Source organism: Epinephelus fuscoguttatus, linkage group LG20 (genome assembly GCF_011397635.1).
Source record: "Epinephelus fuscoguttatus linkage group LG20, E.fuscoguttatus.final_Chr_v1".
Classification (NCBI taxonomy): domain Eukaryota; kingdom Metazoa; phylum Chordata; class Actinopteri; order Perciformes; family Serranidae; genus Epinephelus; species Epinephelus fuscoguttatus.
In genome coordinates, this window is record NC_064771.1 from 16,751,544 (window position 1) to 16,823,632 (window position 72,089).

General features: G+C 40.0%; 2 protein-coding genes across 2 annotated transcripts; both read right to left on the bottom strand.

The window, feature by feature from the left end:
• Positions 1-374: 374 nt before the first annotated feature.
• Positions 375-23,923, bottom strand: nlrc3 (NLR family, CARD domain containing 3). The gene is made up of 19 exons (XM_049563850.1): positions 23,720-23,923; positions 21,913-22,076; positions 14,307-14,570; positions 12,236-13,982; positions 11,454-11,540; positions 11,159-11,242; positions 10,876-10,959; positions 10,683-10,766; positions 10,495-10,578; positions 10,141-10,224; positions 9,886-9,969; positions 6,321-6,404; positions 5,887-5,970; positions 4,143-4,226; positions 3,789-3,872; positions 3,526-3,609; positions 2,294-2,377; positions 1,327-1,410; positions 375-1,208 (listed from the first exon to the last, which is right to left on the bottom strand). The coding sequence occupies exons 2-19, from the start codon at positions 22,034-22,036 to the stop codon at positions 1,118-1,120; spliced, it is 3,405 nt and encodes a 1,134-aa protein (XP_049419807.1). The 5' UTR covers positions 22,037-22,076; positions 23,720-23,923; the 3' UTR covers positions 375-1,117.
• A 632-nt stretch (positions 23,924-24,555) lies between these two features.
• Positions 24,556-49,347, bottom strand: si:ch211-183d21.1 (uncharacterized). The gene is made up of 12 exons (XM_049563546.1): positions 48,923-49,347; positions 47,324-48,163; positions 46,963-47,143; positions 43,296-43,435; positions 38,881-39,446; positions 38,426-38,699; positions 38,043-38,238; positions 36,569-36,753; positions 35,880-35,975; positions 35,118-35,282; positions 32,109-32,202; positions 24,556-27,615 (listed from the first exon to the last, which is right to left on the bottom strand). Exons 1-12 carry the CDS (start codon positions 49,050-49,052, stop codon positions 27,552-27,554), a joined length of 2,931 nt encoding a protein of 976 aa, XP_049419503.1. The 5' UTR covers positions 49,053-49,347; the 3' UTR covers positions 24,556-27,551.
• Positions 49,348-72,089: the final 22,742 nt, after the last annotated feature.

Consider the following 72,089-nt stretch of genomic DNA (forward strand, 5'->3'; position numbering starts at 1 on the left):
CAGGTCGCAAGTGTCATATGATTGCAATCTGATCAGATCCATTGGCAGGGCTCTGCAGGCTGTTCATTAGTCCTGGCTAAAAACTAAAAGTCTTTGCAGTCAGAGCCCTTCAGCTTCTGAAACTCCCTGCTGAGGCTGTACAGTCAGTGGCATGTAATAAATCACTTCTCAAAGCTTTTTTTTATCTATGTGAGCACACCATTTTATTTTCCAGTCTTATCTGTTTTATTGATATTGTTTTTTTCTTTCTTATATTCATTCATTCATTCATTCATCATAACCTTAGTTTAAAAAGTGCTGCATAAATAAAGTTTTGTGATTTACTGTTAGCATTTTTATAACCATTGATGCTTGCTGCCACACCAAACCAGTTGCATCTTGAACAGCTGCTTTGTAAGCCCTTTAAATCTTTGAACCCTGAGCTCAGTAAAAAATGTCACAAAGGCATTTGTGAATATGATTCGGCAAGGATAGACTGGCTGATCTTCTTTATTGGCTTCCTATTCTACTTGAATCTCCCAAGTGTGACCCAACATTATGATGGGATGTATGTTTGTATTTATAACACACAAGCACAAAGAGTAGAATCCATTTTGAGTCAGTTGTGTTGTTGAACAGATTGTAGCAGCAGCACTGTATAGAAGTGATGGAAGAAGTGCAAACTCTTTGAGCAATGAGTCATATCAGTATTTCTGGCATAAAACTGGTGTTAGGCAGATATAATAAATCAAACAGCAGATGCAATTTACCCAGAGATTATAAATGAGTATTTCATCATTAATAATGTGATATTAGCAGAGCAGGCTGACAGATATCTGACCATGTTATTTCTACACACCATATTTATTTGTGCAAACAGAGCAAATATACAGAATGACATCTTCATTAGGACATATCGGAGAAATGTGGCTCCAGTCTGTAATTATGGATGCTGTGCCACTTTAAAGTTCACCCACCTCTTTTTTTCATCCATTATGGCAACTCTTACTTTAATAATGTCATAATAAATATGTGAATATCTATGTTACAGTGAATCATTTACAGAGCAATATTCAGTACCAACATATAGCTAGAGTTTAATTTAACAACATAATGTACACCATCATCTGATAACACGTCAGATATCTACCACGCAGCCTGGAGCGTTGGCTCTGATGGCGTCAGATATGACCTTTGCTCCTGATTCTCCAATCCCATTTCCCTGCAGGCTGAAGAACAAGTGTTTTAATGAGCAGTATGACAGCATATAGTTGTCCCTGAAGTAGTATATGAACTGTATGTAGAAGAATATACTGTATGGGGGAAGGCATAGAAAAGAAAACTCACTTGATGTATGTCAGCTGGTGGTTTCCCTTCAAGGCCGTTGCAATGAATATGGCTCCATCCATACCCAGAGAGTTCTCCTGGAGACTGATGATGCACAGAGAGATATACATTTCTTTAATCAAATGTCCAGTGATTCAAATATAGAGCTTTTATTTTCAGTGCTGGTTTTGGCAGGAAGTCCAGTACATTTAAATGCCTATGAGCTACTTTATAGCTACCTGGACGAAGAGTTCACCTTTTTATGTTAGCAGTCACTAATTTGTGTGATGGGTTGGTAAAGTGATACCAAAGCCCCTATTCCACTGTACGGAAAACCCACTCAGACCTGCTAACGTCTGGCTTTTTACTGTGATGAGAGAGGTTACAAGTGGCATTCACACCAGGGTTAAATGACTCTGCGGAAGTCATGGGTATTTATCACATCCAGTTCTGACTGGCATTGATGGAAAGGTGGGTGAACGCACTAATTTTAGCCCCATTTAGATGCAATGACATGCCACCACAAAATACCATCTGTCTCAATCCAAGCAGCGCTCACACATTGTTCCAAATTAGTCTGCACCAAGTTTGAAATAGAGAGAGACTGAATCTGGTGAATGACGTTGAATGCGTCATTGTCCATGTTGTGTGTAGAGGACGTCACAATAAATCAAAAAACATTATATTTGGCTGCAAGCAAAACCATATGAACAGTATTTTTTTCTAGATCTGGGACCAAAAAGGACTGAATGCTGATATCGTTTGACTGGAAATGTTTTGATGCTACTTAGTACTGGATTATTTTGGTCAAAAGATATTGGGTACTGATACCCAGCCCCAAGATCCACTGGTGTAGACTATGTTCTCCAAGGTAAGGTAGGTAAAATAGACTGTGTGACAATGGTAGTGACTTTTCTTATGCTGTCTAAATGGGCAAATACTGACAATTTGCTTCATATGGATCACAGTAAGCTCCAGCAGGACTTACTTCAACGACTTGAGGCTTCTGTTGCTTTTCAGTGCATTAGCCAGAGCCTTCGCTCCCTCCATCCCCACAGCGTTCCCACGTAGACTGAAACAGTGGAAAACGTGCAATCACTTAGTAAAAAACACAATAGTTGTTGCAAATAAGTGACAGAGCGTGTTGTTACACTGGCAGCATCAACAATGAAAGATTCATACGAGAGGTTGTACAGTAAATACAAGAATGCATGAATGCAGTCTTGGGATCCCTCCCCAGACGACTTCACACCATCCACCCCTGGTCCCACCTGGCCCTAGCGACTCATCACACTGTTTCAAAAATCATATAAAAATCAAATATAACCATAAAACAGTTCTGAAAATTGATTTGCAGCATTGCCAACAGAGGTCTAATACACCCAGAGATGATAAAGTAATAGTTACCATGGTATAAACCAAATCTCAGACAATTGACAAATTTATGTTGACTAAAAATGTATACTGTCACATTATCTGACGCTGAATGTGATATATTAATTTAGATCGGTATAAAATCACAGCAAATGTAGACACATAACTGCAAGGAAAATCATAGCAAAAAAACAGAATGTATAGGATTAAAAACATTGGTTGGTTCTGGTTAATCGATTGACAGTCAATCAAACATTTACTGAGCATCAATTGATCCTCAATGAGATTAAAGCCAGACTAACCAGAAAAGGGCATAAGTCTCATTTTGTGACACACATTTATACACAAAACAAATTTAATGAGCAAATGTGTCAGTGTTCACAGAGTAGGGAAGCCAATACTCGTTGAAGTGATGTCTGTCTCAAGCAAACACTTGTGGAGCTCTGCCAGGTTAGACAAGGTAAATCGGGTGCTGGCATTGTTTTAAGCTTAAATAGACAAACAAATTAACATCGACAGCAGAGAGCAAACACAAGTTATTGAATCTATGAAGCAGACAAATGAAAGAGTAAATGTTTTTCAGGCAAAGAAACAGAAGGAGAGCAGCTTTAAAAAGGCTCTCAGTGCCTCTCATAAGTCTACCAGCCCTGCTTGGTCCTATTCAAGCCAAATAATGGTGTGCTATATCTGAGATTCATTAGCAGTCAAAGTGGAAACAGAAATAGCTACTCCCAATGAGCAAGATGGAGCTCTGCTGATTTTAAATTGCATCTTTGTTACACAGTATGTGGCTGAATGCCAAATAACAAAGGAACAGTTTGACTCAAGAAAAGAATGTGGACTCACTCTAATGTTTGCAAGGTTTGGTTGGTCAGTAGAGCCTCCGCTATTGCAAGGGCGCCACTTGTGCTCACAGAGACTCCCTGGAGACTACAGAAACAGCATGTAAAATAGTGAACACATGGGAAAATAATAGAGGAAGTTATTGCACATCTAGAAAGATTTTGGTCGATCATAACTTTTATGTAAATGTATGTGTTTAAAAACTGACTTATTTCATTCATTTGAACTTAAACACCACAATCACTGTGCACAATTGTAATGCCAACCATAATGTGCGCAGAGATGCATTGCTTTTCAGGGCTTCAGCAAGAAAAATGACGCCTTCATTTCCAATAGCATTCTCCTGTAGGCTGCAAAAAAGACAGAGACACAAACATAGACACAATGACAACAGTGTATGTTACAACGCTGTGACTGAAATTCCACCTAACTGTTTAGCTGCTGGATGAGACCACGATCAGTCAATGAAATGCTGTCGCTAATCATTTTCTCTCTGTGATGTCAATAGAGGGGAAATAAATGTAATTACTCTAAAAAAAGACAAGTGTGTGGAAAAGAGGTGGGTAGCAGTGATGGGGTAATGAGGCTGACAGTGCCAGAGGTTTAACTATTGGTCTTACTCCAAGAGCTGCATTGTGGTGTTGGAGAGGAGGGCATGGGCCAGAGCTTTAGTGGCAGAGGACTTGATGAAATTCCACTGGAGACTGTAAAAAGAGAAAGAAAGGCACATAAGGTCAACTATGAGGGAAATGCTGCATATGTCATTTTTTAAAATGTCATAAACAAAAACGATAGCTGCAAGAAAACAGTAGCAAAAAAGTACTGTATCCTGTAATTGAGAATTACTTTTTACCACTTGGGGGCAGCACAACAAGCTGTAAACAACAAAACACTGACATATTATCACCTTATAGATTTGATAAGGGAAACGTGGTAGCAAAGAGTGGCTTGTTTACATACTAAGCAGCAAATCACATTAATTTGAAGTTACATGTAAGATTAAGCACAACATTAGCACAGACTGTACAGAAATAATGAACATAGCCACTGTGATGTCACCAATTGGTTTGTGGACTCCTGTTTTGAAGGCCTGGATTTGAAATTTTGGCCATTGCCATCTTGGATTTTTGGAGCCAGAAGTGACCATATGTGGATAAGAGGGTGGAGCTATGGATCTGACAATAGACTGTGGTGACGCCTTGCAGACAGCCTATCACTCAAGGTGGCCCTGCCCTTAGTTAAGTATAACTTTAAGCTTTAATAGAATTTGAACTGGTGAGGTATATAAAAATCAAGTCCCTGTACAGTTGTCAAAATGTTGAAATTATCTGTAGAGACCAAAGCTGGTTTTGTACCAGGCTGTAAACATTTTTATTTCAGCTTTAAAGTTAGCCATTTTAACATGGAGCTGGGATCAATGCAGCCTCAAGTTGCTGTTCAAAGAACTGCAGTTTTTGGCACTTGTGTGTTTGGCTTCATTTTTAGCCCTGGACGTTGCTGCTTGTGTAGGAGGCACACTGTGGGGTTTACAGGTTGTTTACTGAAGACAGCTGCCAAAGTTAATTTGAATGATAGTCAGTATAGAAATATTAATTACACTAGCTTTAAAAGGACTAATGCATTACAATTAAAAAGCTATCACCTAATGTTACAAACACCAATTAGCCACAACATCAAAACCACGGACTGATGAAGGGAATATCGATCATCCTGTTGCAATGCAACGTTCTGCTGGGAAACCTTGGGTCCTGGCATTCATGTAGATGCCACCTGACACGATTGACCCACCAAAACATGCTTGCAGACCAAGTACACCACCTCATTGCAACAGCAGTCCCTGATAGCTCCCCCAGCAGGACAATAATCCATGTCACACCACAAAAACTGCTCAGGAATTGTCTGAAGAACAAGAAAAAGAGCTCAAGGCATTGACCTGGCATTTAAATTCCCCAGATCCCAATCCAGTTGAGCATTTCTGGGACATGTTCATACCCCACTGCGCAACCCACAGGAGTCAAAGGATCAGGCACACCCCTAGAGGTCCTGTGTCTATGTCTTGATAGGTCAGAGCCAAGTGCAATTCAAGGAGGCCCTACTATGGATAAGGGGTGTATTATGTTATCGTATTTTCTTTCAAATGTTTCTGAAAAAATCTAATTTTATGTTGTGAGTGCATAACGTGTTTGCAGTCTTGAATAAAGGTTATTCTGATGCTAGTGGCCTATTTATTCTATTGTTGTACCATCATTGTTGGTGCTCAGGAACATTTTTAAAAGGAGTGAAGCAGGTGATACTTGAACTACCAGCAGCCTCGGGTGTATGTTTATGCACGTTGTGACATTTGTATTTAAAAGCCTCACTTACTGCAGAGAGGTGAGGCCTTGATTAAACTTGATTGCGCCAGCTATAGCTTGAACCCCTTCATCATGCAACAGGTTGGCTGTGAGACTGAAACACACACACACACACACACACACACACACACACACACACACACACACACACACACAGAGTAGATATAGTTTAAAGAATTAAACAATGCTCACTCAAATACACTGACAAGTGGGTAAAGACATTCATAGAAATGATCATAAAAGCCAGAGTCAATCAATACCTTCAAGTTAAGCTGTGATTATCATCATACCTGTTCAAATGGCCTTGGGGTTCATTCTATAGTCTCTCAGGAAATTTTCCATCATACAATAGCGCTAAGTGACATAGGGGGAGGTGAACAGTTGTATATTTCTAAGCCTCTGCTGGGCATTACACTGCACATTGCTATTAACAAGGTGACTCACTCAAGGTCCTGTAGAGAATTGTTCTCATGGAGGGCATGGGCCATGTTCTTTGCTCCTTCCACCCCGATGGAGTTCTCCCTCAAACTGACAGACAGAAAAATACATAAAAGGGGAAAACTGGATTAGAAATTACACATTCAATTACACGGTTATTCACTTTTTTAAGAGTAAAATGAAAAGTTGTTTTTTTTTTAATACTTTTTATTGTCATCACATTTTGTTCACACATTGTACATATTTTTGCAATCTACTCATTCTTTACAATGAAAAGATTGTTATGACTAACACATTGTTTGTGGTATGCAGTACAGGCCAAAAGTTTGGACACACCTTCTCATTCAATGCGTTTTCTTTATTTTCATGACCATTTACATTGTAGATTCTCACTGAAGGCATCAAAACTATGAATGAACACATGTGGAGTTATGTACTTAACAAAAAAAGGTGAAATAACTGAAAACATGTTTTATATTCTAGTTTCTTCAAAATAGCCACCCTTTGCTCTGATTACTGCTTTGCACACTCTTGGCATTCTCTCGATGAGCTTCAAGAGGTAGTCACCCGAAATGGTTTCCACTTCACAGGTGTGCCTTATCAGGGTTAATTAGTGGAATTTCTTGCTTTATCAATGGGGTTGGGACCATCAGTTGTGTTGTGCAGAAGTCAGGTTAATACACAGCCGACAGCCCTATTGGACAACTGTTAAAATTCATATTATGGCAAGAACCAATCAGCTAACTAAAGAAAAACGAGTGGCCATCATTACTTTAAGAAATGAAGGTCAGTCAGTCCGGAAAATTGCAAAAACTTTAAATGTGTCCCCAAGTGGAGTCGCAAAACCATCAAGCGCTACAACGAAACTGGCACACATGAGGACCGACCCAGGAAAGGAAGACCAAGAGTCACCTCTGCTTCTGAGGATAAGTTCATCCGAGTCACCAGCCTCAGAAATCGCAAGTTAACAGCAGCTCAGATCAGAGACCAGATGAATGCCACACAGAGTTCTAGCAGCAGACCCATCTCTAGAACAACTGTTAAGAGGAGACTGCGCGAATCAGGCCTTCATGGTCAAATAGCTGCTAGGAAACCACTGCTAAGGAGAGGCAACAAGCAGAAGAGATTTGTTTGGGCCAAGAAACACAAGGAATGGACATTAGACCAGTGGAAATCTGTGCTTTGGTCTGATGAGTCCAAATTTGAGATCTTTGGTTCCAACCGCCGTGTCTTTGTGAGACAGAAAAGGTGAACGGATGGATTCCACATGCCTGGTTCCCACTGTGAAGCATGGAGGAGGAGGTGTGATGGTGTGGGGGTGTTTTGCTGGTGACACTGTTGGGGATTTATTCAAAATTGAAGGCACACTGAACCAGCATGGCTACCACAGCATCCTGCAGCGACATGCCATCCCATCCGGTTTGCGTTTAGTTGGACGATCATTTATTTTTCAACAGGACAATGACCCCAAACACACCTCCAGGCTGTGTAAGGGCTATTTGACCAAGAAGGAGAGTGATGGAGTGCTGTGGCAGATGACCTGGCCTCCACAGTCACCGGACCTGAACCCAATCGAGATGGTTTGGGGTGAGCTGGACCGCAGAGTGAAGGCAAAGGGGCCAACAAGTGCTAAACACCTCTGGGAACTCCTTCAAGACTGTTGGAAAACCATTTCAGGTGACTACCTCTTGAAGCTCATGGAGAGAATGCCAAGAGTGTGCAAAGCAGTAATCAGAGCAAAGGGTGGCTACTTTGAAGAAACTAGAATATAAAACATGTTTTCAGTTATTTCACCTTTTTTTGTTAAGTACATAACTCCACATGTGTTCATTCATAGTTTTGATGCCTTCAGTGAGAATCTACAATGTAAATAGTCATGAAAATAAAGAAAACGCATTGAATGAGAAGGTGTGTCCAAACTTTTGGCCTGTACTGTATATGAAGCTACAGCCAGCAGCTAAGCAGGGTAGCTTAGCTTAGCGTAGCATAAAGACTGAAAACAAGAGGAATCAACTAGCCTGGCTCTGGCTCTGTCCAACAGTAACAAAATCACCCTACCAGAACCTCCGAAGATAAACTAATATGCTACTGGCTGTAGCCATATTGGTGTTTGTCAGGCACGTGTGTGGATTTCGCATGACATTACTGAGGCACCATTTTGAAGGAATAGCTACAGTGAGCAGAACTGAAAACATCAAGAGTAAATTTGGAAGAAGTTGGAAGAAGCAAAATGATCTAATCCTACCCCCTTTTCATACTGTAAGATGAATCAAGCATCACTGGTAGCCTACTGGCACTGGTATATCAGTGTGTGTATCACAAGCACAACAAAAAACACGAGTTACAGAAGCTAGTGGAACAGTGGCTTGCTTGGACGTGACATCAAGACATAGACTCTGTTTACTGAGAAGATGTGAAAGTGGTATTAATAATTTCCTTTTAGGGTGTTTTCACATTAGGTACAATCTATTCATACAGTGCCAAAATGACGGTCCCCCTCTCTTTTCCCCTGCTGCGCAGCTTTTACATAAGTAATGTTGTTCTGTACCTGGGTGCACTTGTGCCGTCATCTACGTGACCTGTTTTTGTGCCAGAGTGAAGGAAAAGGCACTGCAAATGGACACTTTAGTAGGGACCAGTAGAGCAGCGAGCTGAAACTCTGCTCATGGTTGAGAAAGGAGCTCCTGCTGTCTAGCACAAAGCTCTCAAAGTTACTGCTGCAGCTTCGACTGAGTGTCAATGATGGCAGCAAAGCCAGAGGTGCTTCTGAAAGTCAAGGATGCCTCCTTGGCAGGATGGGTCCTTCCAAGTCGGATCCTACAGAGGCTAGGCAATACTTTTTCCTAGCATATGGTGAACACAAATTTGAACAGGCTAGTGAGTGCTCAGCCATCCATCATTGAAGAGGTCCTGCCTTCAATTCCGGCTAATCGTGTACAAAGACTGTGGGTACTTCATGCCTGCTGAGGATACACACATGCGTCTTTGAAAATTCTCTGAAGAAAGGACTCGGTTATTGGTAGATTTTGAAGGAGACTTAACATTGGAACAGTCCTGTAGCGGGATTTGATGACGTAGCCCCCTTGAAATTCAGCAATTTAAGGATCTTTCCTTGACTTTGAGAAGCACCACGGATCTGGGTCCGAGACTGTTTGATAACCGATTGAAAACTCCTTGTAGTGGTGTTATAGTAGCAGTATACTTGCGTGTTTTGGTACAGTTGGTCTTCACACTTGATGCGTATTGTACCAGAGTACACATAAACGATACTTGGGACCACCTTTTAAAGTGGACTTGAGTCCAGGTACGGCACAGAATGCTCCCTATAATGAAACGAATTTAACTTTGGGGTCATGTGTAGCCAGATCTGAACCCAGGTGCCTGATGGGAAAGCCTCCTAACTCTGAGTAAGAAAGATACTTACATATATCCAAATTGTCAAACTGCCACATTGAAGAGTTGGCTGTGATCATAGATCCATCTAAAATGTCTTATAAGGTTGACTCAAGTCATAAAAACATGAGACGGCACATTTCCTGAACTGATCAGAGGTGTCTTAGCTAATACTCACTTTAAGGAGACAAGTCCACGGTTCAGCCTGAGTGCTTTAGTTAAAGCTGTCATTCCCCTGTTGCTGATTGAGTTACTCTGCAGTCTGCCAAAAGAGACATCAAACGCACCTGTAGTAAATTACTCTGCAAGTCACATTTGCACAGCATGCAAACCAAATTTTAGCAACCCACAATTAAAATGCATTAGCAGTAGACTTCTAAACAGAGGGTGATGAATTATAACGACAATGCACTACTGTGCAGAAGGTACTGACTGGAGCGAGAGCAGCGTGTGGTTGACTGTCAAAGCCTCTGCCAGAGCAACTGTTCCTTTGTCCCCGAGCTGGTTACTACAAAGTCTGCAAGCAAGAACAAAAATAAAAGAAAAAAAATCATTAACTTTGACGCTCTGTAAAACAAGGGGTATTATACTGTATGTGTTATCTTAACATAAAGACTTTTGTATGAACAAATTAAGTGGCAAGTTGATCTATTATTGAGTGTGAAGGACACCGAAAAGGAGAGTAGCCTGTAATCTTTAATCCACTGGGATAAATGTAATAAATGTTTGCATAATTAAGTGTATGCTTTTATCAAGATCAGTTCACTAAATGAAAATATCACTTTACATCAGCTTTGTGAGGGTGCGGTTCATCTTCAGTGCCTCTGCAATCCTTTTGGCTCCTCCCGCTCCAATCGTATTCTTCCGTATGCTAAATCATTACATACATGAAAGAAGAAATGTTCTCAACATCTTGAGCATGAACACACACTTACACTATACATAGAACATATAATAAACACAGGTAAGTCTCACTTCAGAGACACCAGCTTGCGGTTGCAGTGCAGCACTTCTGCAAGGGCCTGGGCACCTTCCTCCTCAATCGCATTGTTCTGGAAGCTGAGAAGTGGTGGAAATTGAGCAATTACACCAACTGTGTTCCACCACAGTGACATTGTGCAGGATGAAAATAGGTGTATAAGCTAAAATCCATTGCAACTATACTCACTTGATAGATACCAGGACTTGGTTCATTTTCAGAGCTTCTGCCAAGAACTTTGTCCCTTTAGAGCCGATGTTGTTGTTCCGGAGACTATAAATAGGTGGATAGATGATCAACATATAATGATAAAACACAGCTATGCAGGGACTTGGAAATAAGCACAAATATTTTTAAAGCTGCAGCACATGAGACAGAATTGTTGTGTAACAGTATGGATTCAAAAGGTTAAGGCTGTTTACTTGACTCAGTTGTAATCAGTCATAGGTCAAACACAACAAACAAATCTCACTTGAGAGACGTTAGTGTCCGGTTCACCAGGAGGGCTCGACTCAATGCTTTGGCACCTTTGTTGCTGATGGCGTTCTCTGCCAAACTGATGAGGTAGACAAAAGAGGTCACATACAGTACATATGCTACAAAACATTAATGATAATCACCAGACAAATCTTAAAACCACATGATAATCAAGAGTCGCCATTTATATGAGCAATCAGCAAATGAGCAAGTGAAAATGCTCACATGCCATAAGTTCACTGCAAAATGTTCATCATATGATGCTTGCTAAAATGTAGGTGCGATCTCACCTTATCTTTTGGATGTGGCAGTCTTTGGCGCTCAGGAGGCTTCCCAGCAACTCCATGACATCATCTTTGAAGTGATTATTCTCTAATCTGTAGAAAAGATAAGTTACAAGTTTCACCCTCCAATCTTTTTCCTGAGTTTTATGGCCCTGACACACCAAGCTGACTATCGGCTGTTGGTTAATGCTGGCCCGTTGAACGAGCATCTGTCACCCTAATTTTTGCGGTTTGTCCTGTACCGTTGGCACTAGCCAGCTGTTTTTCGGCATGTTCAGCATGTTGAACTAACGTCGGACCCATTGGAGGCCATTGGTGAATGAAATCAATTTGACTGGCAGCTCAGCTCAGAGGGCTTGAGATCGAAATAGGTAATACTATTTTTATAGCCATTGAGCTCTTCAGCAGAAACGGTTTGTAATTGTATTATTATTCACTATTGCACAATTAATGTAGTGGCTACTCAGGTTGTGTTGAAAATGTGCTAACTGGCTAACTAGCATCTTAAATCCACCTGTCTTCCGGGCTCCCTCTTTTAATAACAAATACAGACTACTGCTGCCTGTTACTATGGAAAGTTATTTCCTCTCACGCAGACACAGAACATACGTGCTAGCTGACTGTTAGCTGTAGTCTTTGTGGTGCGTTCAAACGAAACTTTTTTTTGGCCGAGACACTGGCAATGGAGGCGACGCAAGAGTCGGTCTTTGTCACCCCTAGTTCTTTGTTGTCAGTTTGGTGTGTTGGGCCTTTTAGTTTACTGGAAGATGTTGCTTTGCAGAGCTGACCTGAGATAGCTGCAGTACAGCAGCTGTGGCAGCAAACATTTCACTGTGGTGTAGTTCAGAGAGCCTGTCAGGTTGGTCTGTTCACTGCACTCTGGAGACACATGCAGCAGGTAGCCCAGCACAACACAGTGAGCCCGTGTTAACTTCCCTCCTAGGCTACCGAGCTGTAAATCTTCCTCTACACTCCGCAACAGCTCTGTGTGTTGCAGCTCCTGTAAACAGTAAGCCAGGTTGACTGCACGCAGGGACACCACTGCACCTCCGCTGACCAAGAGGCTTTGTAAAAACCCTGCTGCCCATGCCTTCTGGTTGCTGTCATCTTTCCCGAAGGCCAGAAGCCCAGCGAGTGGAATCTGTGCAAGAGGACACAGCAGGCCTGTCAGGAAGCGCACAAACATATCCAAGTGGCCGTCCTCTGCTTGTTGCGAGTGCTGAAAGGCACTTCTGAAGTGGTTCTGGAAACCGATCTTGGGCCAAGACATGGTGCTCTCTGAGAATAAGTCAAAGATTGCCCGCTTGGAGGAGATATAGTAGAAAGTGGCTGAAAGAAACTCCTGCAGAGTCAAATGAGTGAACCGGTATGTTGTGTGTATGACCGACTCCTCCCGAACAAGAACTCCAGCACCAAGACTGCACTGAGTTAACAGCAGATCTATCCCATAGGCCCTGAGGTCCTGCTCGCTGAAGGTGTACTTGTGTTTGAGGAGGCCATAAAACGCCAGTCGTCCGAGGTTCCCCAGCAGTTTACGGTTGCTGCTGTGGAGCTGCTCCATTTTTACAGGCTCCCTGCCTCTTGGTTCACCTACTTCTGCCTTCATGGAACAAAAGTGAGCGTATAGCTCGGTGGAAGTCCTTGGGAGGCTCTCTTGAGATCCACTCTGCATGATGTACATCAGGGTATCAGCTACTATCCAGCAAATGCATGGTATGTAGCACATCACCATTAAGATCTTATGGGACTCCAAGTGTGCCCATATTTTACTGCCAAAATCTCTCTCAGAGAAGTGGTGGTTCAGGAAGAGCTGGATGTCCTTTGGGCTGAATCCTGGGATCTCAGTCACCCTGTCAACCAATCCTCCAGGGATGAGTGAGGCCACTCCTGGCCTGGAGGTCACCCACACCGCTACGTCAGGGAGTAGATTCCCCCGGATGATGTTAGTAATCAGGTCATCGATGGGCACTTCTTTCTTTGGGTCGCTGCATGGAGCTGCATCAGAGAAATTTAAACTGCAGCGGAATTCGTCCAAACCATCAAGTATGAGCAGTGTGCGGCAGGAGCTGCTCAGGACCAGACCTGGGTCTGTTAAATGAGGAAAAGCCATTTTCACCAGCCTCTCAGCAGAGAGTTTCTCAAGTGAGTTCAGCTCACCAAAAGTGAAAGGCAAGACGAAGCTCACGTCTGTGCACATGGCGCCTTGGCTCCACTGTCTGATGAAGTGTCGGACCCAGGTTGTCTTGCCGATACCCGCTACCCCGACTGTGAGGGAGACCCTGGGAGGTAAACTGACCCGGGTCAGGGGCTCCAGGAGTTTGGAGAGCCCCAGCTGTCTTAGATGATTTCTTTTCCCTCCTCGAGTCGCCCCCACCTGCATTAAGTCATGTTCCTTTTGCTGGAGGTCAGAAAGTCCATCGACCAGGAGTAAGGTTCTTGATGAGATGTTCAGTTTGGGGCAGCTGACGGAATCTCTGTCTCTGCACTGCTCATATCGCCGCAGCAGCATCTCTTTGTGCTCCTTCACCATGGACTCTGCAGAAAAAGAAAGTGACTCAGGATATTGTTGAAAGTTATCTTTTTAATCGCTTTGAATGAGAAATGGAATAGCACTTAAAAAGTGCTTTTATCCTAAGAGTGTTGCAAAAACGTTTCATAGTGAGTTACATTTACACACCTACATTAACACACTGAATGGCCTATCAGAAGCAGTTTGGGGCTCAACATTTTGGTCAGTGACCCTTTAACATTGTTAGGAAGATTCAGAAAACAAACCACCATCCCTGCTATTACTGGATGATCTTCCCCCTTTAAAATAATGACCAATACAGACAGAAAATCCAACTTAAAGCTCCTTACCATGGTTGACGATGAGCTGGGCCACCTGAGAGTCTGAGCTCTCGATGAAGCCCTGGAGAGCATCAGACCCTTGAGCGTTCTTGTCGCTGACAATACTTGTGAGCATGTTAACCTGGTCCTGCAGCCGTCCTGCTTCCTTGACCTTGGTCTCCTCAGCTAAACTCAGAACATCCACCTTTCTCAGGTGGGTTAACATGCCCTCCAGGAAGGAGGATGTGGAGAAGCGTTGCAGCTGGTCTTGATGCTTTTGGATCCAGCCCAGATCTGAATCAAAACACAGCACCGGGAAAACTAGATAAATGAGATCATCAATTGATAATTAACAAAGACAATTTCTTATGCTACAACAGCCTATTTTGATGTACTGTAGCAAAACATTGGACAATTTGTACCTATTTGTCATGAATTAATTCACTCTTTCACACTAAAAACTATATGCTGATGGCAAACTATTAAGGAACAAATGCTGATTATTTATAGATTTATAGTTTTTAAAAAAAATACATGTATAAAAAGAAAGAAAGAAAACAAGAAAAAAAGAAAGAAGTACAAAAAATGTATTCTGCCACAGCTTGAGGTTTCATGCTACTTCCCATCACATATCGACAAATAACCAAAGGGGATTTTGCAGTTCATATATCAGTGAGAAAACAATTCGTTTTCTCATTTTAGCGGTGATGTTACTGTTTCCTGTAGAATCAAAGTGCTCGATGCAAAGTGCTGTGCAAAGACTAGGACTTGACTGATTTAATGTTTTTTTTAATGGTAGTTCTTTTTTTAAATGGCAAAAGAGCCCTCTTGTGTGGAAATAGACATGTTTTTCACTTTAACTTGGTATTATGAAGTCATTGGGAACTGACACCACCAATGATACCATCAAGATTTAGATTGGGTCTCTATAAGCCTTAATTTTACTATGCAACTTTGTCTGCCACTGGGTACAATCACCTGGTAAAATGAAGGCTCGATTTATGGTTCAAGTGTGTCAACCACTGTGCGACCAAAAACAGGAAGAGGCTTGTGCCTTTGTTTTCCTTGTTAGCCATCGGTTAACTATCCCCAGTTACCAAAGAGTATCAGTGTAATTTCTTTGCAGTTACTATCTCCAGTAGTAGAAACAGTAGATGATGAAACAATGGAATTAACTGTGGAAAACAAAACACAATGTATCTTGTGTTGTTGTTAGTTGTGAGGCTCTGAGGAACGCAGAAAGGTTGCTTGTCTTTGTGACAGTGACACCAACAATTACCACTTGGCAACACGGGAATTAGGAGTTGTTGTCTGTTTGAACTTTAAATTTGAACTTTAATTTTACCTTGTGTTGGGTAATCAAGTTGCATAATACTTGTGATTCTAGATAACAGTCCGTTCCTCTTTTTTGTTCCTCTTTTTTTGTTTCTCTTTTCCACTCTTAATCTTTCCAATGAATATCATATGCATGGTCAGGTTCATTTTAAGGCTTGTTTCATAAAAAAAAGCTCTTGATGTTAATTATTACACAACACACCCAAACAACCACTGCCTCTATTTTCGTCCCACGCAAGCAGCATGACTCTGTGGTTGACAATGTCAGTCTGTCAGTCTGTCTGTTGATTGACTGGTTGATAAACCATTTTGGTTCAGACTGAAATATCACAACAACTGTAGGATGGATTACAATTAAAGTTTGTATAGATATTTGTGATCCCAAGGGGAGGAATCTTAAAAAACTATGGTGACTAAGTCAATTTTATTTACAGAACCAAATATCACAAACAAGGGGCTTAACAGATTTGGATATGGAAAAAGTCCCCCCAAAAACCTTGTAATGGAGGAAACAAAATGGAATAAACCTCAAGAAGAGCAACAGAGAGGGGTGTCATGTGTACAAATCCCCTGACTTTCCATCTGGCCCTTCCTCTAGCGAAACCAGCAAGTTAACTTTTCTAAACATCTACTTGATGGATGAGCACCATCGATTGATCCTACTGAAGTCAGTGATCCCTGAACTTTCGCCAACGTCACCATGAAGTTCACAATTTTGAGTAAAGTGTCGCCACAACTATTGGTTAAATTGTCATGGAATTTGGTTTAAGGATTAATGTCCCCCAATTGTAATAGTACTATATTGTAATAGTGGTGATCATCATTGATTTTAAATTATAATTTGTCAAATATTTTGGTTTATGATCAAATACCTGCATAACTAATGACATTCCCATCAGCTTCAGCTGTAGCCTTATGTATGTTTAATACTTATTAGCACATGTTAGCATGCTAACATGTTAAACATAGACAGTGAACATGGTAAATGTTATGCAGTACCTGTTAAACAGTGTGTCTGCATTGTTATTGTGAGCATGTTAGCGCTCTGACATTAGCATTTAGCTCAGTACAGCCTCACACAGCCTCTTGTTTACCTGTTAAATTAGTCTCTAATCACCATACCAAAGCATTAACATGACCAATAGCATTCATTCCTCATTAAGGCACCTTGTGGAGAAGCTAATCCATATGCTTTCTCCTGATCCCAGAACTCTCACAGCACTTGCTATTTGTAATCAATAGAAGAATCCATGATCCTGCCTGTGCTCATAATCACTTCAAACAGAACTCAGACACTCATCTATGTTAACGTTTATAACCATACAAACACTCCTATAATCTAGAATCTGTGTTTTATAAAATCATTTAGTTGTTCAATGGATAATAATCTAGTTTAAAAGCACTTTTGTTGTTGCATATAATGGCATTTGTCCTACCTTAATCTGCATTTCAGCCAGGAGTGAGGTATGACGTTATTCAAGACAACAGCCAATTAAATATATTAAACCAAACAATGAGAGATAAACATTTTCCTGCACCCCCCCCCCCCCCCCCCAAAAAAAAGATCTAAAAAAAGATCACTTCCAGCTTTCTCTGACTATTTGCAGCAATTACCATCATCTGCAACTGTCTCAGTGTTTGAGAACTGATGACAGCGTTATCTAAAGAACAATGTGACCTCCGCCTTTTCAAAATTCACCAACAATACACACTGACTCATTGCAATTTGAGTCTTCAATAATCCATCCAAAAACACACAGGCAGCATTTAAACTTCATCTACCCACTCCACTAATCTCACTGAAATCAAAAACAGATTCTTTCATTTTAAAAAGCTGCACAAACCTTAAACGTGAACATCTGTCGGAACATTTGTTTTGTCTAATGTGACATCAATATCCTTAAAATCCTCCTCAGCAAACACAACTCTTGCTCCTCTCTCAGTGAATTAAGACACTCTCTTTGGCATACAGACTAACAAATGCTAGGGTTAGGGTTGGTGCGTGTTTTCAAAATAACATTTCAGGTGAATTGACATTTCCTAGTTCCTAATTCTTGAGAAGTATCAAAGTTATTTCCACACCTATAAGCTTCCTGAATAGTATCAGGGTTTCCCCCCAGAAAGCTGGTGAGCGGACATGGTGAGCAGTGCGTCACTGTTCGTGATAAGTAGCCTAGTTCCATTTTCAGCAATAGCGTCGACCATCTCAAGTCACTTACAAAATTAAAATCACTCCTGTGCACTGAAGATTTGACTGCAGTCCATGCTTCTATTTTTTCATGTTGGAATCAGTCCATCTGAACTATCTTGCCTGCAGATTGTTCAAAATTCAGCAGCAAGAACCCCCACTGGTACCGGGAAGAGAGACCATATCTCCTCTGTACTGGCCTCTCTTTACTGGTTACCACTGAAGAACAGAATTGATTTTAACCTCTTGCGACCCTGCATCCTCATATGAGAACTTTAAATTGTAGATTTGCTGCACCTTATACATTATTCTGCTTTACTTAGACCTGTTGTCCTCATTCATGGACACTTTATTACACCATCTAGTGGTAGCAAAAACACAATACACTAATCCATGTCAAAACAAGATGGCAGCCATCTCATTCATGTCCATCTACAGCCAGTTCCAACACAAAAGTGGACAAGGTACAAAACCTGCTCATTTTTAAGGTTGAAACTTGTTTACTTTATAACAATAATAACAAGCTAAGACCCTGTTAACTGGGAGGTACTCGTTTGAGGAGATTAGGACTTTATTATTGTCTTGTTTGAGGACATTGGGACTTTATAATTGTATCGATTAGTTGGATGAAGCAGTGAAAATTTATAGTTACAAAACAAACAAATCACAAGGCTTTTAGGTACTTTGCATTATTTCCAATTTTTGTACTGCACAGCCATGTTCATGCATTGAAATAAACAGTTTAGAAAAGTTTTAGACTTGAACAGTGACCCCTAACCCATAGAGTTACAAAACATTTGACAAATGTTGCGCTATTTGCAATTTTGTTTTTGCACAACAATGCTCAGGCATTGAAATAAACAATTTTATCATCCCCATATGAGGACATAATTTGCAGTTTTTAATTTTCAAAAACAACTTATTTTAATTAGACAGTGCTTAGTTTTATTATACTTATTAGATTCTTTTAAACTCAGATAGCTAGGAGAAATTAAAAATGCATACCAAACAAAAGCTCGGATCTTAGGAGGCAAAGATTCTTTTACTTGTTTTAAAAGCAACGACTGGTTACATCTCTGAACTGCTCATCCTCTTTTCCACCTCCCAACCCCTCAGATCTGGTGACCAATCATTGTTTTGTTTTCTTAAGACCCATCTCTTTTCTTTAACCTTGTAATTATCATAATGATGACACGCCTGACCATAACCACACTCTGGTTTCTATTTGCTTGTATCTTGTTTTGTTGTTTGTGCAATCATGTTTTTGTATTATGCTTTCATCAAGATATGTATGCTTTCATTAATTTACTTATATTCTCTTATTCATGACTGTTTTTATTTGAGCAGGTGTCTGTTATATCCTCTATAAATAGACTTAAATAGACTAAAACTAACTGCGTTAAAATCAAATCAAAGCGTATACAGTAAATTTCCTATTATCATGTAGGAGGACATGTTCGTGGGAGGGTACTACTGAGGGAAACTCAAAATAGATCACCACAAAATAATCCTCCTCCTCCTAACAATAAATATAATGTCATTGTCTTCAATAAGAGAGATAAAATGACTGTTCTGAAACCTCTCTCTCTTATAGCAAAATAATGCACTTCTCAAACCCTTGCTTGGCTGTAATAACTTTTGGAAGGTTTTATTTACAAACTTCAACCACGAAGGATATGAAGTTGTCCTTGCATCCGATATAATTAATCACAGCTCCCGTTGCGCTACAGATAAGGCTCTAATCTCACCTCTGTGGCTTAATATTCATAATAAGAACCACAGAATGTGAATTTGAATAAATATTATGCAGGCAACATGGATGATAATGTCAAAATAACTCTGTATTAATCAGGACTGTGGACTGATCTTGAATAAAGTAGAAGTGGAGATCATTTTCAGGCTGTATATGAGAGTAAGGCACATGTCGTTTTAACTTAATGTAAATTCCCTTTAATGATACTAATATATAGACTCATTGACTACTGCTGATTGTCCTCATCTTAGTGTCAGGACCAATTAGCTGTCCTTACCATCATCCTCCTCCCATCAACCCTCTAGAGTTAGGACCGACTGCTGTTATAGCTGTGTGGCGTATGTTCTTTTATGTGTGTCACCGGAAAGCAGTTTCTGACACTAACCACTCCAAAGCCAACAGTGCACAAGTATATGAGTATGGAAGCCCATTTCTGCCAAAATAATGACAAATTTAAAAAAAAAAAAAAAAGATGTCTGTAAGTCATAATGAGAAACTTTTTTGAAATAATGACTATGCTAAAACAATCACATGATATCGCAAAATGATGACTTTGTATGACAAAAAATTACAACTTGGTATTGCAAAAAAATGACTTAATGTCACAAAATGACTTAGTATCTATAGTTAATGAGTTTTATTGCAAAATAATGACTTAATATTACATGAATAATGACTTACTATCGCAAAAATAATGACTTAATATTACATCAATAATTACTTAATATTATCCATACAAAATAATGACTTAATATTACATGAATTATTACGGAAGCGTATTGCATTCACTTGACAAATTAAAAAAATCTGTTTTATTGAGTAATTTTTTCTTTTTTTCTGAGTATTTTTTTCCTGTTTTTCATTGGTAATTTTGTTTCTGTTTTTCATGTTTTTTGTTTTGTTTTTGGGGTAATTTTTTTTTCTGAGTATTTTTTTTCTTTCCAATAGAACAACAGATGCTTTCATTCCTTTCTTGAGAGCTCGATATAATAGAAGCAAACATGACCCGCTTGTTTAGTTTAATCCAGTCTTACTTTGTTTTGGGTTATGTGTCCAACTGATTCTGGAGAAACACTTCAATGTCCAGCAGATCTGAATGGGCTTTTCGTATGAACAACCGCAAAGTCATAAGGTGCCTGCGTAAAGTCGACAAACTAATGATAACACCATCTATATGACTTAAAGACAAGAGTATCTCTCAGTGTCTCAAACCCAAAACAAAGTAAAACTGGATTAAACTAAACAAGCGGGTCATGTTTGCTTCCATTATATCGAGCTCTCAAGAAGGGAATGAAAGCATCTGTTGTTCTATTGCCCTCTTAACTCAGAAAAAAATACTCAGAAAAACAGAAAAAACTACCCCGAAAAACAAACAAACAAACAAACAAAAAAAAACATGAAAAACAGAAAAAAAATACCACGAAAATCAGTAAAAAAAATTACCACGAAAAACAGAAAAAAATTACTCAATAAAACAGATTTTTTTTATTTGTCAAGTGAATGCAATACGCTTCTGTAAATAATGACTTAATATTACAAAATAATGACTTAGTATCGCAAAAATAAAGACTTAATATTACAAAATAATGACTTAATATTACAAAATAATTATTTAGTATCACAAAAATAATGACTTATTATTACAGAATAATGACTTAATATTACATGAATAATGACTTAATATTATCCAAATAATGACTATGCCTCACAATATAATGACTTAATATAACAAAATAATGACTTAGTATCTCAAAATAATGACTAAATATTATCAAAATAAGGACTTATCTAGTATCTCAAAAATAATGACTAAATATTATCAAAATAAGGACTTATCTAGTATCTCAAAATAATGACTAAATATTAAAATAATGAATTAATATCACAAAATAAGTTAGTATCACAAGAACAAAAACTTAGTGTCACAAAATAATGAGAAACTTTCTCAAAATAATGAGAAACTTTCACAAGATAGTGACATTGTATCTTCAATTAATGACTTTGCAACTGACAATAATGATTTAGTATTGGAAAATATTGACTTAGTATCCCAAAATAATGAATTAATATTGCAAAATCACTCAGTAGCTTAAAAATTATGTTTCAAAATAATGACTCAATATCTCAATTAATGGCTTAAAATAGGGGAATAATGACTTAGTATTGCAAAATAATGGAAAGCATTCACGAGCACTATTCACACTAACATTCACATTCATTAGTATCTCCAAACAATGAGGACTGTTTTCTGAGTTTGCACTGGCCTGTGTTGTTTCCTTTTGGGATGCCTTACAGGATCTTTTTGTTTTTATCACACTGGTGGAATTGAGCTTCCATATAGCAGACGTGATGACTCTTACCCTCTGTTTCTGCTTGTGAAGAGAGAGAGCACGACGTAGACTGAAGATCCACGTAGCAGTCGTCCTGCCACGTGATGCGCTTGCTTCGGTCCAGGATAGAATCGTAATGTGCCTTCCTCTCCATGAGAATGTTGGATAATTTCTCTCCCCAGACGTCCCTGTTTCTGTTTGTTACACAATACAAAGTACAGCATTATTTACTCAATGTGCAACTACATTAACTCAGCATGATGGGTTATACTGACAGGAGGTGAAGAAATCAACCAAGGCCTCAGTATCTTCTGGACCTTTTCTCCTTGGTCTAATTAATAATCCAAATGTAAATGTATACTGTGAGGAAGTTCTGCAGTACTGTTTAAGTATGTCTGTTGAAAAGCAACATATATACTTCACTATCACAACAAGATGCAACAACCAATTAGTGCTAAAGCTATATTCATTTACTAGATGCAGCAGATGGTCTTAACCTGAGTGATTTGCAATACCGCTCAGCATTGTGGTTAAGCCCATCGATACATTAGACATCACTTTAAAAGTCTATTTTCTCCTGAGCTAAATGTAATGCAGCTTTTTTGGATGTGTAACATCGGGTCAGACAGCCTGTTGGTATTTGTAGCACAGGTTCAAAGTGCTTTACATCAGAAACTGAGACAACAGATGTTACAAAACAGAGAAACTAAAAGCACAATGGATGCCAGTAACATGGATTCACATGACGTATGCTGGGAATTACCTGACGTCACCAAACCGTTTGAGCCAGCAAGAAAAACAAAGTTTAACTGGTGTAACAGGAGAGTGGAGGGGATGTCAGTAAAACACAATCTGCACACACACACTGGTATCTGATAAGAAGTCTAATTTTCATATCATATCATTTTGCAACCTTTGTTAGAATTACATTTATGACCTCACATGTCACATTTCACTGTCAGGAAGTCAGCATCATTGTCAGCTGTATAGTTCACACTTCCAAACTCTGAAACAGACTGTGTGCACTTCTTTTTAGCTTTTAAAGAAAAGCAAAACACATCCTACTTGATTTAATCTATCTATTGATCTATTGTAACTGCTTTTATCTTTTGCAAAGCACATTGTATTGCACCATTGCAAAATGTACTACATAAAAAAGGTATTAGTATCTCATATCACAAACTGCACTGAAAGTGTTGCAAACATAAATTCAAATTGTGTTTGAGGTTTTCCACTGAGACATAACGGGAAATGGCAAACGCCTTTCTGTGTGGTTTGTTGCTGGTCACGTCACTTCTCACTTAGAGGAAGCCGATTCAAAAACGCAGATGCACTCCAGACAGCACGCCAGCTTCCGCTGTGCAGCTTAATAGTCAGAACCACTCAATGGCATGCTGTCATTGTACAAATGTGTTGGGAGAGAGTGTTGTGACAACGGTACACTAGAGAGTGCTCAGTACCGGAAATGTTTGCAAAAAAAAAAAAAAAAACCCTCAAGAATCGTCAGCAATGAGCAAAAGCTCAAGTAGCAGTGTCATTTGCATGATGAAAGTTCACCAGCAATACTGTGCAAAGAAAATAAAGCCAGACAGATCAGTTGTAAATTCATTAAAACAAACAATTATGAGGTGCCAGTATGTCAGGTGCATATTAGCCCATGGTAAAGGGAGTTAAAGGCTCATGATGGTCTTATTTTATTCCATTTTCACTGGCCTGGACACTCAATGCCATGATGGAGAGGAAACATTTGTTGCTAGATTAGGTTTTACAAACCCTCTGTAGCTGTTAAGGTTCAATAAATGGTGTATGAGTAGTACACAAAGCTCAGTTAACTCACCCGGGCTTGTTGAAGTTGTCTGTAGGTATCAAAGCATGTGAAACGATGCCCACACAGATGTTTTACGCAGTAATGCCATGACCCTCACGACAGCAGGCGTAGGTCAAGTGTAAATTGGAGGAATTTTCAAAAGGAGTGAAACCTAGTCGAGGACTACAGAGCAAATTAAATGAGTCATGAGCACACACAGCAGCCGAAGTCATCGCAGTCAGTGCTGTCACTGAGACACAGTTACATGCTGCAGCTCCTTCCTGCCAGTCTAATCTGCCTTCCTGTGTTGTGGTTAGCAGGTCGAACAGTGCAAAGACAGAAAAAAAAAACGTGGGCTTTGAAGTAGCACACGAGGGCCTGAAACTTTCACCACGCTTCAGTGTCTTCTATTTGGACAGCTACTTAAATGTGCAGTTCCACAAATGAGAAGTGAGATGAGAGATACACGATTGAGTGTTGAGGCCTGCCGGAGCAAAGAACAAACGGCTTCAGGTTGCAGTGCATCAGTAAGTACTGCTAACAAGTGATAAACAATGTTTCAGGTTGGAAAGTTTTGCAACAACGCATCTCTACCTTGATGTGTACATAAAGTACCAATCTCAAACACATCATACATAATAGTAAGTACTGCACAGCACAAAGTAAGTAAGAAGAGCTGAGTGAATGTACCTGCTCACACGCAACCTCATCCAAAGAGACACAAAAGTAGACTGCTTCCTGTGAGCAGTGGGACTTACTCGACTGGCTGGAGATTATAGTAATTACATATTTAAGAACTAACTGGGGGATGAAAATGAGGCATATGAAACAGAACAGAACACACAACAGGCCAAAAAATGACTGTGATGCTGCACAAATTGCACATCTGCAGAAGTATTTTATTTCAAACCTGCTACATGTGTACAGTATGACATTTGAAGGAACACAGGGGGAAATAAACTGTGAGGCAAACACTGGATAAAAAGCTTTTGACATGTGACCTGGAGATGCAGATGATGCAAAGTTTTCTTTCCAAAGTTTTGTGTGACATCTCCTTCAGTGTGTAAGTTCTTCGCTGCGTGTACACAGACAAACATTTATAGGTTTCTGGCTTCCCTTGCAGTTGTGTTAGATTTGAACATCTCTTCATCTAATTCTTTTCCACTTGTTGTCAGTGCCCTACACAGTATATATAAATACAGTACATATAGGAATGAACATGACTCTCATGTAAAACAAGTGTATGAGCAGAAGTGTTACATTACATATCAGCACAATTGCATGTCAACACAATATTTGTGGTGTAATCTTGAGGCGCTATTCCCTTCTTCTTTACATTTAAAACTTTCTACATGTACCATTTTACACAAAACCTAAAAATATAGAAGTTTACAATTATGAACATTACACAAAACACAATTTCAAGGGGGGAAATCATTCAATTATCTGCTCGCTAAATGCAAAAAAGGGCTTTTTGCTTGTTTTACATCCAGTTTTTCTTTTCTTTTTTGCACAATAGCTGAACTTATATGAAAGCAGCAGTGTAGCTTGACAGAGGTGTATTAATAAACGTCAACACTGAGAAGTAAGATCTGAAGAAAACAGTGCTGACTGTGGCGATTAAAGCAAACAAATTGAGATTCTGTGCACCACAGCAAATGAGTAAGGCAACATGACAAGGTAAGCGGAACATTAACTATATTAAAAACGGAGCATATCCAGGCTTATACGTTTATTTCATGGCACTTTGTATTGGCAATTTCTGTTTTTTTTCAAATTCAACTTTTTTAAGATTGTTTGAATCTGTTCAAAAAGTGGAATCAAACTAATTTAAAGGTCCAGGGTGTAGGATTTAGCGGGATATATTGCCAGCAATCAAATATAATATAGTTGGTATTGTAGTGATCCATTTACATCTACACAGGGAGCGGGTCCGCCATGCTTCTAAAGTACCTCAGAATGGACCAAACAATTATGCATTGGCGACTGTAGTTAGCAGCCCCTCTGCGAAGCAAGCATCAAAAAACACGGTCAAACTGCTTTATTCAGCAATTTAACCGGTTTAAATTACCAGGGTCCCTTTGTTTTGGCGAGGAAGAGATCTATGCGGATAATTCGGCTCCTGGTAAAAACCTTCCAAACATTTGGATCTTAAGTATTCTGAGAAATAAGGTGAGCACACATTAGCAGGTGCTTGGCTAGCAGCTCCTCTGCGACAAGTGGAACAGCGTTGAAGAAACACTGAATTTGTAACTAGGGTTGCAGCAATATACCAGTTTTAATGTATACCGTGACATAAAAGTTGATGGTTATCAAACCATGTACATTTGCTTGTATAGGGTATTAAAAAAAATGGAGAGTCTCTCTTTTATTTTAGTTACTGTCACACAAACCTCCATTAACAAAATGGGTTTAAGTTTCAATCATAGTAATAAAATGTTTCTTAAACCAAAAATATTTAAGGGTCATTCTGATTGATAATGATATAAATTCTGTAATACTGTCACATGAAACTGCTTTATTCAATGGTTTTACCGGTTTTAATCACCCGGTCTGTTTTGGAGAGGAAGAGACCCCTTCGGATAATTCGGCTCCCAGTAAAAACCTCCTTAACAGTGAACACCGAAGGAATTCTAATGGGGTTTTCACGCTTGGCACATGGGAAAAGTTTCAGCTGGTTGCAATCTGCAGTCCTCACCACTAGATGCTGCTAAATCCTACACACTGCCCCTTTAACCAATCAGAAGATTTCACTTTTTGCTCTGAACCCATCTACAGTAGTTTCTTCATTTCCATAATAAGTTATTACTTCAGATTGGCAATAACTGCCTCCGAACCACCCCGAGAATAACTAACAACATATCCATAGTATTTACACTTATAGCTGCAGCAGAGATGGCTGTACTTTCCCTCTAATAAACGAGGAACCAGCTGATCAAATAACATACAAGTAAAAAGGCACAGAGGATTCTGAGCCACTAAAAACAAAAACAAACAAACAAACAAAGATAACACAAGTGAAATGTAAGATAGTTCTGATTTTCTTAAGCAAACTCTCATTACTAAAGACAAATACTCTTCATTCAAGGAATTACTCTCTCATCCCTTTATCTAATTTTTGATTGAGAAAATGTAAACAGTTTGCTTTGAGTAAGCACACAAAAGTGGTTACAGACACTCATCACAAGTTAGCTACAGACATTCACATTTAAAAGACAATCAAGCCCTTTGAGAGACTAGAGTTTTACAGCATGTAGCAGGAAAACAAAGCAGGAAGTCGATCGTTTTGACGACTGAATGTGAGCCTAACGAACATTACCTTGGTTATAAAGTCTGTTGTTAAAACACCGTACCAGCTGCAAATGTGATGAAGGTCATTAGATCGATGGAGCTTCCTGCATAGCATGGTTGTTTTTTGTTTTTTTTTATTTAAAAGGCTTTTTCCACAGTAACATAAACAAGTCAACAAAAATGACCATTTAGGACTCAAGTATTAAAAACAAAATCCTCCCTTTTCCTTTAAAAGTAGTAACCAGCACTGTTCACAGGTAAAAGTTGTGCGGCGACCTCTAGAAAAATATGTTATCTTGCTTTTTAAAATTCATGGGCTGCCTGATTTAAGTGTCACCGGTGCCATGAAATATCACATGTCACACACTGGATGCAACCACGCTGTTAACAGACAACTACGAGTCAGTGATCTTCCAAAGACACACAGAAGGACACTTGTGGTGGCATTCGTTTCAAAACAACGGCACAATCAGTTATGAACAGGTCAATTAAACCTCTGATTACCCCCCCCTTGCCTCTCGCTCTCACTCCTCTGAAGTCCCACGCACATGAGCACTTCCAGATGCCTGGATTATAGATCTGACAGTCCCTCTGCGTGTTCACTCAGCTCCATGGTGTAATAGTCCAGAGGGCGCCTGAGAATAGAGACAGCAACATTAACAAACACACATGCACGATCGAGCATACTGCTTTCAGAGCCACACACTGCAAATACACCAGTTTCTGGTCACTTAAAGTACTCCAGGGGTAATTTAGAACTGACCTTTGATAGTTTACCTTTGACTGTCCCCACTCTGCCCTTATTTTTATTTCCCAATTGACTTTCAACAACTTTCTGAGTACTGCTGTGAACTTTCTGTATCTATTTCAGAGTTACACACACAGGTGAAGAGAGCAATAGGGATTAGCATTAAGGGGCAAGTTTTGTTCCAGCCAAGAAAAAGTAGGAATGTGGGAGAAAGATGTCATGGCTGGCGGAGAAATCTGTAACTCAGCAACAGACTTCTTCCCACTTTTCTACGTTAGTGTAAAATGTAATAAGACAAGAAAGAAGCTCTTGCTCTTTAATTCTGAGCTACGGTCTGACACAAAAAATCTGACATTTTTACACTTTTGGAAAATGTTATGCTATTCTACAATACTGAAAATGAGCCAGAAATATGGATTAAAAAATACATGGAAAGTGTAATTACCGCCCTGTGGTTGTATGCCTCTGTGCATCAGTCAAGTTTCTCTTAAGTCTACATCCATGTCTGTGAAAACATGGATACACCCTTCGCACCCAAAATAAGAGGCACCAATTTAGTATCTGACCAAACGTCTCCCCTTCTGTTCCTGAGATATGACAGTGAATAATGGCCAGAAAAGTGTACATGATGATGTCACAATGAAGTTGACCTTTGACCCTTTGGATATAAAATGTCATCACTTCATTATTTTATCCTCTTAGACATTTGTGTTAAGTTTTGTCATATTTACCGTATGACTTCTCCAGTTAGGTCACAGTGACCTTGACCTTTGACCAAAAAAATCTTTTTTGGTCTTCAGTCCAAGTGGACATTTGTGCCAAATTTAAAGAAATTCCCCTAAAATGTTCTTGAGATACCGCAATCCCAAGAATAAGACAGGTGCAAGGCCACACTGACCTTGACCTTTGACCACAAAAATCCAGTCAGTTCTTTGTTACATTTAAGTGACCGTTTGTGCTAAATTTGAAGAAACTCCCGCAAGGTATTCTTAAAACATTACATTCACAAGAATGACACTGATGAGGTCACAAAGACTTGACCTTTGACCTATGACCACCAAAATCTTATCACTTCATCGATTCCAAATGGACATTTGTGCCAAATTTCAAGAGATTCCCTCGAGGCGTTCTTGAGATATCGTGTTCACAAGATAGGGTCTATGTATGTACGTACAGATTACGGACAACCCGAAAACATAATGCCTCCGGCCACAGCTATCCCCGGCATAGAGGAATAGAAACAAATGTTTGAGATGTTTGAAGGAATTTTTAACCTTAAATTCACAGTGATACAGTGCATTTAATTATCAGCGCACAGCATGGAGGGTGTTAGCTTAGCATACTACATGTGCTGCTTTGTGTATTTACACCAGGCACTGCAAGAATAAGAATAATAAGATGAATAAATCCTAAAAGAAGACACTAACTTATGCACAAATTAAATGACGTGAAAGGCTTGCATTTCACTGAAAATGTATTTTATATATTCTTAATATGACAAATAAATTGATTGACTGATTGATTCAGTCTTTATGTTCAGCTAATATAACTTAAGCTGACTACTGCCAGCACACTGGCTGTAGTTTTATATTTAACATACAGACACCAGCATGGTATCAATCTTCTCAACCGACACTCAGAAAACAAATAAATGTATGAAATGTGAATATTTGCACATTTCTCATTATACTGTAAATCATGCTATCTATATACTAATCATATTTTGATTGTCCTACCACTATTTTTACACTGTATTGTTGTAGTCAATGTTCTTTCCCTCATACTTCACGACTGCAGGCTGCTACTTTTTCATTTTCCTCCTCTAAGAACTCATCCTCATGTAACCCCAAAAGACAAAAGACACAAACTGAGCGCAACTTCTCTTTATCGAACCAAAGTCTTTTCTAAAGAAATTATCCGAGGGTTCGTCACTGCTGCGGATCAGGGAGAATTAATGGCAACTGCCTACGTGAACGAGAAACAAAAGAAACATCTTCAGTGCGAGACTCCCAACAATGCAGCTAAATGAGCATTATTGACTCTGAGTTAAACACACTCAGTGGTAAACTGGCTGTCTGGCATACCAGGACAAATCTAAAAACAAAATCCATAAAGTTTTGACTAGCTGTCTGGCCCTGTCTGCCTCTCTTTACCGACCCTTTGTGCCTGTCATTGAGAGCGGGCTGCAGGCAATCATAACCAGCCAAGTCAGTTAAACTTTTGCTTGCACAATATGGCGCTGCGTCACAGGCTCCATCATATCCTACTCCACTGATACAGTTATCACTATAACTGCTGCTGTTACACTATCAGAGTGTGATCGATTCAGTCCGATAACATTTGGAAAGTGTAGAAGAGCCGCATGACTTAAGTGATTCTACTGCAGGCATTAAAAGTCAGGCCAGTTGCACCCTTTCTTATAATCTGAAGTGTTAGCTAGTGTACATAATATGATATACAATTTGATATTGTACTATGTAGAATATGTACTGTATCATGGACAAATATATTTTTGTGTTACACAAGCATCCACATATTAATATATACAATGCCCCGTCTTGGTTGCTTTCCCTCTGTCCTTGTTCCCTTTGTCTTGTCTTGTAGTACTTTGCTGTGATTTTTTTAACTTGTGGTGTATTTTATTGGTTGTTTTGTTGTTGTTTGTTTGTTTTGCTGGTTGTTGGTTCATTTTAAAATTAAATAATAAAGAAAATAACAAAAAAAGATGATAAATGTTTGCAAACTGTATTTGGCTAGTTTAAAAATTCAGAAAATAACATAGCAGCCTACCTGAGTAAAATACATTAGTTTGCAGTGAACGAAGGCAATGTCATGGGTTTTTTTTTCAGGACATCATCGTGGTGTTTATTTTATGACATCTCTTCATTTGTTGTCAGTAAGAAAAAATAGTAAGAATCTGGTTTGTGCTGTTTTATTTAGTGCATTATTAACCTTAAAGAGGCAACAGATAGGATTTGTTTTTTTTTAAGCTTGGCACCACCTAGTGTCAGTGGTGCTGCATCGCACTGTCGCAAAGACCAAATTGACCGTGGGATAATCAATAAAATGTAGGCTGTAAAGCCACCAGTATATCTCTATGTATATGCAGAATGAGAAGGTGTGTGGACACTCTACTAAATAAATAATAAATGAGTAAATTATCAATTATCAGATTTATCTGAATAAAAAACAAATAGTAATGCAAACAATTATACCAGAATGCACCGTACCAGTACAAACAACTCACAGTAAATTATACCAATATGAACATAACCAGTACAAACAACAGTAGACACAGTAAAATTATACCAATATGCACATAACAGTCCCTATTCTAGAATAAACGCTACCGTATGGAAACATTGTGGCCGGTTGGAGCTCAAATTGAATGGGAAACAAAGTTCAGTGTTCACTTAGCTGGGCGTAACTTAGCTGGGCGATGTCCGTCGATAGCTGCCTCCGCTACCCGGTCCCTGGTTGCGGTGATTTGCGATGCTGGCCAGCTAGGAGTTAACTAGCAGCCAGTACCAGTACAGTCCTCTCTCGACTAGCTAACATTTTAGCCGTGTAGAAAGAAAGCTAGCTGGACACCGGTGTTGAAGCCTCTTTGGTCATGGAGCTCCTTCCATCTCTTGAATGCCTGACTGAAGTTTACTTTTGTTTTTCCTCTTCTTTTATCACTCTCCTTTTTTGCTCTTCTTTGCCTCCTCAGGCAGAGGAGCTCGTTTTCTTTTGCTAGGCCGTTTTTCACTTGTCTCCAAACTTTGTCCATCTGCCATTGTGCTCGTGACTCAACTATCTCATGCCCAACTCCTCATAAGGACCCTCTCCAGTCCCTGATTGGCTGACCGACCAATTTCGCAATACATGACGCGTTTCCTGCCGTAAAGCAGATTTTTTCCGCGAAATTTCAGCACCAGTGGCAGAAGCTTATTGCAAAGATTGCAAAGCAACTAAGTAACTTATGTAAACGCTGATAGTCTGATTTTACCGTGGCCACTACCCTGTGCAACCCATATTATTTTCATAATGATATATTTAGGAAAAGATACTATCTGTTGCCTCTTTAAAACACAGCGCAAATTGTGATAAACATTTGCATTTTTTTCTTAGTGTAGGTTAGGGCTGCAATAAATACATTCCGTATGTAATCAACCCTCATGAACTCTCACCTCACCAATATCCTATTCACAACACTCAATTACTGTATAATGAAAGAAGCATTACAAGTCAAAGAATTAAACAAATAGTTTATGTGGATAAATGTAGAATGCTATGAAATGCTGTCATCATGGTGTGAAGAGGTAGTTAGAAATATCTATGATTCACATCTAGCAGACCAGAGAGAACTAAGGAGAGTAAAATAATAAGAGTCCTCACCTCCTCCTGTAGAAATATGTGAACAGAGCAGCTCCAAGTCCCAGCAGCAGGAGCACCGCTACTATCAGCCCTATCTGTAATCCCAGGGCAGACGCTAGGAGAGAGTCAAATAACACAGGTTAACACTTTTAGGCACAACATGTCACTTCAACATCCTGATCAGACTTTAAATCAGCAACAGATTTTATTCCTTCACATTCTCCACACATTCTCAATGCAGCCAGTTGTCTTTGTCTTGCAGTGAGTATGATAGAAATTCAGATTTTCTCATCTCATCATTGAGGTTTGTGCACCTACTTTACGGCTGCCTCATCACATTTTCACTTTGTAGTATTGGCTGTAATATCATCCCACCCATCCCGTGTATGTTTGTGCACCTGCTGTACGGCTGCCTCATCACATTGTCGGCCTTTTGAAACCAAACTCAGCAAGTAATACTATTTAGTAAAACATGTTTATTCTTTCTGTTTATCTCAGCGTGTGTTAGCAATACACCAGAGGAAAAACTAGTTTATTTGTTTTTCAGTCCAGCCAATGGACCTGGTGTTGTTTAAATAATTTAGTCCATCAGTAATTGGCCTTTGTACGTGCTGTTGGTGCCTCACTTCACATGTTGGATCCGGATCTCTGAAGCGAGGGTCCAAGAACAGAGGGAGCTGTTTGCTGAGCAGATTGTAACGCCCCCTGAGGCATATTATGATTTGTAATATGAGGCTGTGTAAATGAATTTGACTTGACTTGATTGTGCATGAGCACAAGTAGTTTTCCAGTTGTTGGCTGCTCACTGAGGAGCTGATGGTGTGCTCTTTATTTAACAGCTCACTGTGGTCGCTGCTTTTGGTTCTATTACTGCTTGCAATATTTTACCAAACACAATAGTTTTAGCCAAACACAAGTATGATGCTGAATGTATTAAACTAATAGTGGAATTCCTCCTTTCACATAGGCCTTAATTCCTTTTATTAAGGTTCCTGTATGCTGTGGGCATGTGCCAAGTAATCTAGCCATCGGGGGTTGACCGTAGAGCACTGTACACACTGTATATCAACAGCTACGTAAAACAGCTGTTATTCTTATTCTCATTATAATATTACACCTCCTGCAGTTTGCTCTGTTAAGACTATCTGCTCTGTCAGACCACTGCAGCGACTTTGATTAACTCCTAACGATCATAATGTACTACTCTGGTTCCAAGCCAATTCAGTCCCTTATTTTTGACCGGGACAACATGTTGAGCGGCAGATTTCATTGACATATCCGTGAGAGGACTCACTATCAAGGGTTGGCTGCCAGGCTTGAATTTATTCAGCATGTTGTAAGAGCCCAGAGACCCTGCTGACAGGATTTAGCAAACTGGATCTTTATAGCAGACTATTAATCAGATGATTTAGCTGATTAGTATCTGTTTTTGTAGTGGTGAAGCTGACGCATCTTAAAGGGTAAGTTCAGTACTTTTAAAACCTGGACAATATTTTCCCATGTTTCCGTGTCAAAGTGACTGATGGGAACAAGATATTTTGACGTTAGTCCAGCAGCTGTGACACAGGCTGCAACATAACCCTCCAGGGCATTTTTCGCTCTGTCAACTGATGTCAGAGAAAAGAGCTTGTTTTTGCCACTGACATAAGAACTTGTGTAAAGGATCCCTACAGAGAGAGATCTTTTTGTTAAACATGAACAGCCTTGTAATTGCTATCGTCAAACCCACCAGTAATTATATCACCAGGAAACACACTTCTTTGAAAGTTGTCAGGCGCAAAATAAAACTCATAAAAACCGTCTTGGTTCGTCTTTCCATTGTTCCAACAATCACCAACCTGGTTTGGTTGAAATAAACCTGCAATTCACCGAGTTACATGTAAAATATGCTGGCTCTATACACGCTAAAATTACTGTATATTTAACCCTTTGAAACCTGGAGGGAAATCATATTTCTTGTGCTGCTTTCAGACACCGTTTGTTACTATTTAAACCTCTGAATCCTGAGCAAACTGGGGAGACGTTTTTCAAAAACAAAAGGGGAAAAGGCATTGAGTAAGTTGGTAAGAAATGTCCCAGAAAACTGCAAATAAATAAATAAATATATATATATTGTTATAAATATATATTAAAAAAACAGGGAAAAGAAAAAAACCTATAGTGATAAAAATATTGTTATTACATTTTAAAATTATGTTACAGAATTCTTAGAATTTTTAAGCACCCTTTCCAGGTCATGTTTTTAACTTTTAATTTATTTATTTTTATTACTTATTCTTATTTTTTACAAAATTTCTTGGTTTTTTTTATTTTTAATTTTTATTATTATTATTGTTATCTTATTTTTATTTATTTATTTATTCTTTTTTTTTTTTTAACAAATTTTCTTGTTTTGATTTTTTCTTGATAATTTTTATCTAATATATTCATATATTATTTTTTCTTTCATTGTTCATTGCCTTCTTCCCATATTTTTTAAAGAAATCAAGCCAATTTGCTCAGGTTTCAAAAGGTTAAATGGAGTCTGGTAAGTTTGGCTTTGACAGATTCGGGGCTGTTTCTGGTTAAACAAAAAAGATCTTGATCTTTAACAAGAAGGTTTATCTCTGTAGGGATCCTTTCCATAAATTGTCAGACACTTAGAAGAATAATCTCAGGGTTTACCCCATGTTTATGTGGCAGCATGACAGGATTAAAACATCTGCCACCATGTTGTGATTTTATATTTTTGAGGCTGGACAATTCATTAGGAGCACTATTGAAATATATAGATAGAGCTGCAGAATACCAGGTGCAGTGAAAGCAAAACTTAATCATTCAAACTAGTCAGTGGCAGACATAAACTGACGATGCAAACATTTCCTAAGTGGTTACATTGCAGTCCGTTTCACAGCTGCCGGCCGGCTTAGACACCAAAACACTGGAAAACAGGGTCCTGGTTGAAAAATATCGAACTTAACCCTTTAAGCATGAACATACTGTTAGTGTATGCTTTGTTGTGCTTGGGGCTGGTGTTATGTCGGTGCTAACCTGTGCTTGTGTAACGGTCCGTGGTTGGAGTGGAGCAGACGTCTCCCTGAGCGGATGAAGGATTCATGTGCGATGTCTGGATGATGAGGGCCTTCTGATGATCCGACAGCGCTTGGATGTTGCCCCACACTCGTAGCCACCCAGACCCACAAGAAAAATTGGCTCCTTGAGCATGAACAGACAAACAAATGTTTCATCATCTACTACACATGACAGTGTCAGGATGTGCGTTAGTTTGGTAGATACATCTATTCTGTAAACAGAAAGCAGGAGATGGGAGATGAAATCTGACAAGAAAAATATGTGGCAATTACTTAGAGCCACACCTGAGTCTGTCTGTCTCTATATTCTGCCCTGAGAGAATTAACTCAGACAGCTGAAAGTGGTTGTTAGAGCAGTGCTCCTGAGAGCTGCTTATCTCCTGTGAGTTGCTGCATTATTAAACTGGTGATGCACGGCTTTACAGTATTACACCCTCAGAACTTAAACCTGGTCTCCACAACAGTGTCTTACTGCAACGTAATAAAAGTTCTTATCCCTACTTTGCAAATCCATGGCAACAGAAACATCCATCACTCTGTAGATTGCCAAGTTCTCCGCCAGAGCCACTGAGCGCCAGCGGTGTGTAATCATTTCTTTTTCACTAAAATACTTTGAACAAATGCACAGTTTTTGAAGTCTAAGGAAGACGCCAATAATTGCTCGCCTTAAAAATCAGCCAAATGTGACGCTTTCAATTAATACTGACTGAAAAGGCCTCACCTTGGAGATACAAGGCAGAGATGCCACAGTGACACCTCTGCTCCAGGTAGTCGGCCACCTCAGCGACCCTCTTCCCCTGGATTAGACCACTGCAGTCTGAAGGAGAAAAGAGAAGACCAGCTAGTATGAAGACAGACAGAAAGACAGAAAAAGTAATCTTACATTTTGAAAACAACTCAGATTTTTTGAGAGAAATGACCAAAAAGTTCTGTTTCACATTCAGGTTGCTGTATTTTTTTCCCTTTAAGACACATTTTTGGCATTTTCACTATTATTAGACAGCTGCCAGTGAAGCTACAGACAGGAAACATGGGGAGACAGAGACAGGGTCATGAAATGATTCCCAGCTAGGATTGGGTATTGATAAGCTACAACATTAACGGCTCTACTATCTGTAATTCCTAAGATATATTTCTTGTTCATTTAGGTTACATAAATGTTATCTTGTACAGTTTTTCTCTCATCAACTCCCTGTCTAATTAGCAGTAACATTAAGACATTCGACACTGATGCATTGCTGCTTTTCAATCCAGAAGAGAGCTCTCTGTGTCAGAGCCTCACAGCCTGCTGAGTACGTTAAGGGTGGGGTTGGGCTGAGCTTTATGATCTGTGCAACATGACATCCTCTATCCCTACACCATGTTTTATTCACTTTCACAGTTTAGTGTTGTTAAGTTATGAGGCCTCACCTCCTGATTGCTCCTGCCAGTCACTGGACAGGGGTCCCAGGCAGAGGTCGATGTGACTTGAGAAGGCAGAGCTCGGGCAGAGGTTGGAGCTGTGAGGTGTGGGCGAGGAGGTTGTCCAGGAGGAGGGGCTCCTCACTTCGCAGCATGAACACCGGCTGAGCGAAACGGGACCATCTTCCACTGACCTGTGTACGCATACAAATATGAATACAAACAAATATGTACAGTACGGATGATAAACCCTGGACAGGTCATCAGACTATCACAGGGCTGACACATAAAGACAGACAACCATTCACTCTCACATTCATACCTACGGACAATTTAGAGTCAGACTCAGTTAACTTGGATCCCCAAATCTATCTCCTGGCTGTGAAAGACAAAGGCTGTTTTTATTAGCCAATCACAGGAGAACCAACAGATTAAAAGCAGTGATCAATGTCTGATGAGTTCAGTTTAACCCAAATGTGTATGGCCTATAATATTCTGGCAGCAAGTTCTCAATGTGTGGGTTTATACCTGCGTATCGCTTTTGTTTTAAAGTTTGTCACCCTACTGACTTTGTAACTCGACTGTGACAGAGCCTCCTCACCTTCTCCTGAGCTGCAGGGACAGAATACGAGTGCTGCTGTAAATAGATTATGCCGAGCAAATCAGTCAGAAATCCAGAGCTTTCCCCAGGAATAGGTTAGACGAGGTGAGAGGTGTTGCCCCCCTCCTGACCAACTGACTGATTGAGCTGTTTACCACCAACATTTTCCTCCATCCATTAACATGAAAGGTGTAAGCCTTATCAGTCACTGAGTCTGACAGACATTCTACCTCCATAAATAACGTGGCATTTTGCTTTGTTTATTACAGTTATAGAAAAAAAGGGAAAACTAATTCTCTGAAGTCAATAAGCATTATGACAACATTATTAACATGCTATTATGTTTGTTTATAAATGGGTTTACAGAGCCACTAGTGTCGAGACGAGAGGGCTCTCTCAAAAACCTTTTATACAGCCTGTTCAAAGTGGGAATTCTGTGCTGTTATTCTGCCGTTCACTATTAGGTACGAACAGGCCCTTTGCTGCATGTCATCCTCCCTCTTTCTCCCTCTTTTACGCTATATCTGTCCTTTAACTTAACGACAAAAAGCCCCAAAAATATCGGTAAAAAAAAAAGGCTTCTTTTAATAGAATATTGACTAGTTTGTAGGAGGGCTGTTCTGATTTATTTTATATTATATCTTAACCTGCCCTGGTCAGCAGTGCAGCATTAGTTACCACAGTAATCTTCCCTGTTTAAAAAAGAACTTGCCATGATCAAAAGACCTGAGCCAATTATACTAATGAGATGAAAGCCTATGCATGACATTTTGGCAGTCTGATTTAAGCCATAATTGGTTTTGTGACTTATCATTAGTGTAAAAGTTCAAACATGTAGAAGTTCTCTGTGACTCACGCTGTTGGGTTTGTTCTGTGTTTTACCTGGCAGCTGGGATCACTTGTCTCCCTCTGGTGGTGGACAGAGAAGAGAGCAGCTGCTGCTTTTCACTGAACACAAGAACATCTCTGAGGCTGGAATTTGTCAGAGCAGTGCCAGCTCGACACACGCTGAACAGGTCGTAGCACAGGACTACTGCTCCTCGTACCGGCACTGTGGAGCCCTCGGGGAAAGTCTGATCTATGCAGGAGAGAGGGGAGGTGAAGGAGCACGGTGAGAGATGGTGGGAAAAGAAGAAGAGGGAAAAGGACACAGAAAGAGAGAGAGAGAGCGGAGGAGACGGTTATTAAGAATGAGAAAAGAAATATCTTCCTTCACTTCCAAAAGTCGTCTATCGCTGAACAACACACTCTCCTCCTGCCCTCACCTGCTCCAGTGACATTCCCAACGATGTAAAATCCGTCCTGGTCGATGGATCCGGTCAAAGGAAGAGCGATTACGGTCCCACTGCGCTCCTGGTCAAACACGGAGAGCACCAGGCCCCGCAGATCTGTCATGGGGGGGCCGTGCAGCTCCACAAATCCCCTCTGCTGGCTGTGATTGGTCCAATGGCCGCTAGCCACCTCACTGATGACCACACCTTCAGGGGCTGGAGGGGGGCGGGGGCAGCTGTTCTCCCTCAGGGGTGTGGGTGGAGCCACCTGCAGTTATTGATGCATTTTGAGCATTCATGATTTTAACAGCTTTGAAAAAACAAACACATTTTGTTCAGCTTCTGCTCAGAAACTTTCATTTGTATTTTTTTCTTTAGGAAGTACGGAGGAGTGTGTCTTGGCCTTTAATTGTAGCATGCTCGATGAAACTGTCACCCTTTGCACTTACTGAGAAAGCAGACAGGTCGTAGGGGTAAAGGCCTCTACAGCGGCTGAGCGCCTCATCACCAGGTAACACCTCAGGGTCCTCCAGCAGAGGCAGCTGACCCGGGGTCAGAGCTTTACTCAGCTCCTGCGCCTCTTTATCCGATCCTCTCTGCCGGTACACGACTGCATCCAGGAGGCCCTTGGTGGGGATCCCCCTCTGTGCGGCTGACGGCGGCCCAAAGGGGCTGCGATAGAGCGCCACAGCGTCTGGTCCGTTCTGGATGGTGTTGGGGGGCAGGCGGAGTGACGGAGCTGGCACCAACCTGTCACTGCCCAGCAGAAAGTAGCCCTTAGAAGTGGTGAAGTGTCCACTTAGGCTGATCTCCCTGTAGGGTCTGTTGTTGTGTGCGCTGAACAGTAGTATCCAGATGCCCTGCAGGGAGACCCGGCGTCCTGATGGGTGCCACAGCTCGATGTACTCGCCGTCCTCGGCTGCGCCAGGTGTGTCGGTGTTCAGCTCATTGATCAGGAAGTCGCTGTTCCCCCAAGGTGGGAGGTGAGGCGGTGAATCTGTTCCTCCTGGAACCACTAAAGCATAAAGGAAGGAGCTGTTAAAAGAATAGCTTGACTTCACCCTTCACTTCATGTTTAGTACAGTAACACAATGCATATTGGAGGGCAACAGATGGCAGTGTTACACAATGATGGGGCATAAAACTGATTTCTCAAAGTTAACTTTTTCATAACTGTTTGCTAGGGTTAGGGTTAGGTAACTCTGCCAACAAGTGTGCTCAGTTCACAGTCAGATTGGAATTGTATCACTGATTCTGAGAACCACATTGCTTATATAATAATGAAACAATAAAAGGCAACACATGCAGCAGCAGCAAAAAGCAAGAACAATGAACTTAAGTGACATTATGAGACAGATTTGGTCGACATAGCTAAAAGGTTAAAGGAATAGCTGACACTTTAGAAAAACACAGTTTTTGCCAGAAGTCCGATGAGAAGAGCCACACCACTTTCATGTCCAAGTGCTAAATATGACACTACAGGCAGCAGACATGAGGGTGCTGTGATCTTCTCATCAAAAGGCCTTTACACTTTTGAGATGTGATGAATAAATGACACAGAAATGTGAAATACTCGCCAGTGAACATTTAGCATCAAAACTATTCATACTTGTAGCGATGCAAACTTGAGACAATTGCAACACTTGTTCAATAAAGGTTGAATACGATTCACGTCAGCTCATTCTTCAGAAAAAATAATGACAGTTTGAGATACTTCTGGGGATGTTAGCACCACAGCTAACTACAGGAATCCCTTCAACCCCAAACAGTGCCTGGCAGCCATTTAGAGGTATGTTTTTGTAGGCAACTATAAGCTTCTTTTTTTTTTAATCCAATTTACTTTTAGTGAAAAGCTCTACAGAAATTTGAGTTTTCTCCAGTCAACAGGTATGCAGTGTATGAGTCTAGAGCTTTTATTGTGAAAGGTAAGAACGAAGGAGTGGATCTGGTATGTGCCGCTTTTGTCAAGGCTGAAAGGAGTGATAAAGTTTCCTATCTTAACTCGGACTACGAAGCCTCTGTGTTGTTGTTTTTACCCTTACAATTTCATTAGTTTACGCCCTTGTTTGTGGTGCAAATAAAATCAACTTCATTCTGGAAAAAAAATGTAGTTTTTTTTCTCTGCATAATATTCACGTTTTCTGTGAAAGTGCTCGTGACAAAAACAACAGTTAAAAAAAATATATTGACGTGCGAATTAATAGCAAAAAAGAAGCCTTAACTCTCAGCTAGAAGCCTGATCAAACTATAAGGCTATGTTCACATTACAAGCACATGTGACACAAATACATTTGTATTTGCTCTCATGTGACACAGGTCTGATTTTTTCCGAGTAGTGTGGACACAGTGTGGAAATTTGACTTTTTCCAATCAGATCTGGGCCACTTTCACATGTGGTCCTAATTCTGATACATATAACTGTCGATCACTGTCTGTGCGACCACTGTGAGAACAGTTATATTAAAATTCATGTGTTTTTTTAGGGGTGGGAATCACCAGGGGCCCCACGATACAATATTATTGCTATATGGTGAATTTTGGGATAAAATACATTGCAATATATTGCGATTTATTACCTTTTTCCAACTGCTAATTAAGTCCCTAAAGGAAAACTTTGTCAATATCTGTGAGAAAAAGTTTTCAGTCTGTTCATCTCACTTCAGTGGTTTTTTTGGCAGCCAAATGTATCTAGTAGACTGAAAAAGCAATTGATTATATCATTCTAGGAGGCTACCAAAAGTTTTATTTGTATATGAAATATTTATGATTTATATAATTAAAAATATAGATACTTGGAACTGTGTAATGAAACATTATTGCCACACAATAAATATGCTATACTATGCTGTATCTACCCTCCTACAGCCACTGTTTTTGCACGTCATACTTCATTGTGCAGATGCAGTTCGCTCATCAGTGTCAAAGCAGTCTGTTAAAATTACAGAGGGCTGTCGTAGCTGTACCACTAGTGTGGTAGGCCACCCAAGTCAGCAGCCCAGACAGTTTCTCACCCCTCACACCACAGAACTACCAGTAAAAGCTGCTAATAGAGCCATAGCTGTGGCTTTTGCATTCCTTTGTCTTCTCACCATCATCCTCAACATATGACGAATTGTCATCTGACCTCATCATCCAAGAGAGGAACACCTTTACTGCTATGTCATTCATTTTTTCCCAACCGTGACGTTTTTTGCTTTTCTTCCATCACACATGTATGTGACGTTTTCACACTGACGTCAGATAGGCCACAGGTCACTTCAAACATGAGCGTGAACAGTCTAGGCGGAAAGATCCTTTATGGGGAGAAAAAAATCGAAATAGAGCATTAAGCCCTGTAAGGTGAACGTAGCCTATGATGGGACAGTCAAACTGAAAATGGACAACCTAGACAAGACATGACTCTCCTGATGGTTGATTACAGATTATCAGTTGTGATAACATTGTACTCGTAAATAGGACTGTTAGGGTCTGTAAACATGCTGACAATGCTACAATAAAGTCCAGCAGACCTTTGTGTTAGTTCACATCAGCTGATGGGTATCATAAGCTCATTGATGATGTCTACTGGGGAGGGCTCTTTTGATTTCTGACTTTATTGACGTGTCTCTGAATGAAGTACTTTTTGTCAAAGTTGAACCAGCAGTCTTTTGCTTTCCCTCACATATAAGTTTGTCTAACCTGGAGCTCTTACCTGGGTGTAACCCAGAGCAGAGCTGACACCTCATTATTAATACTGTAATGAATAAAGATCAGAATCTGTACAGATAATACAATAATCTTGAGGTTAAAAGATCTTTCCTGACCTTCGAAAAAACATCTCAGAAAACAGTCTCAACATGAGGTCTATTTAGTAGCTGTTCTGAAGCTCTCTATTATATAACATCATCTTTGTTCGGACTACATTACTTTATCTTAATATTCTTTTCTTAAACTTTTTTTGCTGCTGGACAAATGTACACTGTAATCTATTAAATGTGACTTATTTTTCACAGTTGAAGTCTGACAAATGTGGCTGCACTCTGTGGTATTTTATCAAACATCTAGCTACTCATCTGTCCAAGAGATAGGAGAGGATTCCACATTGTAAACCACAGGCTTTCCTCAACTCCAATTATTTGTGAAAGCATGACTGATTTCTCCAACAAACAGGCCCTTATCTTTCATTTCTCTTAATGGCGGTTCCTTCCCAGAGCAGCCAACTCTCAGTTCTTTAATTTTAAGCACTTGTTCCAGTGATGTAGCTTTGTTCCTCAGTTACTCAGCTGGTGAGTGATGAAATCTATAACTTCCCCGAGGTCAGCACACTGTCTGCGTTTCAAAATGTGCACAAGGACGTATCTCTTTCGGAGAATTACTTCATGGTTCACCAAGACGGATAGAAAATCTATTTGAAAGTGTCCGTGCTGGCATGCCTCTACATGTAGCTCCTTATGGCAATATGACACTCGAGAATGAGCTTTGCTGGCATTATGGCAGCAGAACTGAGGCACTTGCACCTGAATAAATAATCTAAATTACACCCTCTTGTGTAATATTGGTTAAACTGACATAAGTCTCTCCATGCAGATGACTCATCTTAAACTTTCTTCTGGCCAAACATCATCTCATCCTCGCTCGGTGTTAATTATTGACATTTTCTTCCTCTGCATACTTAACTCATGGCCACATCAATAATGTTGGAATCAGGTGGGAGTTAATACTGCCTGTCAATCACACGCGTGTTAACTATTTCCTTACTTACTTCATGTAAACTGCAGGGAGAAGCAAAAGCTAAATCTTTTGCTTCTGAAGAGTTGACTGAATCTCATAAGCTGTAGCAAACAACATACAAAGCTTACATTAAGCATCAAATTCAAACACTCACCAAGACTGTGCGGGCAGATCTTTGGCCAGGGGCACTGGTTGGGCTGTGCCGGAGTTTGTGGGGCCTCCCAGAAGACACCGGGATCTCTCGCCCAGGTGGCCACGCCACAGCGACTCAGGTAGAAGCCTCCCTCTCTCAAACTGATGAAATAATAACATCATTAAGAAACAAGTCCTTGGAGTCGACTCTTATTTTGAAGGGTTATAATATTACAATTGGCTCGCACTGTCAGACACATTTATATTTGCAGTGAATAAGCAACAGCACATCATAACGCTACTCAATAATACAGCCTCGAAATTCAAATAGTAATTTTAATGCTAAATTCCTTATAGTCTTTAGCTAGTGTGGCCTCAGGGATGGCAGTGACAGTCTGTCTGTTAGTTGGTGCATCACATTGGTTTAAACTGAAATATCTCACCAACTACTGGATAAAGTGCTGTGAAATTTATGGTTCTGAAAGGATGAATCCTACTGACTTCACTGCTACTTTGAGCTGTCTTCTAGTGGTCTTCTAGTTTGGGAGCAGGGCCGCGCCTAAACCACAACTCTAATTACCTGCCAAGCCTACTTATATCTGGTCAACCCATCCTGCTCTGTTTGTCTCAGATTTCTCGACCCACCCTCCCTTTACCTTGTCCCATTCTATGAACCATCTGGGGGGCCTGTAATCAGCTTGGGTGGAAAAACACCTGAGACGGAACCCCCAAAGTGAGTCTCCCTCTGCCTGATCTCCAGTACATCCTCCCAGCTCAATCTAACAGAAGACAACCCTCTGCCACCTTCATCAATTCAAAATTTTAATCTGTCCAATATTTTGGTTTATGACTTAATGCCTGCAGCCTCAGCTGTGCTTAGTGTTGACTACTAATACACAAATGTTAGCATGCTAACACACTAACTAAGATAGTAATCATGGTAAATATTAATCCTACTTATGTTTTGCTCAAGGCACTATTGCGCACAGCCTCACAGAGCTGTAAACCTGAAGTCTTGTTGTTGCTGTGTTAATTTCACTGTCAAAAACTATGACAAAAAATGTTCCTCAACTATCTGTTTTCCATGACTAAGACAAGATGCTGACGGGCTAAAAATAGATCTTTGATAATAAAAACTATGACAAAATGTATGTTTTTTTTCACTGACGAGACTTAAAATGTTAGTGGTGGGCTATTGGACCTTCAAAATGGTTGATATTTTACTCCAACTGTGCATCTAGTCTGTCTATCAAAATATAAGTAATGTTAGTGGTTGAACTGAGTTGACAGATATGTGCAGATTCCCAGAATGCCAGTCAGACAGGTGATGACGTCCCAAACTGACAGTAACTTAAAGCAGCTGTGCTATAAAACTGTCCCTAGTCCCCCCCCCCCTCCCCGCCACCAATAAATTGAGAGAAGAAGAAGAGCCGTGTTTACAGAGAGTGTTCTTCAAGTAAGCGGTACGCAATGGGCATTGCTGAACACATAACAGTTTTACCAGATGCGTCTATAAGGACTTGGTTGTACTTTCGATGTCATGGCGAATAAAGAAGGAGCACCATCTCAAAGAAAAAGAACAGAAGAACAGAAGAAGGCCAAACGGGACAGTGATAGGGCTCGAGCTCAAACGCGTGTAAACCTCGGTCTGGCATTCACCAAGTAGAGAGAGCTGGGAGATTTGAAAGGTTTTAAAACTGATCCCGAGTTGGCCCTTTTCCTAATCGACAGGTATGTCATTTTTGTTTTTATTTAGAGAATATACCGCAAATTGTTAGACGTTGTTTCACTTCAATATATAACGACATGGAAGTTATAAGCAAGCTAAATGTAACGTTAGCTGATGTCAACCGCTTTTGTCTAGTAACGTTACAACAAACGCCACAAAATGAACTGTGACTGTGACCATGAACACAAATATACAGCAGGCAGTTGTCCTCAGTTTATAAGAAATTCAGAGCTACACCAGAACATTTATGATTTTCCTCTTGCTCTCCAAAACAAATGCATGCGGTAATTGCCGGTTGCAGTCGAGATTTTACGAATGAAGCCGAAGGCTGCAGTTGGAATTTTACAACACCAGGCTGTGGGTGTCATACCGCTTCGACCAAAAGGGGTGCTATAATCAATGAAAATGCAAAGTTCCGCACAGCTGCTTTAATGACAATACTAACGCCAAAAGGATTTGGTTGGGGAATAAAAATCTATGGACACATCTATTTTTATAATCGGGCAGAAACAAAAACACAATGCACTGTAGAAATGGGAGACAGCGAGATGCCCTGTGGCTGCAAATTAGGAAGGAACAATATGACCAACCTGAACTACAGTAAGGAATCCAGATAATACACAAGTAGAGATGTTAAGAGTGAAATGTGGCTTTACAAATTTCACCTGCACTAGCTTAACTGAATTAGTTTAAAGAGAGAAAGCATTTTGACTAAGAGTTAACTAAAATGTGATGACTTTTCATTGACTAAAAATGGACTAAAATGTGACTAAAACCAATAAGCTTTTATGCCTTAAGACTATTTTAAATAGATTTTAAAATGGCTGCCAAAATTAACAATGGAGTGTCGTTCTGCAAAAATCTATTCAAGTGTCTTTGAGTCAGTGTTAGTGAGAGTCTACATGTGACTACCGCTCCAAAGTGATGACGCACGCTAAACAGGGAAAAAATACATCAGCAAAGAGGAACAGTGGTCACAAGCTGACCCTCTCCTTAGTGAAATACACTTCAACAAAATGAGTTTTCCAACACTTGAAACTTTGACCTAAAAAAACCCACTGACTGTTACTAACACATCTGACAATCACACCAAAAATACATCATGAGCTTCCTCAAACTTGCATCGATGACTTCCACTCCTTGCATGTACCGCAGTCAAATTATGTCTACCATACACTACAAAACTCTGAATAAAAAACAATTGAAAATACTTTAAAAAGACTACAACTAGCTTCCTTTTTGAGATTATTCCCATCCTACTCCTAGTGGAAAACACTACACCAAACCAAACTCCCTTTGACAAACATGTCATATTAACAATTCCTTTCAATCCCACAAAAGCATATAATCCTAGAAACTCCAAATCAAAGGCATCATATGTCGGCAGTATCCTTGTGAATTCGGCATCGATATAATCCGTTAAGATAAACTGTATTTGCCTACAGACTCCACATTTTGGATTTTGTTGCCTCAACTCACTGCCAACTTCCACTGGTCAACTGCACTATTTCAGTGGGAGGAGAACGTGGGAATAAGAGGTGAACTGTTTCAAAAATTAAGATTTCTCACTAAAATAGGTGCTGGCTGGTGGATTAAACACAGACTCTACCAGTTTTTCCTCCATTTCCACAGAACAAGAAAACCAAGACTTGTTCACACTCTTGCGTCTCTCCGGAGTCCCCTCCGTGTTTACCGTCTACCTGGTTTGCTGCTTCTCGTTTGGGTCCTGGAGAGAGCGCAGTGTTCACATCATGGCACTTCAGTATGAGCAAAGACTAAAAACTTATGATGACATTAAACATGTTTGATTTTGTCAGAATGTCGATACCGAACGACTGGGATCATGGGAGAATGGGAGTGCGCAACAACTGAAGTAAAACTCATGACGATATAAAACTCATAAAACTCAAGTCGGTTGGCGTAATGCAGGCATTAGGGTGGCTTTATGTGAGTGTCTTGCCTGTTACTGAGTTGGTAGGGCTCTCTGCCAGGGATGAGAGTCTCTGTGAGGTTGGCACTAGGCTTGTTTCCAGGTCCAGCGAACACAAATGCATCGAGAGGCTGTATCTGGCTCAGCGGACTGCCCACGGGGAAGTCTGAGGCTCTGCCACTGTAAATAGCCACCGCCCCAGACTCATCTCCTGAGAAGTCATAACAGGAACAAAGTTACACAGAAATGAAAGTGAGCGGATGAATGAAACATTTCCACAATGAATCAAAGCTCTACTTAGCTTTCACGTGTGAAACCTGATGAACTGAAGACAATAGCGATCGTATCTAGGGCGCTAGAACAAGATCCAACCAACCGACAGCACACTGACCTTTCATAAAGCTCTTCTCTATGGTCACAGAGATCAACCCGTTCCTGGAGGCGTCCACGTTCACGTCCACACTCACGCTGACCCTGTCCGTTCTCCCGTCCAACACAACCAGCACCAGAGGACCTGCAGCTGGAGCTTCGGTGAGCTCCACAAACCCGTCCACCTGCCCTCCTCCCAGCTTCAGCTCAGTGATGACAGGAATGGTTGCCGGAGCCGCAGGCGGGGTGCAGTTATTCCTCTGACCTGGTGAAGGCGAGGACACCTGAAAGCCCCAACGATCTTCTGACAGCAGGCACCTCTCAATTGACTCGTCCCCCTCCAGGGCTGTTTCATCCTCGACGAAAGCTGGTTCTCCTGGTGTCAGAGTCTCAGCGAGGAACTCCGCGCCCCCAGTGCGACGAGTCATGTACACAACAGCGTCCACAAGCCCGTGGGCTGTAACGTTCATCTTCTCACTGTAGCGGGCAGCAGATGTGTGGTAGAGGACGATGGCATCTGGGCCGTTCTGGACTGTGTTGGGAGGCAGGAGGATGGACGGTTTGGGCAGCATGTCCACCGAGCCCACCAGGAAGAACCCTCTATCATCTGTGCTGTGGCCTTTCAGGTCCAGCACCTTGTAGGCTATATTTCCATTCCCATTATAGAACACGAGGGTGTAGCCATCCAGTGCAGCTCGCTGTCCGCTGGTGTGATACAGCTCCACAAACTCAGTGGTGTCCAGTCTGGGGTTGTCGGCGTTGATCTCACTGATGATGAGGCAGGGGTCACCACTGACTACCACCACCAGGCAGAGGCAGGCCACACAGGCCAAACTGACCATGTTTGCAGCGAGGGGAGCTCCTGCAGAAAGAAGTTGCATTCCTCAGTAAAATAAGTGTTGATGCTGTCTTTATTAAACTCAAGCAATACTGGGGCTTTATTTAAAGGGCTGAAACACAATCTGAGCCACACACAAGGGCTGCCTACTGTATCAGCAGCGTGTTCACAGCACTGTAATCAAATCTTATGTTTACAACTTGCAGACCAGACTCCCATGAGGAGAAACCTCATCATATCATGAATGAGTCTTCTATGAGTCTATTTTTTGTTCTCGGTGACATTGGGAATGCACGTCTTCTGCATGACTCATGTAATGTTGCGAAACACACTGGGAGCAGATGGAAACTTTGCATGAAACGGTGAAATGCTTTTAGCTGCGAATAAACAGGATTAAGCAACAGAGAATGTCAAATAAACTGCAACAGTGTCATTTCTTTAGGAGCATGATGCAGTTTACCAATCCCATTTCATCCCTGAATCACTCCAAATCGTCACAGCTTTATGGTTAGCTGTGAAAATGTGTCTTAAAGAAGCTACATTAGTTTGCACAGACACTCTCGAGGACAAACCACGTTGGGACAAAAGAAAACAGACGTCTTAAAATGAAGCAATAGTCTATGGAGTTTGGTTGTGCCCTGAAATTATCTCCCATCTCACGACAGTTATTCCAGTCACGGTTAGGCTGCTATGCATGCATCTTTCCGTCGAAAAAAAAAGCCCCCCCTGTCAATCTGCTTTCTATCAGTGCCACACAGGGTCCTTAAAGGCGTCGTGACTTACTGTGTTTCCTTGCTCCGTGTCGTCCAGGTGTCGCTTGTTGCACCGTCGAAAGCTCCTCAGCTGAATGTGAAAACGCCGACGGAAATACTGTTGGTAAAGTTAGTTTGCTGTCCTCCGCCGCTCCCTTCATTCACAAAGCAGCACTTTCTCTCTCCCCCCGGGCTGTGGGCGGTCAGACTGTGCTGAGGGGGATGATGCCTGCCAGGGGAAGCTGCCTTTTTTTTTCTCCACGGCTCAGTACACCATTCACACATCCACAGCTGAAGATAAAACACCAGCAAACTCGGCGAAACCAGTAGAGACGCGGGCGAAGTGTAACTCCCAGTCTGTCATGCCACTATACAGCATCTATCTACACTGTAAAGCTGTGGTAATCTCTGTTTTTGTAGCAAACGAATACAGTGGCCTTGAGTTCATCCCAAGAAGCCTTGTAAAAGACCTGAAGGGGGCCCCTGACCCCACTGTGTGAAATAGGGGAGAGCGGGTTCAGTGGCGACACTTCAATAGAGTGTGCCAGGGCTGACGTCAAAACCTGGACATTTATGCATTCGTTTGGCAATCCAGGCCGGTCATTCCTTGTCGGATTTATATGACCGTATGACACGTCTGATCTGAAAGCATTTCATTGCAACAGTCCGGAAAACATGGCGGTGCTCCATAAGTTTATTTTTGTTTGCATGGTTGCTGAGCAACAGAGACTTTGCTGGTTCAAATGACTTAAGGCTACAACGGGCTTGCACAGACTTTTTTCCAACACAAATCAACAGTGGAAACAGAAATGCCATTGCAAAGTACTTGTATGATTTTTACAACACAAACGCTTAATTAAACAGCATATATGAGGACAAATTGAGGACAAATAACTTTGTTTACCATTCACAATGTGCACAGCCATCTTCGTTGTGACGTCAATTCTACCGACTCGGTCTACCTGGACCTTGCCCGAGTTTGATGACGAGACCTCCGGGTAGAACGGGTGTTCTTTTGTACCTTTCCAGACCGGAAACCGTATCAATCCCGGTTCCGGCTACCAATAGAATGCAGCATTAGCATCGCGCTGGTTCCCGGAAGAGAAAGTGAATGTGATTTTTGCATTGCGTTGTCAGAAAATAAGCTCTGTGGCTAACACAAGTTTATGATACTTACAGGTTTTGTTCAGTGAGATAATCTTCACATATGAACACCTTTCATACCGCATTTGAAGCTTAAATGTGATCACCAGAAGTAAAAAGCTAACGTTAGGCTTTAACGGACTACATGACTACTCCATGGTCACATGACTCTTGATGTCACCGCCACTAAGCTTTCAACTGATTTCAGCCGCTTTATTTTAAAAACATTGTATAATGAGGAAATCGGACTGTTTAAGCTAAATAAGAAGCTGTAATGGCGGACTGCCAGCACTCTCGCCTGTTCGGGGGTGATGACGTTTAATGTCCCCGACAGGGTTTGTAGTCGTTTTGAGCAACTTGTTAGCAACCGCCTTTTTTACGACACGTAAAAGCTTCAAAATTCACAAGTAGGGTATTTACTGATGTGTTTTATGTCGTAGAACAAAACCTGAAACTCGCTTAAGCTTTTGTTAACCACAGACCTTATTTGAGGCATTTTACCAAAATCCCATTCAAAAAAATGTATTGACTTTTAGACGAGAGAACTGGAAGTGCTAAAAGCGCTAACGGAGTTCCGGGTTTACTGGCACACTCTATGACAGCCCAAGTCCCGCCCATATCAGATTGTAGCTTCTGTTCCTATTTTGACAGTTTTAGTGATATTTAAAAAAAAAACAAAACAAGAATATCTTTTCTGTTATCTGGCTATCTCAAAAGCTGGTTAAATATAAAAGATTATGTAGACTTGTGTGTCAGCTCCATGCGGAGCCTACTCCATAGGGGAGCGCAGGGCACAACCTAAGGCGGGGTAGTTAGTTAGTTAGTAGCAGTTTATTTCGAACATGTAAGTAGCAAATAAACAAAATAATCATACAGTAGTAGACAGACATAAAAACAGGTAACTAAAGGAAGCATAGAAAGTGAAAACAACATGTAATGATTTGATTTACATGTTTAAAATGGAGTGGGAGGAAATACAAACTTTTTTCTTCCCACCTCTTCTCCATATATAATAGTCAATTATGTGGCTCCCCATAAGTATAAAGCTGTACAATAATGAATTCTCCCAGACCTATTCATATATGTTAAATTAATTACCAATAATATTTGTCTTACAGCCAGATATAAAATCATTACAAAAATACTTAGAAAATAAAAAATATGTATCTAAATACATAAGTTATACAAAAAAATCTCATCTTTATTTTCTTATCCAATCATGACAGATATGTTTTGCTTTGTCAAATTATGTACATATATATATATATATATATATATATATATATATATACACACACACACACACAAACTATGTATATATATATATATATACACAAGCCAAAAATTGTAACATGGATTTTTTTAAGTGGTTACACAGGGTCTTTCTTTTCATGCATCTGGCCAGTTGACCACAATACCACCAAACAGTGACCTGTAGCCACCTATAGTCACCTGTAGCCACCTGTAGCACCTTTTGTCTATTTTTGCACTTCAAATCTATGCTCAGTTTGAGCTAATGTCTTTATTTGAATCTTTTAATTTGTCAGGCATCTTACTGACACACAGTTTCACATGACATGTGGATCTAGGTTACCCAGTCTATGCGCATCTATTGGTCAAACCATTGCATATGGATGATAGACTGAGAGATGGATGGATAGCTGTATGGATACCTATCCTTACCCTGATGTAGATGGAGATCTATAGTATAAAGAGTTAGTTGTACTTAATTAATTGTGTTAAACAGACTTTTCCAGCAATTGTTACAGCTAACCCTCTGACTGTCACAATTAACCCCACCCATGGGGTACGTTGTAACATTTCACTTCCACCACTTCTCAGTGCAATTGTTGGGGAAAGGTAAGTTCTAGAAAAAAACAACAACTGTCTATTTGGTGCATGTTGTTAGAATAAAACAAACAAACAAAAATCTCAAACACTTCTATTAACATTTAGCCAAAACTAAAAAGTGTTCTCCCCTAGCCTACGCAAATAGCCCACGTTGTTGTGAGCATTTATACTTGTATTTATACTTATACATTTCCAAACTCAGATGTTAACTTATGAGCTGAGAGCGGCCTCTTCCGTGGACATTTTTAAAAAGCAGTTAAAAACACATCTGTTTAGGCATGCGTTCCATTAATTGTCCATTGTATCATCTCTGTATTTCGCTGCACTTTACTTTTTATTTGTTTTTGTGTATTTTGCATTGTTTCTGTTATTGTATTTTTTGTATTTTATCTTGTGAAGCACTTTGTGAGTCCCCTCTGTGAGAAGTGCTATATAAATAAAATTTACTTACTTACTTGTGCGGTGGTGTGTCTGTGTCACTCTGCAGTTACACCTCCAAAACATAAGTTGGCGGCAGAGGTTTCTGTGCAGTGCTGTAAAGTTTAGTTGATTCAAAACACACACAAAACACACATTAGATATGGCTTGATAGTGACAGTTTCAAGCACTAGTGCACAAATCTGCTTCACTATAACTTGCAGTATTCACAGACAAAGCACTAAAGTTTCTCATTATTTTGAGATAAGCTGTTAATTTATTATATGAAAATGTTGCTTATTATTTTGAGTTACTAACTCATTATTTCAATTTTTTCAGAATTTTAAGCTACTAACTCATTATTTTTGCATTACTAACTCACTATTTTGAGATACTGACTCATTATTTCCAAAAAAATTTTCATTATAATGACTTACAGGTTTTTTTCCCCCTTTTTCATTGGCAGAAATTAAGGAATTACTTCTTATGTAGGGGTAATGAGGAAAATAAAGAAACGACTTTATTCATATAAACTTAAAAGTACACAGTTTTTACATAGCCCAAATGTGAACATTTCCATTACAAGACACAGAAAATAGATTATAATTAATACAGTTAGACTGATAGGCTGCACTAACACAGACACAGAGTAACCTAGAAAACAAAATGAAGTAGTAAAATACAATTAGGTGCAGTAATGTCAGTGTAACTTCACTGTAGATTCTACAGGAGCATCACTGCTCCAGAATATTCTAATGATTTTTCATTAGGGCATGTTGTTTAGCAGTTATTTAGAGATATCAACTGACTAATGAGAGTCAGTTTATTTCTTAACATTTGCTCAGGGCTGCTGACACGTTTTCCTGGAAGAGGGTTAATATCCTGAGCGCCTTGATTTATGCCTCCCCTGAGAATTAGAAGAATGTGAAACAAATATTTCAGTGTGCAGCTACTCTTCCCATTGACAAACCAAATAGACTGTGAGGTGGTTTTTTTTGTTTGTTTTATTTTTATATACTTTATTAATCACCCTGAGGGGAAATTCAATTTTTTCACTCCGTTGTCATTAACATACAGGTCCAAAATACACACACGTGCACAAACAGGATATATACATGCACAAAGTGGAGAGATGCCAGAGTGAGGGGGCTGCCTTGGACGGCGCCCTGAACGGTTGGGGGGTTCGGTACCTTGCTAAAGGGCACCTCGGCAGTGCCCAGGAGGTGAACTGGCACCTCTCCAGCCACCAGTCCACGCTCCGCTCCGGATGCAAGACCATAGCATGTATAAGTACTCTGTTACAAGAAAAAGTCATTTCTTTAGAATTTTACTTCAGTAAAAAGTAAATAAGTATTAGAATCAAAATGCACTTAAAGTATCAAAAGTAAAGGCACTTGTTCTGCAAATTAATAGCATTATTTTTTTACATTAGATTATATTAATATTGATGAGTCAATGCACAAGTAGCTGCCAAACAAATGTAGTGGAGTAAAAAGTTCAGCATATCTCTCTGAAATGCTGTGGAGTAGTATAAAGCAGCATAAAATGGAAATACTTAAGCATTTACTTAAGTACAAGTACATGTATGTTGTACTCAAGTACAAAAGGTACCAAACAAAACTGACCAGGATAAATTTTAGTTTTGATTTCAGGGACGCTGTTGTACTATATTGCTCAGTCAATAGGCTCAAAGTTTCATTTCTGCTCTCTGCAGGGTGAGTGTCAGGGAGTTTACAGTCTGTCGAAAGTGCAAAATACCACATTTTCCAGTTTAAAAAAAAAAACCAGCTACAGTCAGCAGCTTTATTGAGGCTTTTGAGGAACATTTATGTAGTTTCACTTTCTTGACGTCATCAACACAAATAATATATCCAAATGTATATTCAAACAGCATTCAGTAACAGACAAAGTTCCTCTTCTGTGGGGAAATGGTCACAGAAAAGGTGGCATGAGTTGCCACGTAAAAGGAACTAAAAGCAATATTGCTTTTAGACTTTCATGTAACGAACAAGCGCAGTCTATCAAAAGTTATTTTTAGCACATATCAAAGATACGATTGCATGTGTTCACTCTGGCATCTTGCCTGTTTTTAAATCAATTTTATATGTTGTGCTGATCATTTGGAAAGGCCAGGACTGGTCTGTGGATGAGATATTTGACCTTTGACCTTTGGCGCCCAGATAGTAACCATCCAAAATTTTTTAATAGTTTCCCTCTTGGTTTACTTTTACTCCCAGTGTTGTATGCTGTGTATTTAAAAGTTCTATGAAAAATGAACTTGTGAACATGCAGGTTAAAGCCTTGTGTTTCATGACTGCAGCCTTTAATGCCTCTAATCCTTTTACTTAGAGGGCCCAGGGACAAAGTCTTCTCCACCTGGAATCTGGTTCTGACATTTCTACATAAATTTTAAACTATTCCTGATACCCCTTAGCAGTTTTTTTTTTTTCAAATTCAGGATATTTAATCATGTAGACCACAGTATATACCGTAAAACTTCAATTAAAAGCCTAGTCCCAATGAAACACCCAGTCTCTTTTATCAGCCTGGTGTGGCTACACACTCTGATAAATAAAAACCTGTCTCAATTAGAGGCCTGGTCTGGTTGCCAAGCAGTTCATTTTTACAGAAATTCTTTTGATGTATAAACCCGGATTGCTGGCTACCCATTTGAGCTCCCTCAGTATATTTTACTGAAACCATGAGCACCAGAGAAGACCGTAACTCATTCACATTTACCAGCATGATGAAAAAATTCCTCTGAAGCTGTCATAAAGCCAGAATATGTGTCCATTCCTCAATCACCTGGTAAATTATTTATGTTCCTTTAATCCGTAAGGCTCCACCGATTAAAAGAATCAAAAGTGTTTTTAATAAAAATGAATCCAAGTTGTGAGTACTGTTTTAACAGGATAAAGTGGTGTTGGCGCCATGGAACAAGTGTTATAACATTACACATAATTGATATGTTAGACAAGTTATGTTTATACTGGTTCTGACTGTATTCCCCATCTTTGCTGAGCAAAGGTTTTTGTGTGAAATGAATTAAAGGCCCGTCCCATATAGATGCCAGTCCCACTTATTAGCCTGTTGAGTTCAGTGATTTAAGCAAATAGAGCCTGAGCTACTATTTGAGGTTTTATGGTAGTCTATATAATAGACCTGCTTCTCATCTCTCTTTTATACCTGTACTAGTTACTTCCATTATTTCTTTATATCCTTATCATATTTTATAAATATCCTATTTTATTATATGATAAATCATATCATATTTTACCATATCATATTTTTGTCAATTTGAACTTACAGCAGGGCTCAGATAAGGAATAATTTGGGTTCATTGTCTCTCGTGCCACAACAAATGTGAGAAAATCTTTTTCAGTATATGCTTAGAATGTATGTATACTGTATTTATGAATTCATATGTACAATTTTTATATCCTCTGTAGCCCATGTTTGTCAATATTTCCAAATTTAAAAAGTAATGTTTCTAATTTCATCATGTAGGTGGATGTCTTAGCAACATAAAAATCACAAAACCACCCCATATTTTCACACTGAGGCCCCCCCACACTGATCTTCACATGAGATTAGCCACTCTATAGTACATAATATTTAGAAGGTGAGAGCAGAGGTGAGAAAAGACTGTGTTTGTAGTGTCAGAAAAAAGGCATTACATAAACTTTCAGTATGTACTTGCTAAAACAAAGCAGAAGCAGTGGAAGTTGTGGTGTGTCAATATTAGGTATGTGTCAGATTTTGTATGCTTGCCGTTCCTCATGAAATGGAAACTTCAGCCTGAGCCCATTTTGAAAAATCTCTTATTGTTTTGCTGCTTCATCAGCAACAGCCTGATTTAATCTACTTTGTTTTTTAAGCCTTTGTAATGCAACCTCTTTTGAAATGTTTTTGTGAATGACTTTGATGCCTCTTAGCGCCACAAGATGGCCCTATAAGCACAGCGTAGTGATCTATCTGATAAATTGCTTGTGGATATATTAAACTGTCAGCTGGGGAAAATAAGCAGAAATGCCTCTAATCAGTGACGTTCCCAGAGGTGGAACTGTTCTAAGTGATTCTTCCTGTACAGGCAGGTCTTTCTGCATGTTATGGTGTTTGTGTGGGCTTATTTGATGCCACTGGGTATATTCTGAGACAGAGAAAAGGTCAGTTGAAATGTTAATGATGTACACATTTTGTTTATGGCGTGTGCATGAAGCTGGCGCTGCAGTGCGAGCAGGTACTTGCACATTTCAATTGAATTCCTGTCAGAACGCCGCTCGCTTTTCAAGAGTCAACAACCTCATTGACGAGGTACATCTAATTCATCTGGCTGGCTTGTTTGGATGACTCACTACTTAGAAGTCATCGCATCTGATTCATCACTTGGGGTGGAAAGATACTCCTCCCTGCAGATAATATAGACCACGCTATGCTCAGTGCAACACAGGAGATCAACCTAATTACTGTGAAGATTTAATACAGGCTCATCTGTCCACCAGAATCATTAGCAAGTCAATTGGTGTTTCATTTAATACTGATAGGTAACTGAGGTGAACTGAATGAATCTCAGCTGGCCGACTATTAATCAGCAATGACAAGCTTATTATGCCAATTTAATGTAATAAATTATATTCAGTTTGGAAATGAACACAGTGGCGTTACACATGATCATGACTGTTTGTCTCTAAATCAACAAACCCTGTACCCACAGTGTTCTTTGGTTATCATTTAAAAGGAAAAAACAAAGCCACTCAAAGCAAGCCCAATCTGTATGCCAGCAGTACTAAATACAGCAGGATGCATGTTTTATCTCAGACCAATATGCTGTCATGTCACTTGTTTGAGCGTGACAGCAAGTGGATGTGAGCGTTGAGTCATTCTGTTGGAAGTGTAGACAGCCAGCATCATCCCTGACTCCATCATCAGATGAATTTCAGGAGCAGCGGTAGCAGGCTCGGAGAGGATGTTTAGGCCCACTGGGAGTATGGGTCTAACTTCTAGACAGATCAAATACTGGAGCAGGCGCGGTCAAATGAAACCTCAGAGCATCCTGCCCCAGACTCCACATGGAAGACCACCTACAGTCTGAAATATACACATTACACTGCAGGGTTGCAATATTAGAATATTTCCACTCACACTGTGGCATGAAGTTCTGCTTGGATGCAGATTAATAAACCGGAGGGAAATTTGTATCCGCTACAAATACAGAATACAAACCAGCGGTGTCATTTTAACACCTTGTGATTCCACTTTTGGCACCTATATTTGAGCAATAACACATTTCCTTTAGGGGTTCATAAACCTTTGCCCTTTCAAAAGTCAAGCCAGTTAATAAATAGTTAACATTTAAGAGAGCCAATGATTCTAGCTGACAGCAAGCTCAAGGCCCTCTATAGATGAATCACAGTCATTCACATTTCAGCTCTCAGACAGCAGAACATTCTCCTGAAGGCTTTCGAGCATTAAGAGATGAGGTTAGCACTTATTTCTACTTTTCAGTTTTGGTGAAAAGAACAAAACAAATATGTCTTGGTCCCTCTTGTGATATTCTCATACTTCTCCGCACTGCCTGTGGCACCCAGCCCCAGGCTTATCTATTACCGCTGAAGGCACAAATCTTAATAAAACAAATACTAACAAATACAGAGTTTCAAACAAAAGGGCAAGCTCCTGAAACAGCTTGGCACTGCAGTTTTGAGCAGATGCACCTTGACTAGGAGGAAACAATGTATTTTCTGGGGACTATTTTCAGCAGTGGATTAACACACATTTGGTGCTAGTGAGTAATAGCAGCAGGGTATTGAGTCTGACTAAAAACAAACTACAGTGCTCATGTTTAGGTAATGAAAGAGGCTGTCCCCAGTGCAATGAAATGGCTCACTAAGAAATTGTTTAATACCTGTAATAGTTTTGGACAACAATTAAAGTCAATGGCACAGAGCAGTAAGTTATATAAGGTTTTGCTACACACAAAATACTTCTTAGTAGGGTTAATTAAAGAGATTACGAAGAAAATCACCAGACTTAGAGCCAACTTGCTGCTTTGGACAATGTATCCTCATACAATGGATGGCATGATACTTTATGAAAGTGTACATACAATGCTTAGTAAGATATCTATGTTTAGGAAAAGAAACATGGTTTGTCATGGCCTCATTTTATGTACTTATATGTACTCGTTTTATGTATCTAACAACATTCTCCCTTTGGCCTTATCACACACCGATGTTTGGTCATGGACTTTTAATGTCCCTATATGATGTGCAAGGTACCCTAGGTGCATTGGTTGTTGATGTTGTGGGATGCCGTGTCAAGTGCTTCCTGTTACATGCATTGTCTTCTTTCAAAATACACGTCTGTTTTCACAGGAAATTTACGGTTTACATACAGTCTCTTTCAAAATAAACATATTATGTTGATACAACACCACAAACTGAGCATCTTTTTCCTTCAACAATTAACACAGGTGGTTGGGTTTAGGCAACAAAAGCACATGGTTGGGTTTAGGAAAGAAGAACAGGGTGTTAAAATCTTATGGATCATAAACATTACTCACTCAGGTGAAAGTTGGTGTTTGTTTGACCCATGCACCAAAACACCTCCCTCCCACCCAACTCGGACATTTGCCGCCTTAACTCTCGTAGTTGTCCCGCCATGTTTCCCTCTGATGCCGCCGCACTCTGTCAAACTATAATGACGACCGGCCATGTATCATGCTGACATCAAAGGCTTTGTTTGTCGATGTCTGATGCCCCAAGTCACTGCCCAAGTGCTGGATTTCAATGACTTCGGAGTGAGACTGGGTTGTATTTCACGTAGAGTTATGTAGGTTAGATTTAGGAAAAAGAGTGAGAGGAAAAAGAGTACAATGTCTGTTAAAATAACGTATATTAACTTGGTTTCACAGGGGAGGTGAACACTGGTCTCCTGGCAACCCGGTCTCACTCCGAAGTTGTTGAAATCCAATGCTTGTGCGGTGATTTGTAGCATCAGATACTGACAAAGAAAGCCAGCCTTTAACATCGGCATGATATGCAGGTGGTCGCCGTTATAGTGACTCAGCAGCGGGCAGGAGGTGTGGTGGATGGGTTCAACAGACATCAGCTTTCACCCAAGAGAGTGATGTTCGTGTCCCGTGAGATTTTAAAGCATAACCCTTTTCTTTTTTCCATAACCTAACCATGTGCTTTTGTGGCCTTAACCTAACCACATGTTTTTGTTGCCAAAACCCAACCACACATGTTGGTAATTGGAGGGGGAAAAATAGTAAATTTAAGTCCATGACATCAAACGTCAACATGTGACAAGGTCAGACTGTGTTGCTCCTGAGGGAAAGTCCTGTGCTTGTTTGACCCATCCACCACCCCAATCTGCCTCCTTATGCAGATTTTAGCTCTTTATACTACTTCCTTCTTCACTTCACTTTGGTGACACGATTGCAACCTTCCTGATTATGTGGGCTATATACTAATTACTGGCTCATGATTACCTGGGTTATAGAAAAATTCTGGGGCATTGTTTGTCATAGGTATACATACAAACAGTAGATGAGCACAGCAGCCTGCCTGGGATGACCTGCTCTTCGGTGACCTGGCCTGACATAACTGTCATCAGTGGCCTTTTATACGATCTTTTGTCCATCCTTTTATTAGATAAGTTATGCCCTATCTGCAACTATCTCACACCAAAAATTGCTTTGCATGCTGCTGACCCTAAAAGCTTCCCTGGTGTGCCTCAAGCTAATTTTTCACCTCATTAGCCTGAACAGACATAAAAACTGGGACACTGTGAGGAGGACAAAGCAGGTTTGTGTATATATCCACCACACTAAAGCAGGGGGACAATGCAGTGGAGAGGAAGGCCACGTTAACTGGAATGTTTGTACACTACAGTTCTCAAAGGCGTAATGACAATGAATTATGTGATAAGAAAGGGCATCAATGCATAACAGAGCGTCACGTGTGAGTGTAGAGGTATTTCCATCTATGTGTGTCGATATGTGATTGGGTGCACGTGCACCCAGGAGGTGAAGGCAGGGTTTGACGTTGATGAATAATGTGGGTAGGTTTGTCTTCTCTCCCCTCTCTCTTTCTCTCCTTTCCTTCCTCTCTGTCTCGCAGGCACAGAGGAAGCTTTCTACCGCTTCTCTTTTTTTTTCTGAAGAAAGCACCCAAAGAACCTCATCAGCATTCAACATGCATCACCAGCTCACTGCATCCAATCACGTGCGCTTACCATACAGAGTGCATGTTTGTGTGTGTGTGTGTGTGCGGACAATGCGTGTCGGTGTGATGGGGGGAGACAGGCAGAGACAGGCAGGGAGAATCCCTTTGTGTTCCCCGTGAATCCCCAAGGTCATGTACAGGCGCTCACAAACAGATCCAGGGACAGGCGCCAAGTGTGAGGTGGAGATGATATTCCAAGTCAAAGTGCGGGATTAGGTTTTTGTACAGTACATTTAGGTCAATGGCAACAAATGCAACACCAACGTGCTTCTATCTGACCAGATGTGTGTTGGATTATTGATCTAAAGTGATGCTTCATCTCCTGTCTCATTAGCAGCAGAGGAAACCCTGTTAGGCTCAGTCTGAGCTTGTTGTGACCACATTAACTTTGCCCAATGAATATTCCAACATAATCCGAACGGGTTAAGTGCTGACAGGGGATGAGAGGTGCGAGAGCGCGGAGCTTGGCCACAAGTCGATTTCTCCGAGAGATTGCAGTCATGTTTGATACCCAGTTCCCATGGCAACCGGCGACCGTGGTGTACCTGACCTACATATGTGCTGTATGTACACAAACACGCGCCAACCATCTGTTACTGTTGCTTCGTACAGCCGCTCGTGGGGACATTAAGTGGTATTTGAGTGAGTCTGATGTGGCATGGCAAGAACAAACAGAGGAGCCAGGAGCTGCTTTCACTGGTTTTGAGAAGCTGTCAATGAGTTGTGTCAACAATGGCTGGAAGACACATCGGGACAAGCTGTGTTTGCAGCAGGAGCTGTAGACTTACGAGGGGTATTATAACGGATATGTTGACATATAATTTGTGACAAGATGGCAATACTTGCAATTTTTAAACTGTCACAAAGTGTTAGCATAGAAATAAACATCACTCAAAAACAATTTAACTCAACTGTTCAACTATTTGAACAGTTCAGTGATTACACTGCTATACTGCATTGGCTGATAGAATAGTAACTACATACATTTACTCAAGAACTGTAGTGTAACTGTATTTTACTGTGCTACACAATTGTATGTGAGACCAAGTTATTGTTTTGTAAGTCACAACTAAGTCTTTGCACTCAAGTCCTAAGTCCTGAACTGTGAGTTTCAATTCCTAAACAAGTCGTAATGCACTCTCCACCAAATGTAATGCCACTTCAACAACAGAATATTACTACATCAAATTTAGAAAAATCATGAATGCTTTTTTAAAATTTGTATTTATTTGATTAAAACATGTTTGTTAAAGCAAGTGCGACTGAACTTAATCACAAAAAAGGATATAGCACTATTAAAAAAGCTTGTGGAAGCTACTTTTCGATCTGTGATTGATTATGGTGACATATTGTAAATGCATGCAACCTCTTCCATTTCACGTAGCCTTGAGTCAGTGTACCATGCATCTCTACGTTTTATTACAAATGCGAAGTCCCTTACTCATCACTGCATTCTTTATGATTTGGTGGGTTGGACGTCAGTGGTATATTTTTATTTACAAAGCAATATTGAGCAAACTTCTGTCCTACCTCTGCTCGATTGCATGTGTCAGCTGCGGTCATTACCAGCTACGCTCTTCCAAGTGGTTTCTTTTTTATCTACACGGGGTTTTAACAGATCTGGGGAAAACTGCATCACCCTACTCTGTACCTTAGTCATGAGAGTAGGCTTGAGAGGCCACTATGTTTGAATAGTTGTTGCTTTATTGTGGATTTTTGTATTATATGTTGTAATTGTTGCATTTAAATGTGTTTTGACTGGCAGCTACCTCAGACAGGTCGCTCTTATTTTTCAATCTCAATGGGACTTCCTGGTTAGATAAAAGTTAAATAAATGAAAAATAAAATAAAAATATTAACCAGTACCACAGCAGAATGATTTTTGTATGTTTCTTGTTATACAGTATTTATTTTGTATCTAACTCATCTCATACTGGAAGAATAACAAAAACTTCTTCTTCTCAAATTGTCTTGGGAAGAGGTATCAAGTACTTTGAAATCAAAAGGCTCAAATTACGAGTCATTGATGTTCAAGTCCAAGTCAAGTTGTCTTTTTTAATTTTGTTGAGTCATCAAATTATGTGACTTGAGTCCACAACTCTGGTACTTATACTTCTACTCACAATACATTTCAAAAGCAAATATTAAATGTTTTACTTCATATAGTTATTTTAGTTAATCAACAAATAAATGATGACGTATTATACTTGATTAAGGGACGTGAGAGTATATAAAGCAGCCTTAAATTAACCCTCCATTTACTAGCTTCAACATTAAGGTATTGAAGCTGTTAAATGCATCAGTTATTGTACTTTAATAATGGTACCTGTTTGTTTCCTGTTTTATTTTGAAGATCACTCCTTATGTGTCATTTACCTCCTGGCTTTGTGATTGTCTGCCCCGCCTTGATTAGTTTCACCTGTGCCCCGTTACCTTTGTTATCACCTGTGCCTTATTAATGCAAAAAAGACATTCAACCATTCATATATCCTGCTGTTTTGTCAGGTCCTTTTTTAAAGCATGCATTAACTTTACATTTGTGCACTTGGATGTTTTGGGGTTTTTTGTAATAAGAGTTTATTTAGATCTATTTATGGACATACATAGAGTATGTTATTTGTCACAAGATGTATCTGTTGGTGCCTGAGTGCAAATTGTTTTTGGGACACCGTCCAACACGTACACAGAGTCCAGCTCAGTAAATAACGCAGTGGAGTGTGCTGATAGATTATCAATGACTGATGGATGAGAGGATGGACATTAAACTGAAGCTGGGCGAGGGGATTTTAAGTGGATTTATGTCCAACCAGGACTGTGTGATATAGCTGACATGATGACTGAGAATGATTGAGAAACCATTGACATGTGCCTTATGGATGCAGTATTTTAATGTAGCCGAACAACATATGTGACACTTCACAACATCTCTCACGTCCTCTGTCTGTGTTTTCAAATAGAATAAATAGATAGGTAGATAAATAATTAAAACTGCTTGAAAGGATGAAGGAGACAGACACAAAGATCAATACCAAGGATATGTTTTAGCACAGTGGCTCTCGACTTGTGGCTCAGAACCACACACTGTCTTGCAATATGATGAACAAAACAAATCAGGTTTAAATAGATTTTTCCCCTTTATTTAGTTTTCACTTATTATTGCTCTCCTTTCTTGTAACACACAAAATTGTCTACTCCAGATTATTAATCACACCTACAACAGCTCATTTTTTGGCCACTTGGGGGCAGTGGAAACGTTATGAGCACAGTATTATCATTGTCATCCTTTGAGCCAATATGGCGAACATTTTACCAATCAGCTGTCTACACATCCAGCAGTTACGGAGAAAAATAAGCCTTCATATAGAGCATGTTCATGTTCACCTGATGAATGTGAAGTTCATAAGTTCAATATTTACTTTTCTTTTAGCTCTGTTTTCCTCTCCACCAACACCTGAGTGTAACATTTGGTTATTCATTCATTCATTCATCTTCTAACCGCTTCATCCTCTTGAGGGTCGCGGGGGGGCTGGAGCCTATCCCAGCTGACATCGGGCGAGAGGCAGGGTACACCCTGGACAGGTCGCCAGACTATCGCAGGGCTGACACATAGAGACAGACAACCATTCACGCTCACATTCACACCTATGGACAATTTAGAGTTACCAATTAACCTAGTCCCCAATCTGCATGTCTTTGGACTGTGGGAGGAAGCCGGAGTGCCCGGAGAGAACCCACGCTGACACGGGGAACATTTGGTTATTCAGCCACAAAATGTTCCACTATGTTCACCAGCTAGTTTCTAACTGTGTCTGTCTGCAGTTTGGTGCTGAGCAGTTAGGGCTTTTTTGACCGAAAACAGTTGTGTGCTGCAGCCAAAGACAACAATATGAGAGCATAGACTGTATAAAATAATGGGCGTTACCCACTGGTTTGTAGACACCCATTTTGAAGCCTTGGGTTTGGCATTTTGACCATCGCCTTGTTAGTTTTTTGGAGCCAGAGGTGCCCATATTTGGATAAGAGGATGGAGCTGTGGAGGAGCAAGGGTAGGATCTAGAGCTTAGATTGGGCCCAGAAAATACAGCCCGACCCCACCCGAGCCCATGCACGTTCTGTCGGAGCCCAGCCCGGCCCATCTCTTTAACTGTAATTATGAGCCTGAGCCCGGTTTAAACCTGACATTTTTTTTAAGGATACGAACGTGGACATTGAAGGCTGACTCTTGTCTTTTTTCCCATAGCAAGCCTTTGTCATATGCCTGTTAAGTGTCGAGGTCCCCGTCTTTTTGCTCTTATATACCAGCATTGAAGCCGACACACACATGTCGACAACTCACATGTGCGCAGTCAGTGGCGCCATCAAGTGGGGAGGCCAAAACTGTTTTTTGTACAAGGGTAAACATGTCTATTTCAGCTGAAAAGTTGGGCATTGTAACATGGGGGTCTGTGGGGATTAAATGGTTTCTGGAGCCAGCCTCAAGTGGCCATAAAAGGAACTGCAGTTTTTGGCACATCTGCATTGGCTTCATTTTTCAGCTGCTTGTATGTGAGCAGTGAAAATGAACCAAAACATTAAAGTTGCCAGCTAGAAAACAATGACCACAGGGATGCTATCAAACTAGTAGAGCTGAGGGCAGCAGCAGGATAGGGCTATAATGCCCTTGACGTGTATTCATCACAACATGCAACCTCTCTTCACCTACACATAGTCATGTGTTGTTGATATAAAAAATATTGTCTATGGTTACCTGGAAAAAAGTCTATCTTTGGTTGAACTGTTCACCACTGTTAACTTGTGAGTGGGGGGCTGAGCAGGCGTTACGTCATGTTCAGGGCTAAAAAAGCTGAAAACAACTGGTATGACACTTCCTGTATGGATGTTGAGGTCATCTATACTTTATGCAGCTACGTATATGTCTAAAGTAACTTATCGACCTTCTGCTGTCTCGCTTGTCCCCTTTCTCTTTTTCTATACATTTTCTTTTCTAAGATGTTCGCTGTCTCTCTCTCCTGGGTGCGCTGTAGATTCAAAATAGCTGTTACCTCTCCTCCTCGTCTTGCTCGTTTCCACTCCTCTCTTCTCCCCTCCATGTTTCATCGATTCTGCCTAGACAGGGCAGGGGACAGTGTTCCCCTGTGGGGCATTCTGGGTAATAAATCTAATTCCTGTCTACATGTGGAGGCTCATGGGAAGGTTCTGGCCCACTTTTCACCTCGACAAATATATCCACAAAATGGAGGAAAGTGGGCCAAAAAAGTGGCATAGAGGTGCACCTGAATGAGTGTGTTTGCTAAAAGCTGGCTGGTTCTTTTATCCCAATTAGAGCAATGCCACCAAGTGTACTTTTTGACAGCTTTTGACTGAAGATTTGTCTTTACAGCTGCAAACAAGAATGTCAAGTAAGATACTGTAGGATGGTGGTTTTCAGCTTGTTTTTCAGATTAGATGAGTTCAAGTGCCCCCTCATCAACACCACCTGTCATCTGCCAAATGTGTTTGATTAAAAGGTCCAGTGTGTGGGATTCAGGGGCATCTATTGGCAGAAATCGTGTCTAATATTCATAACTATGTTTTCATTACTGTATAATCACCTGAAAATAAGTATTGTTATGTTTTTGCCACCTTAGAATGAGCCAGTTACTTCCACATACAGAGCACGTCCTCTCCCAAGCAGTCTGCCATGTCGCTGCTACAATAGCCCAGAAAGGACAAATCAAACACTGTCTCTAGATGGGGTCATTCATGTTATCGTGTTGGCCACCGTAGTTCTGCTTCACACTTGGCACATAGGAGAACTTTCAGTTTTGCTACCTCACCACTAGATGGCAGTGAATCCTACACACTGGACCTTTAATTCAGTGTAATTCATCACTATTGCATTCAAAGCGGGCAATGTTGAGGTGCTTTTAATGAAGACCTTTATATGTAACGAAGTTTCTATGGGGTGCCGTTTGTAAAGTGTCTCACGCTGAAAATAACATCAACATTTTGCCACATTTAGCTTCAAACAATGTTTAAAAAAGTATTGTAATTTTTTTAACGTCACCTTTTACCACATTTACAGCAATATTTGTTAACTTAGAAATATATTAAATAGTTAAATCTAAATATTAAATGTGGCACCTAAATGTTAAATGTTAGATCTAAATATTAAATCTAAATCTAAATGCTAAATCTAAATCTAAATGTTAAATCTAAATATTAAATCTAAATCTAAATCTAAATGTTAAATCTAAATGCTAAATATAAATATAAATGTTAAATCTAAATATTAAATCTAAATCTAAATCTAAATGTTAAATCTAAATGTTTTGGGTGAAACTAAATATTTAGCTAATATGCAAATTCACACTGCCGGTCACCGGAAGTACCAAAATAAAAGCTCGAGATGGTCAGACTGTTTATAGAATCAAATAACGAATTAAAACCAACTTATCGGGGGAAATGGACACTTGAACATACATTAGTGTGATAATAACTACCTAAAATAACAAGAAACGTGTTTGGAGAAATTTTATTTGATGTGTACTTTGAGCTGTTAGTGTCCCTTCTGAGGGAATCACCTTGTTGTTCACCTTGCTGTTAGCCCCGTTAGCGGTATCTGTAATGACTCACTAACTCTAAACGGTCCGCGAAGAAAATATTTTTTCCAGCGGATGTCTTAGTTACAACATGATTGAGCTAACTGGAGTAGTTTAATGTCGTATCCGACAATGGGAGACATTTAACAGATGACGTCCTGATAGCTTTGCTGCTGCTGCGGCCACTGGTGCTTTCTAGACATCGTGATTTCCCAAAACTGAATAAATACCACACATCGCAACACAAAACTGCTTTGCTAGCTCAATCATGTTGTAACTAAGACATCCGCTGGAAAAAAATATTTTTTTCACGGACCTTTTAAGAGTTAATGAGACATTACAGACACTGCTAATGGGGCTAAGAACTGACGGTTGTTAGCTTAGCTTAGGTTGTTAATCCTCCGAAGGGACACTAACAACTCAAAGTACACGATAAAATTTCTCCAAACACGTTTCTTGTTATTTTAGATAGTTATTATCACGCTAATGTATGTTCAAGTGTCCACTTCCCCCGATAAGTTGGTTTTAATTCGTTATTTGATTCTATGAACAGTCTGACCATCTCGAGCTTTTATTTTGGTACTTCCGGTGACCGGCAGTGTGAATTTGCATATTAGCTAAATATTTAGTTTCACCCAAAACATTTAGATTTAACATTTAGATTTAGATTTAGATTTAATATTTAGATTTAGATTTAGCATTTAGATTTAGATTTAATATTTAGATTTAACATTTAGATTTAGATTTAGATTTAGCATTTAGATTTAACATTTAACATTTAGGTGCCACATTTAATATTTAGATTTAACTATTTAATATATTTCTAAGTTAACAAATATTGCTGTAAATGTGGTAAAAGGTGACGTTAAAAAAATCACAATACTTTTTTAAACATTGTTTGAAGCTAAATGTGGCAAAATGTTGATGTTATTTTCAGCGTGAGACACTTTACAAACGGCACTCCATAAGTTTCAATCATTTGTCGATTACTTCAGCTTTACTTTTATTTACTTTTATTTTTATAGAACTCACGTAAACCTAACCGAAGTAGCATTACTTGCCTTAACTTAATGTAATTGAATGTTAAGTCATTGGTGGGGTGCTGATTTGTTCATAATGTATGTACTATGTTATAGATATGAAAGGTACATATGTCCAACCCCGGCCGTCTTACTCCAGAGTTGCCGAAATCTGGTGCTTGGGCAAAAAAGAGACTGTATGTAAATGGTAAATTACCTGTGAAACATAAGTGTGTATGTAACAGGCAGAACTTGACACAGCATCCCAGAACATCAACAACCAACGCACCCAGGGTACCTTGCACGTTGTATCTGGACGTGGAAGATCCATTACCAAATGTCGATACATCACAAGGTCGGAGAGAATGTGCTGAAATGTCACACTTCTGTGGTTTGCAGAAAGGTACAGTAACAACATTATTCGTGCAACATAATCAGGTTTTACAGCTGATTCAATATGTCGGATATATTGTTTAAATCAAGTTGTAATTTCTATTCTTTTCAGATTAGTTGAGCACAGGTATCCCTTGGTTGGGGATACTTGTTATTACCTGTGGAATCAGTTTATAATGATTATAATTATGCTGTTTGTTTTCATGTAATTAAGAATCAGAGAGTGTGGTTGTTGGCATGAGGTGGTGATAGTTAGTGTAAATCCTTGTGCAAGCTTGTTGCTCAGTCTACGATTTCTTACATAACGCTGTTATATCAACTATGAGTGGTGGCTTTTACATCTTTATGCAACAGTCATACTGTATGTCTGCTAGCCTCCTAAATGTATTCATATCTTATAAGATATATAACTTTATGAATAATGAAGGGCTTCAATAATGCCAAGTTATTACAGTATAAGGGTAAAATGTCATATGAGGACCAGAATGTGCGATGTGTGACTCACTTCCTTGAAAATACTCTGTTGCGTTGTCTTTCACAATAATCCTCAGCGCTTTCTTGGACCTCTTTCCCCTCTCATTTCTACTCATCATTAAGAGGAGGAAAAGAGCGAGCCCAGTGCACGTCTACTGGGACAAAATACATGAAGATACAGGACTGAGATCAACATCTATTATCAGCGGTGTTGCTGAGAATTAGGCCAGGAGAATAAAGCCATGCAACGATCGTCTCCTTCACAGACTTGTGAGAAAAAAAATCAGGACTATTTGTACAGCACTTACATACCGTCTGGCTCTGTACAAACGGTGTCGCACTGATTGGAGAGCTAGAGTGGAGATGAAAGTGCACTTCGGGATGGTAAAGTGAAATGGCCTTGCCAGGTTCAGTCATGTAAAACTGGAGTATGCTACGGAGCACCAACTGTCCACACCAGGAGAAACATGCATCTTTTTCTCCACAGCAGGTTGCTGACTTTTATCTGCAAAGCACAGCGAGTAAAACAGTGTCTGTGTTTTGTTTACAGAGGACGAACTCTCTTAATCAAGGCTAAGACAAGACAAGACAAAGTGAAAGCAATGAGATCTAAGTGCATGATAATAGAGCAGTTTCTTTGGGTGGGGAATGTACCATTTATCCTGCGAGTTCCGTCCACAAATCAAATAACATTTCTCGTATTTCAGGGCTTTGGCTATAAACCAAAACATGGACAACAGATTTGCATAAACTTCATTTTTCTAAACCCCCTGAAAATCATACTTTACAAACATGGTGAGATGTATTTTTCCCTCCACAGTGTGAGCAACAGAATTCATATGGCCTCCGGCTATTATTGCATATCTTCACCTTTGCTATCTCTTCTTCCAGGAACTGGTTTCATATCTTGCACCGTTCAGCTGCATGAGGTCCTGGGAATCTTTCTGCCTGAATGCGTCACAATAATTAAAAATGGAATTTATAGTCTGGAGAGCAACCGTTTCTGAAGGTTCATTAATTTTTAATAGTTTTCCAGAACGAGAATGAGGGAAGTTATGTAAGATAATACATCACACTTTGGAAGTCACACAGCACAAACAATATTAGGTGTCACTTTATCAGTGAGTCCACTTTGCGGTCTCACTCCAAATATGAATGTTTAGCAGGGCTGTAATCACCTATTCAACACTGGGGGGACCCATCTTCTGTGACCCAACACTTTGGGGGCGGACAATTTAGAGTTATCAATTAACCTAGTCCCCAATCTGCATGTCTTTGGACTGTGGGAGGAAGCCGGAGTGCCCGGAGAGAACCCATGCTGACACGGGGAGAACATGCAAACTCCGCACAGAAGGGCTCCCACACCCGGGATCAAACCGGCAACTTTTCATATAATATTTTTATCTCTGCCAGGTGTAAGTAGACCAATCAGCCTCATATTTTGTGTGCACTGTATGCTCAAGGACCTCCAGTGGTTACAGTGATTTACAACTGTTGTAAAACCTGTTTTATTGACTGTTAATATTGGAGCTGCCCCCTAAAGGTTGGAGAGTCGAATCATCGGTTGGATATCCTTCAGTTGAATGAGATTGCTTCAAGTCAAGCAGTCTTTGTTGTTTTGTTTTTGTTTTTTTCCTCCTGTACTGAGTGAGCGCTCTTCACTTTGATGCTGCTCTTCAGTACAGGTACCCGCAGACACAATGCAGTGCCTGCTGGAGGAGAGAGTTTGCACCGTAGGGCTCTGAGATAACATTATGTTCTGCCTTCTACTTAGAGGTGGTGAATTTACAGCTCACAGCAACTTATTACAATACAGTCTCTGACTTTTGTTTGATATCTAGTTTCGGCAAAAAATGTTGTTGCACATTGATCAGTCGTTAGCGCAGTTAGCTTGTTTACTTTACTGTGTGAATGTTGCTGTCACGCTGAATGTCCCACTGATCCCAGTTCCAACTTTGAAACTTTATATGAAAAAAAACAAAAACAAAAACAAAAAACAAATAATTGAATATTCATACTGAACAGGCAAAATTGAATCAACTGACATAATTCTGAGTCGGGTATAGCTCTAGTTAATACTGTCATTGACTGCTGACTTCTCAACTCTCTTAATCAGCCAGTGGGTTTAGCAGTGACCCTGCTAAAACCAACAAGCCTTACCTAGTCTGTTCCAGGCCACAGTTTGGCCTTCGTCGTGGCTCAAAAACTGACATCCATTGAAAAGTTTGGTCTCATTCTGAACTGCAGCATCTGCAGATTAATTCCATACTCGACATGTTACGATCCACTAAAGTCAGACATGATACAAGATGAATTAGTCCCCATTTTTTCAAAAAAAATCTTTATTGCCATCTTGATTGTAGGGGAGCCAGGAGGGACCAAATTCACAAGGGCCAGGTGCAACAAGATTTTGTTCTGTCCACTGCATGGCGTCATACCGGGTAGTTTGGGTAGTAGTTGCTGAGTAGTTTCAGAAGTGGAGCATTTTGCCAGTCTGATTTTGTAGACTTGTGTAGACTTTGTTGATACAGTCATTTTTTCTTGATAGTCCACTTATGAATGACATGAATCAAAAATTTCTGGCTTTGTTTTAGTCATTAAAAATACAGTCATCCTCACAAATGCACGGGGTCTTATTCATGAAATGTGAGCAGAAATAAATGGTGTCTTACAGATCACAGAAGGAAATATACGTGTATTTCAGCATTCATCAATATGTAGTTTCGAATGTTCTAACAAAACAGCTACCTACACCTGCTTTTGACTGCTCGTAGTGCTTCTGTAAATAAGATATTGCACATAAATGTTGCTTGTCATCATTAGAAATTACAATTTTAATTTGTGTCATGCTCTGTTATGTTCACTATACACAGATGCCTTTGAAATATGTAAGTTAAACATCACAAGAGATCAGAAATATAACACATTTAGTCAAATTAGTTGGCATTTACCAGATTTAAGCTTCAGATTAGTTATCAGAGAAGTGACGTGGGAGTCGTAAACATTATTTAAAATTGAGTTTTAGTTTAATAAGACTTGTGGACGTGGGAAAGCAATTTGGCGTCTGTTTCTGCTCACTCCGAGCAGTT

What these genes read in the sequence shown, in the direction of transcription:
- nlrc3 (XM_049563850.1), bottom strand. Translation starts at nt 22,036, where the DNA reads ATGGAGAGGAAGGCACATTACGATTCTATCCTGGACCGAAGCAAGCGC. An exon ending in CGCAAGCTGGTGTCTCTGAA is followed by an intron (nt 10,579 to 10,682) that starts GTGAGACTTACC and finishes GTAATGATTTAG; the next exon opens with CATACGGAAGAATACGATTG. An exon ending in CACACGCTGCTCTCGCTCCA is followed by an intron (nt 9,970 to 10,140) that starts GTCAGTACCTTC and finishes CTCTTTTGGCAG; the next exon opens with ACTGCAGAGTAACTCAATCA.
- si:ch211-183d21.1 (XM_049563546.1), bottom strand. Translation starts at nt 49,052, where the DNA reads ATGAAGGGAGCGGCGGAGGACAGCAAACTAACTTTACCAACAGTATTT. An exon ending in CCCTACCAACTCAGTAACAG is followed by an intron (nt 43,436 to 46,962) that starts GCAAGACACTCA and finishes TTATTTCATCAG; the next exon opens with TTTGAGAGAGGGAGGCTTCT. An exon ending in TGGGAATGTCACTGGAGCAG is followed by an intron (nt 38,239 to 38,425) that starts GTGAGGGCAGGA and finishes TCTCCTGCATAG; the next exon opens with ATCAGACTTTCCCCGAGGGC.